The following is a 72,089-nucleotide window of genomic DNA, read 5'->3' on the forward strand; positions in this document are numbered from 1 at the left end:
ACCCACAGAGCACTTAGGTAGCGCTTGAGGTAGTGTAAAGAGATGATTCGATCAAAAGACTTGAGGAGTTGCATGAAAATCGAGGTTGGGCATAAAAATCGAGGTATTCTGAGTTACGTTCAAGATGAGTGTTCACCCCCAAAACTTGATTTATTATGAGTAGTTCTACCCTCAAAACTTGGTATTTGTGCTACCTAAATATGTTATGATCTCATGCAAAATGGTTTTGTTACATGCGAATGGTAACCTATGATGGTTGGTTTCATGTGTGAGGTTTGTCCCAAAACATTTTATATATGTGCATTGTATTTTATAAAATGTTGTTTATATAATGCATTGAGTTGTGATATATGGCATTGTTATGCGTTTTGTGTTATTCATATGAGATGTTAGCCTGAAATGTTGTCTGGATAGTATAGCCGTAATTCCCTAAGGGTGTTGCTGGAATAATGTATAGGGGTATCTTGTGCTGGTGTGCATGCTAGGATAGCCACCTAGATTTTCATGTCAGGCCGTATGGCTAGGGAAGTTACACTAGGACGACTGGTGGTCCATATGGGATATGAGTTGGGTTTGGGTAATAGTTCCTAAATATTTTTGAGTGGGAATGTAATTCCTGACGTAATTATGGTGAGCCGAGTTCTTGCATTGATGTGACCCTCCTGGGCCGGGAGTGGTAACGATTGTACCCGAGGTGTTAGGGAGATGCGTTGACCTTACCCCTCTTAAGCTAGGACCGTGTTGTGTCAATGTGTCGATGTGATGATGTTGCCTTTAGAAAGATTGCTCTTTCCCTGTGGTTAGGTTAAGCGCTGTGAGAGATTCTCCTGGGCTAGGGCTTGTAAGGTTGTGTTGGTTTGTTTCATGTCTTGTATACATTCATGAAAACATGTTTTTGAACTCTCACTTAGATGATTCATCATCTAATTTAGACTATGTCCCTGGAATATTCAAATGTTTCAGGTGAAAGTAGCAGTGTGAAAGGAAAATGGATTGCCGAGGAGTGAAGGTGATTAGTGGATAGTTTATAGTGTGTCCTTTTCAAATGCCCTGGGAAAAGTGGGGTGTTACACAAAAGGTGAAGGTTCTTTCTTTTATTATGTCTGTTACGGATGCCCTTGTGGACCTTCGGGCCCTAAAAGCCACAGATGGTGCTGGTGTGAAGACAAAGGACAAGAGAAAATGGAGGGACAATCGCAAGTTGGAATATAAAAGCAGTTACAAGGGCAAGGGCAAGGGCAAAGCTTTAGTGGGTGACACGAGCAAACCAAAGACAAGTGGGCTCTTTATTTGTGATGGGCTGCACTGGGCACAAGATTGTCCAAGGTGGGAGTGACTCAATGCCCTGGTTGCTGGCAAGAAGCAAGGCCTTCGGTATGAAAGTTATAATGTCCTATCTGACTCTTGGGACAGGATCTTTGCCACTAAACGGAACAAAGAAGACTTTGGGAGGCCTAGCCCCATAAGCACTACTGACAAATACAGAAACAAGAACAAGTTTTGTGCCTATCACAATGAAGCTGGACATATCACCTTCGAATGTTGGGCGCTAAAGGACACGATTGAAGAGTTAATCATGACGGGTCACCTACGTGATTATGTGGTGTGCCCAAGAGATCAGCAGTCCCAACAGCTAGCCTAACCAAGTCTTCTTCAAGCTCCCGCATCGGACCAAGCATGTGCGGTAAGAACCACTTTTACCATTCATGGAGGGCCTCATATTGCAGGGACTTCTAACAGATCCCATGAATGGTATGTTCGGGAAACCGATCACCTTTTGCTCATTGGGAATAGCAGGTCAAGAAGGGCCATCCAAGAAAGCCAGAATGGTTTCATACGATAATCCTTTCACTAAGGATGATTCTAGAGACTTGCACTGGCCACACAACGATGCCCTTATGGTCTGAGCCTGGATTGGCAACATGGAAGTGCGAAGATTTTGGTGGATACGGGCAGTTCGGTAAACATCATGTATAGGGGGTGCTTTGACCAGATGGGACTGGGGTCAGACCAGCTGATAGCGTCCCCAAAACTGTTATATGGTTCACTGATGACGCTAGTAATTCCGAAAGGACGCAAAAGACTCCCTGATGAGAATCATGGAGGGCCAACTAACAATAATGCAATCGGATTAGTCAATCGAGTTAACCGTATCAAAATTGGATGAATGTTAATTCCTTTTTTTTACTTGGATTCTTGTTTAGCAATTTACTTATTTCTTATATAGTTTAGGATTGAGTTAGTTTTATTATTCCAACTTATAGTTGGGTTTGGATTAGCTTGGTTTTATTAGTCCAACTTGAAGTTAGATTGGGTTACTATTGTTATTCCTACTTCTATTTGGAGTGGGCTAACTAAAACCCATTAAATTTAGGATTTAGTTTATGACTAGGTTTTGGAGTTTTATTAGTTTTGAAATAGAATTAGGATTTAATTATTTTTGCTTATTTAAAGGCTTTTCCACTGTGAAAAAAAGGAGAGAAGATTATGAATCGAATTTGAGAGATTTCTCTTTTCTATATTGTTCTTCAGTGAACATAGTTTTGAACTTATCAAATGAGTGATTTTTTTGTGGCGTTCAAATCCCGAACTTATCAAAGATTTGGGCAATCTTTGTGGCGTTCAACAACACAATTCTTGGTTCTTGTTTTCACATATCAATGGGTCTAGATTTTAACATAATTTAGGTTCTTGGTTCGTGAATCAACGGGTCAAGAATTCTTTGCCTTATATCCGATTTTGGCTTTTCTGGGGTTCGTTTCAATATTTTGTGGGTTCCTTTGGCTTCATTCCATTGCGGGTTCACATTAGTCACTGTCAGAGTTCCGGAGCGCGTATCACTCCCAGTCACGATCGGGGAATCGGATCTTCAGGCCACAGCAATGGCGGATTTCCTTGTCATTGATGGCCCCTCTACGTACAACATCGTTATGGGAAGGCCTTCCATGAACAACCTAAATCTAGTTATCTCAACCAAAGCCCCGACAATCAAGTTCTCGACTACAAATGGGACTGGGTGTGTAAGAGACGAGCAATATTAGACAAGATGCTGTTATGAGGAAACACTGAAAATAGGGCTCAAAGGAAAAAAAGATCGATATGGTCTCTGGAGGGGAAGCACTAGTCATCAGTATCAAAGGAGTCAGCCACGATCTGAACCCGTGCGAGGTGGATTGCGACTGAGCTTCCAACCCAGCAGATGAACTGGAAGACATTGTAGTTAGCGACATCGATGCTAAAAGGTGCCTTAAGATGGGAAAAGGCCTCTCCCTCGAGGTAAAGTCCCAACTGACTGATTTTCTAAAAGAAAATTTGGATGTATTCGCATGGAATCATGAAGATATGGTAGGAATAAACCGGAACATATTGCTGTATTGACTCAATGTCGATCCCAACCATAAGCCAGTTCGCCAGAAGAGGAGAGCCATTATGGCCGAGCGTTACACGGCCTTGCAAGAAGAGGTAGACAAACTCTTGGCCAACAAATTTATCAGGGAAGCCCATCACCCGACTTGGGTGGCGAACCCGGTCCTAGTGAAGAAAAAGTGGAGGACTGGAAAGTGGAGGACCTGCGTCGACTTCACGGATTTGAACAAAGCCTGCCCGAAAGACAATTTTCCTCTACCTAGAATTGACCAGCTCGTGGATGCAATAGCTAGCCACCAGCTTCTCAGCTTCATGGGGTGCCTATTCGGGGTACAACCAGATTCCTATGAACTCTGATGAGGAGGAGCATACATCATTTGTCACGAATTGGGGGCTATACAGCTATAAGGTAATGCCCTTTGGACTAGGAATGTAGGAGCAACATACCAGCGGCTGGTTAATATGATGTTCGAAGATCTGATCGAAAAACCATGGAGTTATACGTAGATGATTTGCTAGTAAAGTCTAGGCAAGTCGCCAACCACATCAGCGACCTAGAAGAGGCATTATAGGTTCTGAGAAAGTACCAGATGAAATTGAATTTGCTCAAATGCTCATTCAGTGTGGCTTTTGAGAAATTTTTGGGATTCATGGTGAATGAAAGAAGGATCGAGGCCAACCTTGAGAAAATTTGAGCTTTGCTTAACATGCGATCACCTACCAAGATGAAGGAAGTGCAAAGCCTTAATTGCCAGATCGTTGCCCTCAACAGGTTTGTCTCCAAAGCATTTGATAAGTCCATTCCATTCTTTAATGTCTTGAAGGAGGCAAAGAGCTTCCTGTGGACGGAGGAATGTGAAAACGCTTTCCAGCAACTGAAGGAATATATGGGACGGACTCCCTTCATGTCAAAACCAAAGGAGGAGAGGAGTTGATCGTTTACCTGGGAGTGTCTAAGTATGTTATTAGCGTAGCACTAGTGCGAGAAGAAGACCGGGTGCAGTACCCGGTGTTTTATGTGAACCATAGACTACTTGATGCTAAAACAAGGTAAACCCCCATGGAGAAGCTCGCCTATTCCTTAGTGGTCGCATCAAGGAAGCTATGCCCCTATTTCCAAGCCCATCAGATTGGCATATTGACTAAACACCCACTGAAGCAGATCTTACAGAAGCTCGACTCATGCGTTCGTCTACTCAAGTGGGCCATTGAGCTCGCCCAATTTAACATAGAGTACAAACCAAGGTCGGCCGTTAAAGGGCAGGTGCTAGCAGATTTCGTTGCAAAATTCATAGGCTTGGTGGAGTAGCCCGTCTCTTTAGTACTTTCAGTCTGGGAGTTATTTGTGGATGGTTTTTCCAGCGGGCATGGATTTGGAACTGGTGTGCTCTTGATAAGCCCGGAGTGACACAAGATTCCTTATGTGTTAAGGTTTGGGTTCAAAGCAACCAACAATGAAGCCGAGTATGAAGCATTGTCGACAGGTCTACGCTTGGTAAGAGAAGTCAAGGCAGAGTGGTTAGCAATTTTCAGTGACTCTCAGCTCGTAGTGTGTCAAATACAAAGGGAATATCAAGCAAAAGGCCCAAAGATGGTAGCATACCTCTAAAAAGTTTAGGAACTAATTCGCCTATTCGAGGAGTGCAAGTTGAATTAAGTGCCAAGGAGGCAGAACTCTCACACCAATGCCCTCACTCACTTGGCGTCAGTAAGAGATGTAGACTCCTTGGGGGCCATTCCCGTGGAGTTCCTAGCTACACCTAGCACGGAAGGATAAAATGAGACGTTAGCGATCGAGCTGAGGCCGGATTCATGGATGAGGCCCATCGTTGAATATTTACGAGAAGAAAAGTTGCCAAGTGACAAGTTAGAAGCACGACGTATGCGAGCTTAGGTAGCCAGATACTATATTCACAACGATATGCTATACAAAAGGGGGGTTTCAGCCCCATTACTGAGATGCTTCGATGAGCCTGATTGCTAGGAAGTTCTCATAGAAATCCATACCGGTTACTACGACAATCATGCTGGGGGAGTATCCTTTACCCAAAAGGCATTTCGCCAAGGGTTTACTGGCCTACCATGAAGCAAGATGCTATAAATCTAGTGAAGAAGTGTGACGCATGCCAAAGATTTGTAAAGATACCGCGATCTCCCCCTACCTATTTGCAACAAATGAGCAGCCCATGGCCCTTCACTATATGGGTATCGACCTGATTGGGCCACTTCCAACAGCTCGCGGTGGATGCAAGCATGCTATAGTGGCTGTTGATTACTTCACAAAGTAGGCAGAAGCAAAGGAGCTCGCACAAATATCCACTATAAAGGTAGAAAAGTTTGTATGGAGCAATATCATCTACAAATTCGGAGCTACTCCTTATGGGTTGGGCTCAACCCAGCAGGTCGACCCAATTGCATAAAGCCCAGTAAACCCCGAACTGAGTTCGTTAAAGCGAGCTTGCACATTGCTGGAGCCCGAGCTCAGATCACAGGACGAAGCGAGCTTTATACAAGCGAGCTCCCAACTACACTTTGAGCAAGCCCCCAACAACTCTTACAGTTCGCCAGCCTAAACTATCAGCTCGCATAATGAGAAGGTCATATGCTAGAGAATATTAATGGGCTAGGGGCTATCCCAGCTGGGCTATTCAGGCCCCACCTAGCCCCGCCTTCTCGGCTCATTTGACTGGCCCATGCTAGTCCCATCCAACCCCTTGCAACAACATCATTACAACTACTTCTGGATTTTCACGCCCCCACCTTAGATCCCATCCTCATTAATGACGGATCCCATTCACATTAATGAGGGTCCCGTCAACACCTTGCTGCTGCATGGGCATTTTTGTCGTCACCAGATATTTTGTCCCATCATCTACAGACGTACAACACATGCAAGAGGACATCTCTTTCTCCTATATATCAACCAGCTCTCCCCAAAGCCATGGTATGCTTATTCCTGCTAACTTGTTGATACTTTGCATCTCCTTACTCGCTTACTGACTTGAGCATCAGAGTATTTTCCAGAGGCCGACCGACTGGCAGATCAACAAACCAAACCAGATAACCCCTTTCCCCATCTCGGATTCATTACACCAATGCAGACCAACGAATCACGGTCCACCAATTCCGAACATCGACAGTAACCAAGTATGGGGCATATGAGTTCTTAGTGATGCCTTTTGGCTTAACTAATGCCAGCTACATTCTGTAACTTGATGAATGATGTTTTGAATAAATGCACTAATCAATTTGTTGTTGGGTATTTGGATGATATTGTGATCTATAGTGAAACTTTGGAGGACTATTTGATGTAGTTAAGGAAGGTGTTCTCTCAGTTAAGGGAGCATCAACTCTTTGTGAAGAAGGAAAAATGAGAGTTTGCCTGTGAGGAGATTATGTTCTTCGGGCATCGTGTTAGCAAAGGGAAATTCTAGATGGATGAAAGGAAAGTGCAAGCGATACTCAATTAGTTTGCTCTTGTGATGGTTTCATAACTTAGATCATTCCTTAGGTTGGTGATCACCCTAAAATATACCGCAAGTGTACGGGTCGAACAAGTAATATAATAGTAAGTAAGAATATCGTTCCCACGAGGAAAGATTTCAAATACCAAATTTATAAACTTTCTTTATTATTTAGATAATAAAAATTTTAGATTTAATAAAGAACAAAAAAAAAATAAATTAATTAGATTAACAAAATAAAATTGTTTTGGAAGGAAACTTGAATCAAGAAATTAGTGAATTTTAATAACTAAGGCGCATGTATGAACCTAGCTATGCAATGCAAATAATAGATTTTTATGGGAATGAATTGGTCAATTGAGTATGTGACGGCGAAATCTCCTAATGCATTCGTTATCCTATTTCTAGGCTATAACGAGTCTATTTTCATTTAATAACTTCTTATATTTCTATGAAAGTTTAATTAAATGAAAACGCATTACAAATTGTGAAATTCCTAACGTATCACTAAAAGCCGCACAAAGAAACTGAATTCTATTTCTAGTCGGTTTTACTTTATGGTGTATGGTACCTATGATGCAATCCCCAAACTATCTCCTTTCGGTCTCAAGATTAGACATCAAATCATGTAAATAGTGGCCAATTATTTACAAGCATTAAATCCAATACCACACAACTCGACATAACTCAAATTATTCAATCACATAAAATTATAAAAAATGCATCATCATAGTTTCAGTCAATACATGGCCTTAGTTTAACTAATTAGTTCATGGCAGAATTAATTAAAACCCAAAATAACAAAGGAAAGTTCATAAGAGAATTAATTAAATAAGGAAGAAAAAGAAAGAATTCCCTAGCCCAGATCTATTCCAGATCTGGGTGTTGGATCTGCATCGCATTGCCTGCGTCACTGAGTTGCTGATGCTGCGCGCTGCTTCAATTTTCCTTACCTTCACTTTCGCTGCTCCCCAATTCTCCAATATCCCTCTGTCTTCAATCAAGCCGTGCACAGCTGCAACCTCAATCTCCAATCTCTTATTCTTCCATTAGCCTTCACTGCTGCACAATTTCTCTAATTCCGCCGCCTCCCAAGTCTCTGTCGTCAAAAATCCATATATTAGTATTATATATATATATATATATAGGGCATGGAGTTCCAATTGCAATGCAATTGGTCTCCATTTATTATATTAAATAATTATTATATACACACACAGACTCACGCACGCCACTTCACACACACACATATATATAATATAATATATAATATATATTATATATAAATAATATAATAGATAATATAATATTTAATATACTTTTAATTATATTAATTTTAATTATTTATAATATTTATTTTTTATTTATATTATAATATTAATTTATAGTATTTACTTTATAATATCTTTTTTTATTTTTATTTTTATTTTTTTTTTCAACCCAAACACAAAGTAACATTTATGTAAAATAACAAAAAATACTAAAAATTAAATATATATAAAAGAAACTTAAAATATTACATAATTATAGATAAAACACATATAAAATACTTAAACACTACTCAATTATGACCAATAAATGTGTAAATAAATTTCCACATCAGTTGGCGAACTACTATAAGAAGTTCATCAAAGGCTACTCAAAGAAGGTTGCATCCTTAACGGATTTGTTGAAGAAAGATAAGGGCTAGCAGTGGACTGTTGAGTGTTAAGAGGAATTTGATTGGTGAAAGGCAATGATTGCTTCAGAACCTGTGTTGTAACAACAGGAAGATGGGGGCTGATATTAATAAATAATTCAATATTATTTTGTGTCTTGTAGGTAGAATTAATTGTTAAGTTAGCTTGGGATTCGGTATGGCATGACTAAGTATGTATGTTAATGTTTTGGAGGTATTTGGCTGTGGTGCTTGAGGTATCCGAACAAAGGGAGAGACATTCGGATAAGGTGTAGTGGTTTGGCTAATGTATTCGGATGGGAAAAGGCACATTCGGATGTGCCTTTGGCTTTAAGTCTTGCATTCAAATGAAAGGCTAGCATGTTTGGATGAGTTTTTTTGAGTTTTGTGATAGTGATCTAGATGCTACAGTGAGCAATCCGGATTGGGTGTGTAGCAATTCGGATTGCCCATGTTTTATGTGTATGATTTCTCCTTTCATCCCGATTTCAACCATGATGTAGCCCGAATATCTCAAAACTTAAAACATGAAAGTTGTAGATATTTCCCTTTTCATTCCATATCATCTTGAATCACCTCAATCGGATTTCGGACTAGAGAGTTATGCCAAGAATTCAAAGAGATGTCTAAACTTCCCAGAATTCGCTTTTCAGTAAATTAAACCCTCCTATCCAAATAGCCACCCTTCGATCCGAATGAGCCAAGTGTAAAATTAAGTGACCTATCCGAATGACTCACTGTTGTATCTGAATGGCTCTCACATTCCTTAGATATCTCATTCGAATGCTTCATATCATATCAGAATCCCTCTCACACACTATGAATGCGTATATATATACATATATCCCCTGCACTGCCATTAATTTGGAAAACTTATAGAAGATTATGGATTGGGAAATAAGAAAGAAATTTAGGAAAATAAGCGGATGGATAAACATGACGTATAGAGAAAATATAAAAGAGAGCATTTGTGAGGAAAATATCACTAAATAAAAGAGATAAACTTGAGCTCTCTCATTCTCTCGTAAGTCTCTCTATATCTCTTTAAACTCTCTTCCTTCTCTTCAACATCAAACCAAATCTTACTGTCCAAGGAGGTTTTAGCCGCTGTTAAGTGATATAGAAGGTGTAAGATGGCAAGTTCCCTTCTACTCTTCGCTTGTCTTGGAATATTTCTTGCTTTATATATGGGTTTGAGGGCTTGGCTAGGGTTTTGTTGTTTGAGTCTAGGGATACTTCTAACAGCCAAGTGGGGCTTGTTTCTCCCCACTTTTCCTAAGGAAAGGTGATTTTGTTGAAATTATTGGCATACGGGGTTTGTCTCTTCATCATGCCCTCCTGCTATTGACTTGAACGCCCAATAAAATACTTTGTCTTGTCTATGAGGCTACGTGTAATACCCCGAGAGCCCAAGGTCAAGTTTAAGAAGGGATTCTAAAGAAGCTAGTATATATATCGAGGATAGTAAGAAAGGAAACAACACCAGCTGGATACCTTTTGGGCTGAATGTGGATAAAGAACTCACGAGTTAAGCGTTCTTAAGCTAGGGTAACTCAAGGATGGGTGACCCCTACGAAGTTTGCGTAGACCCATCAGGGTAAGTTGATCCGATCATTCCCATCTCTTGATGCAGGATGTTACATTACATGTTCCATCTTTTAGTGCTATTTACTCAATGTGATAGCCATGATTATGTTTAATTTTAAGGTTAGCATGTTAATCCCTATCATGGCATGTTTTGACAATGTGATATTTGTGCATCATGGGCATGTTGCTCCGTGTGAACATTGAACTTCACATTACATGTGTTCTCATGGAGCACGAATGATTATTGTGGCATGAACATTGATTGTGGCCACCTACTTGCTGCATTGCATTTGCATGGAAGGAATGGGAAATTGACACACGCTACGGTTGTGTACCGCTAATATATCCCCTAAAACCAATAGACACTAGCTTGACTGGGGTTACGCTTATGCGGTGATGACTGAGAGGCGTGCCCAGTGGTGACAATCATGGGTGAGATTATATATGTATAACTATAGTTAAGTATATGAGATATGACCTATGGTCCACATGTTATCACAGTTTCTTTGCTTGCAGGTATCAACTATAGGTCGGTATGTGTTTTGATGCATCTTATATTGTTATGTGAGGTTACTGACCAATTATGTGCTTACCAATTTTTACGTGTGTTATGCATGACATTATCATCATGGGTGGGTGTGTGATCCATGTATTATGATCTATCATCCACATGTATATGCTAATTAGATACCACCCACCATACCTATATCACATTATTATCTGTCATGTTTTTCCTTCCTATTTCTTATACTTGCTGAGCTTTGTAGCTCACTTTGTACTCTCAACCATTCTAGGTAAAAATAAAGAGATAGCTGGTAAGGAGCCAAGCAGGAAACATGGGTAGAAATGTGTGTGCGCAGGTTTACTCTCACATCAAAGGTCTTGGAGGATGTTGTTGTGATCGTATAGAACCTATTTTATATTATGTAACCTAAATCGAGTTGTGCTTGTAATCCTTAAGGTCTTTTATTTTGGTTTTGAGCTTTGTGGAGGGTGTAAGATCTATGTATACTTATGGCTGGTTGTTGGTCCTTTCATAATCCATAACACTCCCCCTTCTAGGTTACCCCGAGGATAGGGTAGCTTGGGGGAGAGGGTGTTACATAGTTGTTATCAGAGTAGTTAAGAGATGACCCCGCAAGCATAGGATATCGGGTAGAGTTAGGAGTGTGTTAGTCCTTCCATATGCGTTTTTAGCAAAGCTTGATAGTTGTGAATCAGATTCTAATTCTGGTATGTGTTCAGGGATATGAGTGCTCGTCGAGGATGAGAAGAGCTGCAGTTGTCCCTGATGCAGCATTTGAGGTTGTGCCTGAGGCTTCAAAAGGGTTTAGTGGTGATTTGCGCCAGGGGATGGCCGTGATGTGAGGTACCTTAGCTGGGATCTTGCAAGCTATTAACAGGTTGGCAGATAATCAACCTAGACAGGAGCAAAGGATAGTGGAAGAGCCTGTAGAGAATCCTAGAGTGCAAGGAGCAGGAAGTAGTGATGAAGGTCGGTTGTTTAAGAACTTTATGGTACTTTGACCACCTGAATTTTCTGGGGGGACAGATGTAGCGGTGGCAAAGATTTGGATGCTTTCGATAGAAAATCACCTTTGTTTTATGGGTTGTATTGAAGCCCAAAAGGTGCAGTTGGGCACATTCCTCCTTAAGGATGATGCAAAGAGATGGTGGGAGATGGTCTGCCAAAGGTATGGGCGTAGGGAGTCTATCTGGGCAGATTTGCAGAATGCATTTAATGAGGCTTCTTGTCCAACATGGTACAAAGAGTAAAAAGTGTCGGGGTGTTGCATATAGGGTCTTACGCCTAATTTTACAATGTGTGATTTTTGATATTATGCTTTGTTATTAGTGATTATTTTCAATTCACACGACTATATTTGATGCATCATCATTCTGAGCTCTAATATTTATATGCACTTTGCTAACATGGTTCGCACTAAATTTTTAAAACAAATAAAAGTTATTTGCATCAATAATGCAATGGAATATAAAAAATGCTAATTGATTCAATTTCTTTCTCAACATGGTACCCTTCTTTAATGATCATGTCCTAGTACTTCCCAACAAAAGGGTTGTGTTGAACACAAGCATCTTCATATTCTTGTCATAATTTGTTCCCTTCTCCTTTCCTTTTCTTATTTAGAATTCTCTGGGGGTGAAGTTCTTACTATTATTAATGCTATCAACCCTATCCTATCTTATATCCTTCACAATAAGACTCCCTTTGAATGAATTCATAGGGACCCCCTGGTTGCAATTATCACTTTCTCAAAGTTTTAGATGTGGTTGCTTTGTTCTTTTCCATCCATTATAAAACAAGTTAGAGCCCTGCTTTCATCTTTATTACTTCTTTATATATGGCATTGAATATAAAGGGCATCATTGTTAGGATCCCCTTTCCCAATGAATCTATGTTTCTCAATATGTGGTCTTCTAGGAAAATATTATCTTCTACTTATCAAAATTTCATCTCTTTACCCCCATTCTTCTCCATTCTTTACTAATTCTCCTATTTTCTCATTTCCTTTTAACTAAGATGCAAGTCTTATTGTTGAGCTCTCACTTCTTCCTCTAATGTTTCTACCACCTCTCCTATTAAGTCTTTTTCATCTCCCTCATCCACTATTGCTCCACTACTTAAGCGATCTAACCATGAGGTCAATTGTAATCTTTTTTTGGCAACAAACAATAGTAGACAAATTGCAAGGTCTCGAGAAAATGCACACTTGAGTTCTTATTAATTTGTCTCTTAGCAAAACCCCTATAAGGTGCAAATGGGTTTATAACAAAACATTTTATAATGCCTTCTTCAACTAGTACAAATCCCACCTTGTTGAAAAAGGGTTTACCTAGGAGTATGACATTGATTATGAAGAGACATTTGCCACTGTACCACGATTAACTATTGTTCATAGCTTAATTGTCATAGTTATTGTTTGTTGTTGGTCACCTTTTCAAATGGATGTGAAAACAGTTTCTTTTCTCAATGGTGATCTTCATGAAACAGTATATATGAAAACTCTACCTAGTTATCGGTATCATCCTCATCAAGTCTATCACCTTCGTCATTCCTTTTATGGACTCAAACAAACTCCTCGTTCCTAGTTTGTCAAATTTAACTATATTATTACTGATTTTGGCTTTCACTCTAGTACCCATGTGTGATGACCCTGCTCCCAAAGTCCCCACAACCAAGCAAACCGAAAGGGAGCATTTAAAACAATGGGTACAAAATAAAAATCAATTAAGAACATTCACTCCATTACAAAAAATAATGAAGATTACAACCATTTTTCCATTCAGATAAGATAAACATCAATCTTTACAACTCATTAGGCTTTCTCATATGATAGCGGAAGCCATAAGCCTTTACATACAACATCATTCATATAACACATACATTAGGGCTCAACCGCCCAAATCTCTCGATAGAATTACAACAAACATAAACTACCTTGCTTTGCATCCAAACCATCCCCAAGACCTTTTAGTCAGGAGTGCTCTGTATACATCTAACCCAAAATGGTCATGCCCCACTAGAATAACCCTCCACCTTAGCTTTGTCTTACTTGGAATGTGTAAAATAAGAATGAACCATAAGACCTAACAAGTATAATATGAAACAAAAGGGCATGAGAATATAGATTCCACCGTTAGGTAGACTTATGAAATACCAACCCATCAATGACATGGAGCAACAAGAACCGTCAAAAGTTAGGAATACACAATAGCATGAGTCCACAACAGATGTAAAACATAATGGTATGAGTCAACAATGAATGGAGACACCATAGCTCAAGTCATTAATAGATGGACTCATCAACGAGGAGCAATGCAACACAACACCATTAACATCATCACATTCACCCATGCCATGCACCATCCTCATATGCTCAATGAATGAGATTTACGATTCTTTGAAACCACATAAACTCATACGTATATACATATCAAATGACTCTTGGGGTCCTTTAGCTCAACCCAAGGCCTATGCCCATAAATAACATACAATCCTTGGGGCCCATTAACTCAACCCAAGGTCTTACCTTATCATACACCACGAGTTCTTTGGGGCTTGTTAGCTTAACTCAAGGATTATGTCCATATACAACATACGAACCTAGAAATATATGAAAACATGGATGTGAAATGCTTTCCAACCATAAGCCTCCACATGGCTCAACAATAGCTTTCTTTCATGCCCACACATGCATATTTAACCCCTAAATACATTTACCCACGAAGTGGAATCAAGAGAAAAATATTTAAGAAGCAACTTGATTTTCAATATGTAGAAAGTCGACTCTTGGCAGAGGAAAGTCGACTTCTAGCATTGGAAAGTTGACTTCTTCATAGCTTTAGCCAACTCGACCGAGAGCTTGATATACAAAGTCGACCTAACCGAGAGCTAACTTCTAGACAGTCGACTTCTGCTTGGTGAAAGTCGACTCCCTATATACTAAAGTCAACTCCTGAACAACGAAAGTCGACTCTTCAAAGACAGAAACGCAAGAAATGAAAATAGAACTGAAACAAACACAAGATCACCAAATCTTGCATTGCTACTAATCCTAACACAACATTGTTCCTTAGAAATTATAGGGTAGCACAAACCCTATTTGAAGTTCCAAAAGGATTCAACAAGATCAACCAAGAATCAAGGAAAATTTACAATGCTTTCTACATAAACATCTTCAAGAACTCTTCTCCAAAATAGAGAGATTTTCATGAATAAGTCACCAAGATCTCAAGATTCAAGGCTTTAAAACTAAGATATGAGTGAGAACTTGCCTTGCTATGCTTCCCTTTTGCTTTAGACTTGAAGAAGCCACCACAAAAGAGGCAAACTTGCACCCTAAAGCTCAACGTGGAAAATCAGACAGCAAGAAGATAGAGAAAAAACAAAGCTCCAGCTAACACTTTTCACCCTCTATGGAGCCTCCATGATCAAGGGAGAAAGAAGAAAAGAAAGAGAAGAGAAGTAGAAGAAGCTTGCACACCAAGCTCTAGAAGTCTCCAAGTTTCCTTCCTTTTCCCTTTCCACAAATTCCAAATATATATATTTATACCTTGCAATTCAACAACCCCCACCCCTACTTACTCAATTTTGACTTTTCCATTCTCCACCTCACTTGCAAATGCTTCCTCTTACTTTGACTATGCTAACCATCCAACCTTGTCTAATTTCCTTGACTTTACTTTTCAACACATATCTCCCTTGCTTTGGTTTCTTTTCCCTACATGCACATAATTTTCCTTTGCCAAAATTTTCACCTTTGACTTTGAATTTTTCAACATCAAAGTTAGCTTTTTTTACTTTGGCTATTAAACATCTCATGTGACCCTTTTCTTCCCAATAAAATACATATTGCCAATAGCCCTACTTAGCCCATGAATAGTTAGTAAGACACAATTAAATCAATATAGAATTAATGTAATACCCGAGATTTTCTAAAGGACTCAAGTGTAATTTAACTTGGGTTGTAAGTGGAATTTTAGAAGATTTGGGGTTATAGTGTAATTTTCAAGGTTATAGGTGATCGAATTAACTGCATAGAATGCCTTGGAGCTTAGATGTCTAAGGAAAAAGGTAGTCACTGACGAGTGTCTTGAGATATGATTTGTGACACTGGAAACAGTAAGAACAAAGATAGTTTTTCGTATAGTTTTGATTCGGCTTGAAAAATCGAATGACCATAAGGGACTTCTGAGAAGTCAACAGAACCTTTAGGGGATTCAAGTTTTTCATAAGAAACAAACCTAAAGTAGTTTCGGGATGAAACAAATGGATTCACGATAAAAAATGTGATCTTGTATACATTCGGGCCTAAGCGTAATTTATGAAACTTGGCCGAAAGTGGTAAAACAAAACTTGGGGGATAAAATGTGAAAGAAGAAATTCAGGGGTTCATTGTAGAATTTTTAGAAACTCAAAGGGTTGCAAGGAAAGGCTCAAATGTAATTTTGAAGTTTGAAGGAGTTAAAGTGTAATTTTTCAAAAATAGCCATAGCCAGCCACCACTGCCACCGTTGACTAGACACCTACCATCGTGAGGAAGGGTTTCCATAGGGACCAGCATAGGCTCCAAGGCATAGGGAGTCAATTGGGACAAAGAATAGCCGTGATCAAACGTGATTGAAGGCGGTATGGCAAAGTGACGTGAGGTCGCCAGAAAATTAGGGATGGGGTTTCAAGGCAAATCATGTGGAGATAAGGCAATCTAAGGTCGTATCAGAGCATTAAACGCTCAAATTTGACAAGGAATGGCTCGTCTTGGATTAAAATTGGGTATAAATAGAGGGTTATGGACGAGGGTTTTCATTAATTTCAAAGCTCAAAATTTGTAGCTTTAGAGGCTTAATAGAGGGATAAGATTAATGGGTTTTTGTTCCTTGTATTTTTTAGAGTTTTTCTAGAGAATTTCGCAAGGTTTCGTATAGGTTTGATAAGGTTTTGAGCTTGACCGAAAAATCGGGTGGGTCGTCAGAGTCAGACTGAAATTGGCTGATTTGGGCCATTTTTGGCCATTGTTTTAGGCATCCAAAGGTGCCAATAAGATCAACTTGAAGAAGGCTTCAAGGGGGTAGGATTAAATCAGTGATCGAAGTATCGTTGGTGACCAAAAAAAGGTTGAAGATGATTGGAAAGCTGGGCACGTGCAGTACACGCACAGACGCGTGGGGTATAGATATTTTTGAATTGTTTTTTAATATTTTTAGAAAATTATTTCATGAGTTATGGTATAGAAAAATTTGGGAAAATGCTTCTGAAAGTATTTATTTTGAAATTATTGAGAGAAAAATAAGAAGAAAATAAGAGAAAGTTATGAAAAAATAGATATTGATATGCTTTTGAATGAACATGATGTCTAGAGATCATTGAAACTCAAAAGTGAGAATTAAGATGATTATTGAGGCCTGACACAAAAATCGAGGCTAAGCACGAGGTTCGAGATACTTTGAGTTTTGTTCAAAGTGAGTGGTTTTTCCCACAAACTCATACATAATATGTTTTGCTTATGTTGAACATGATATTCACGAAGGTTGCTAAGTTATATGTAATTTATGTGCATCTTGACATATCTGTACATGTATTATTGCATCGATAGTCTTGATTTTTCACTTGACATGATATTGTTGGTATATCGATACTTGTGAATGGGATGGGATGGGATGTTGCCTTGATAGTGTAGCCGTAATTCTCCAAGGGTATTTGCCAGAATAACGTACAAGTGTCTCCTGTGCCGTGTGTGCATGCTGGGATGATTGCCTAGGGTTCCATGCCGAGCTGGTTTGCTAAGGAAGTTACACTAGGGTATCTGTTTGTTCATGTCCATGCATCATATATTCATGTAACTATTTTGAACTCTCACTTAAATGATTTAATATCTAACTTGGGTTATGTCTCTAGAACATTCAAATATTTCAGTTGGGACTTGCAACAAAAGCAAGGAAGTGGTTGAGATTTAATGGCACGAGATGTCGTGTTTGATGGGTTTGGAAAGTTGTTCCAGTATTTTTCTTTTTCATGAAGATTCGAATATGTTTTAGTCATGTTGTAAAACTTATGTTCCGTTGGTGAATAGTCTCGTAGAATAAAAGAACATTATGTATTACGAATGATGTGTGAAAAACAATCATATAATATTGTTATGGTTCACACTCATTTGGAGGTATCTTTTGAATATGTTAGAGGTATCGTTGAGAAATGAGACTCTATGTATATTTATGAGAAAATGACATGTTGAACAAATGGTATGGTTTCTTATGTTATAATTAAAGTGAGTTCGGTTATGTATTATATTAGGTTTCGATCTTACTTCCGCATATGTGATGATTATTTGTCTTAGCTTATTGATTATTAAGTTTGATATGCTGAGAAGCTAGAACGGGATTGTTTGAGAATGATTTATGTTGAGTGTATGTTAGAAACAAAAAATATTCCCAAAATCCCGGATTAATGTCGCGCCTTGGAAAAGTGAGGTGTTATAATTGGTATCAGAGCAAAATTGAAGTGAAACCCCAAGTGGAGACTTAGGGTGGAAAAGAAAACAAATGGTTCGTAAAATGAAATCCCCACTTAGAGACTCGAGGATTGTCGGATGAGGTCTTAGAAGTTATAGATTTGAGAATACTAACCTTGTTAAGTGACAAAACAACTGGTCGGAATGACCTAGCTATTAAAGTTAGGGTCTGATGATATGGTTTGAATATAAGTTTGACTCGGTAACCATAATTATGGATCCATGAGATTTGAAGATTGTTGATTTGAGATCATTAGTCAAAATCCTTACGTTGAATGGTGGGATAACTGGTAGTTATCAAGAATAATCAAGTCACGAATTGTTAGTCTAATGTGACATAACCTAGCTATCAAGATTAGGTTCAGGAATGGATGATATGAATCATCAAGATTCGAATGTAAGGATAATTTAGTGATCACTACAAGAATTTGAGGGTTTTACCCACATATAAATTATCCACACATATTATTCGTAGGTATTTACCCACACATAATAGTAATATATGTGGGTAATTAAATTAGATAAACTCGTTACATTATTCACATTTATTATGTGTGGGTAAATTGATATACTTACACTTATTTTCGTAGAAAAAATTCCCTCCACTTTCAGATGTTGGTGGGATATTTTCCGGTAAAATTTTAGCTGATGTTGCATTTATTTTGGATTATATTACCCACACATATTAACAAATGTTAGGCATGTGTGGGTAATTGTTTATAAACTTATCCACACATTAGCTGATGTGTCAGTTTTTATGAATTATATTACTCACACATATTAATAAATGTTACGTATGTGTGGGGAATTATTTATAAACTTACCCACACTTAAATTACCCACACATATTATACGTATGTATTATAAAAGATCCAAGGATCCAAGGGATTGGGTCAAGTGAGAGGCTAAAGATGGACGGTTATTGATGATATAAATCATCACGATTCTAATTTTAGTTAGCACATAACGCTAACCCTCTCAATCCCAAATCCCAACCTATCCCATTATTTTAGTTGAAATTGTAATTCCAACCAATTTCAATCAAAAGCCTCCAAGATCGCCGAGAACTTTACTAGTTTGAATCATAATGATTTTGTTCCAATTTTGACCAAAAAAATTGAGATGTTTTAACCATTCTGTCCAGAACAAAAAGGTATCGACAAACCTGGTTTAACCAATCAACGACCAACAAAAGATCACATAGCTAATACATTCACCTCATACCGGAGGTTAATGGATCCTATACAACAATCATTTACCTCCATACACCAGTAGAAGAGAAACTAGACAATAACGAACATTCCCACCTCACAATTGGACGGTTTCGCTCACCAACAAATCCCTAACACTAGCATATAAGACAAGTGTATCGCTCAATTCCAAGGATCAGTTACACAATCACAACCAAATAATAGATCATTAATTATCTTAGCCATATGATCCATTATTAACGTTATGTTTGGTGTGTGTTTTCCAAAACTCACCGCCATGTTTACCATTCGTATCTCATACAATATGTCATATGACTCATCATACTTTATCATGAATATCTCATACTAATCAAAGTAGTAAACTATAAGTCAATCTATAATCGACTAATCGAAGTCCCCATTCAAAGGAGTCTAAGGATTGGGAACTATTTAAAATTCTTTTACTAAAGAGTCTCACTCACATATTTTTAATAGGTTAAGAATGAAATCTTTAACAAGATATCTAGAGACTCATTCATAAGAATAGAGAGTATGAATGAAGATATGACTATTTTATTAATATTTACAAAAATACATCATATACCCATATCATCTAAATCTAACATTAGGGCACATCACTAACATATCTCTCTTGAGATGACACCTTGCTTGGGGATCTTACACTTTATCGACAACTCGTAGGCAACTTAGTGTACCTCATTGTTATATACTCATCCAAACATTGTTATTGTTGTATATTTGGTTAGTTAGTGTTGAATCCAACTTGTTCATATTAATTAAGTTTTGAAGATTAACAAAAAGAATATTTTCGTTGAAAAAATTAATTGTAGTACCAAATTATTTTTGATTAATTTACTACATATTTTTTCATAGCATATGTATTATAAAAAAATATTATTTTTTATTAAAACATTTTTTATATAATTTTTAGATTAATTTATAAAATATTTTTCATAATATATGTATTACCAAAAATATTATTTTCTATTAAAAATATTTTTTAATATTTTTAGATTAATTTTCATAGCATATGTATTATCAAAAATCTTATTTTCTATTTAAAATAGTTTTTAGATTAATTTATTAAATATTTTTTCATAGGATATGTATTATAAAAAAATATTATTTTTTATTAAAACATTTTTTATATAATTTTTAGATTAATTTATAAAATATTTTTCATAGTATATGTATTACCAAAAATATTATTTTCTATTAAAAATATTTTTTAATATTCTTAGATTAATTTTCATAGCATATGTATTATCAAAAATCTTATTTTCTATTTAAAATAGTTTTTAGATTAATTTATTAAATATTTTTTCATAAGATATGTATTATCAATTATTTTCTATAAAAATTTTTAAATATTTTTACATTAATTTATAAAATATTTTCATAGCTTATGTATTATCAAAAATATTATTTTCTATTAAAAATATTTTATAAATTAATCTAAAATATTTTTATAGTATATGTATCACAAAAAGAATTTAACAACTGTGCACGCATACCCTTGGATCGAACTTGCAACCTTCAACTAGTCTTTGCATGCTTATGCCAGCTAATCTACAAACTTCCTTAGTTATATAAGTGCACATATTAATTTAAGTTATAATTCTAAACTTTTCTGCCTATAACGTTCAGATTTTTTACTGTTAGAAAAATGTCCAAAATATTTATAAATACTCCCTCAATCTCATTTTTGAGACATCAAGTGCTTCTATTGCAAATCCAAATCACTCAAAAGATTCCAAACGCTCTCAAGCTATTATCCAAGCAATCTGAAACTCACGAAGTATTATTACACGTCAATCGAAGAGCTAAAAGCAAGAGAAGAAAAATATTTTCAAATCTACTATGAATTTCTCCGATATCACTAATTTATTTATTTATTTAATTATTTTTTTTATATATTTTTGTGCTTAATTGTTTATTTGCATCCAAGTGTGGACAAATTATTTGTAAATATTTAAATTATCATTAAAGATTGTATAGGTTTCCTAAAATCATTAAAATCTAGGTAAATCTAATTTCCAAAATAAGTTAAGGTGTAAATCTTGGTGTAGTAATTGCCTAGAATCCATTATAATCTAGGTGTGTATCTAGTTTCCAAAATGAATTAGTGTAAAAACTTTGGTGAAATTGATTTAGTGAAACCCCAAGGGTGGTTAAACCTTGGGAGAATGGACTAGGTGTGTGTGGAAATACCGAACTACTATAAATTGTATTGTGCCTCATTTTATTTATTTTTGTTATATCTTATGATTTACATTAATTATTAATTTCAAATATAATTTATTATATTTATCAAATATATATTTTTAAATAAAATCATTAATCAAGAATATTTATTAAAAGAGAGAAAAACTTTAATCACTCAATTCACCCCCCTCTTGAGTAGCCATTGAAGAGAAATGCCATGAATAGGTGTACCAATGCAATGATTTAAGCCATTTTCAAAAATATTTTTAAAAAACATTAAAAATAGCAACAGAAACAAAAACGAAAAAACTTTGCAAGACCTGTTTCCAATGTCCATATGCATATCAAAACCAAACCATGCCATAAGAGGTTTAGTTATTATACCTTTCAACTGTTGAAGGCTGATGAAGAGGTGGAAATCCTCCCTGTGGCAGCAACTCCTTGCTCCAAAAATAGCTCCTGAACTTCCTTCAATTAGACCGAATTGTCCCCTGAAAATATGAGGGGCTTATCGGGTTCACACTCCGATATGATAGTGAATCTCTCTACTCTATCTTTGTGCTAGACAGATAGGGTAAATGAGATTGGAGCTGAAAAAAAATGGGTTCAATGTAAAGAAGTATTTCCAACCTTGATAGTCTCACTATCAAGGGAAATGAGCTACAATAGCTAAGAAAGAATCAAAAGAGCAATATATTGGGGAGTTAGGGTTTTTGGAAGAAGAATAGCAAGTATGGCCAAGAGAAAACGAGCCAAGACTCACTCTAGTCATTCATACACAGCACAAACACAAGCATATATATATATATATATTTCCCCTAAATTGGAAACCCTAGGACACACCCAAAAAGAGGGAAATTCGATAAGGGGATTAAGAGGGGACAAAGGAAAGAGAAGAAATCGTGCCAAGGACGCACGTTGTCCTCCTCCGAGCCTCTCATCATCCGTTGTTGCCACGTGTCTAACTTTTGATTACAAAAGATGACAAAACGGTTGTGCAATTTGCTAGCGTGATTGACAGAAACTGTCAATAGTTTCTAAAAGGGCCATCGATAGTGTTGCCTTATTTTTTAGAAATAGCATTTAGGCCCACTATTAACTGTTAATAACACTGTCATTATCTCATAATGACACTAAGGCCCCTGTTAACTCTTAACGACATGCATGTTAATTCTTGACGATTGCTTCTTATTAATTTGATCATTGAACCCGATCTGTTAACTCTTAACGGTAATGTCATTAACTCTTAATGACGGTTTCAGCCTTAATCGCTTAGTCAAGCATCACACCCGGATATGTGTGTAACCTTCTAGGTTCACTACTAAGTAGCAATCAAGACACGTCAACTTTTTGATGTTGACCAAACATTTTGGTCTATAATGAGGATATCTCTATCTTCTCTATGTACCCTGAAAGACGTTGAGTGACAACTAACATTATGTCAGGACGATCCTACCAATAATGAAGTTTTACTTCAGAGAAAAACCTATTTAGGCTTTCGATTCCCTTGTATTACAATCCCTCCATCAATTATCATCTCGATCGAGTGAGAATCATGGATTGATTAAACTCACTAATTCGATGACTATGCCAAAATTAGTGTGGTGAGATTGAGATGACACATCAGAACTCTTTCCGACATTGAAACACTTTCCAATCAAGTGTACCCTACCTAGGGATTTCTACAATCAAGACCACTACTGATCGCATAGGATGTTCACCTCACACCGGAGGTCGATGGATCCCATTAGCAATCATCTACCTCTATATGCCACTACACAAGAACCATACAGTGCATCTCATACCTGATAACTGGATGGTTCTTAGCAATGAAAAATCCTAACACCGACACACAAGACAACTATGTTGCCTTTAGTCAAAGGACCAAAAATACAATCGAAGCTTTTGATAGACCATAGATCCTCTGAGCCATGTGATCTATCACGTGCGTCACATTCAGTAAGTGTTCCACTAACATCTACCCACATGTATACTATATTCATCTCATGGATTATGGCATGCAACTCACCATCTTTTATCATTAGCATCTCATACTAATCAAATGTAGTATCTCATGTGTCAATTCATACTCGACTAATCATAGTCCCCTTCTAAGAAGTCTAAGGATTGGAAATTTATCATTAAGATATCCTTATTACAAATGTCAATTGTCACATATTCTTAACACTTAAGAATAAGACCTTTAACAAAAAATCTAAGGACTCATTTATATATAATGATTAAAGAGTTATGAATGAAGATATGATCTCAAAATATGTAAACACATTTTGTTATATATATTGCAAGAATTATATCATTAGTCCCATAATTATAAATGTCAGATGCCATCTAAATCTAGTATTAAGACACTAACACTAACATTCATACCCTAAGAGATTAACAGTTAGTTCATGTATGCTATTGTTCAACTCATAATTCTATTGTCCTTTGAATTTTTTCTATCTAAACAAGCACTTTTTATTTTATAATCTTTAGTATCCGCATCTTTTACCCTTTCATTACATGCCTACTCAAACACTGAATAGGCTAATGATCCCATGGACTATTGCTTTACCACTGGTTTCTGCTTTTTTTCTTGGTGATTCTCTTATATATTGGCATAGTAAAAAACAAACTATGGTTATCCATTGTAATACCTCGCTTTTTCAAGTGTGTTAAAACCTTGAGAATTTGGGATTTTCTTTTTTTCAATAATCACATTTCAACCCTAGAGTTCCCCAAAATTCCTCTTTTTACCCCTTTAACATAGTAATTGCAATAACAATAAAGTTAAGGTAGACAATCAAAGTTTAGCACAAAACATTGTCTAGATCAAAGCTAAAATAAAATATAAGCAATACTTGTATAATCATTCGAGTTGACCTCAAATAACAAAATAATTTTTTTCAAGATACAACAAGACAAAAGTACAAATTCAAAACATTGAATTATAAACATGCAATCACTACAAAAAAATTAGAATTTAGCGGTGATTTTTTTTGTCATTTTTGTTACGATTTTCAAAATCGCCGCAAATATAGCCGTCGTGAAGCATTTAACGACGATTTTCAACAACTGCTGAAGTAATAGCCGCAAAGTTATATTTTTTGTGATGGTTTCAAAACCATTGCTAAAATCCATTAAATCATTGAACTTTAGCGAAAATTCTGAAATCGTCACTGTTTTCGACGCCCGTGAGCGCACTTGGCTTTTGGTTGTGGGCTCATAGGCCGCACTTGCCTGGCCACTATCACGCCACCTGGCAGCCTGCTCGCCATGTGGCAATGCTGGAATTTTATTCCAATTGCTACCTTTCCCCAATTTCAATCTCGGACCTCCCGTACGTGCATGCGAGCCCGAAGCCAGTAGATCTACAAAACCCTTTTGTTATATAGCCGCGCATATTAATTATATACTAATCTAGCCACTATTTTTTAGAATTATATTTTTTAATTTTTTAATATAAATTAAAAAATAATTAATTGATTAAATTAAAAATGTATTTTTTAAAAGAATAATGGAATAAATCAAAAATAAATTAATTGAGTTAAATTAAATTAATTAATTTATTAAAAATAAAAAAAGAGTTAACATATTTTTTTTTATAAATTATCAAAATTTTATATATTTTTAATATGAATATTAGATTTTTTTCTAAAATTTTGTAACTGTTCTTCGAAAATAAATATATATATACACACATTTTATAGAAGAAAATAAATAAGAGATGAATTATATGTTTTAAAGACGTTTTTGTATAAGGTAGACGACATGAGTAACTGATTGAAGAATTTGATAGCATCAAAATACCACGAGGAATGACTAGATTCAACAATTTGATCAAAATACCATAGATAACATATTCGCATGACTTTCCAAAATTAGTACCCTACACATGCAAACCATTTTGCCACATTTTATCACATACTTTTTCAACATAATGCTATGCAATCATGTATTTTGTATCAACTATGTAAAATAAAATGCTCCTACCCCATACCTTAATACCTTGATTATATTTGGAGATAAAAGTGGGAAAAGCTTTATGTTTGTGTCAACTTCCAGCTTCTTATTTGTGGCCTCGATGCCTTTAAAAATATTTTCTCGAGCCTTGAATTGTTTTCTAAACATTTGGTATTTTTAGTTATTTTTTGTAATTTTTTCCAATTCTTTTTCAAATTTTATTTTTTTTCTTTTGTAGCGCATGTATCACGCCACCTTGCCTTACGCGTCTCACACTTGCCTGGTTTCTGCCAGTTTGTGCAATACGCAGCCAACTCCTCCAACCTCCAACCATCTTTTCTGGCCACTCCTTTGACTATTGCTCATTGTCTTTAATTTGTCTTTTCTTTTCAGTACTTCTTTTTTCTCTTCCTCAATTTCCTTTCCAACTTTTTTTCCACTCTTCTTTGCTGGCCAAATCACGCTTTAAGGTGTGTTTGATAGCATTTAGGTGAAAAAAAAAGTATTTTTTTAACTTACATGGAAAATAAAAACCATCTCTTCCTAGATAGAATTTTCTATGGAAAAGAGCAAAAAAACAAGCTTTAATAGTTGTATCATAGAATTCAATTCCATAAAAAATATAGTGTATCAAACACCCAAAATGGAATTCAATTCCATAGATGGGATATTTTTCATGCATTTTCCATACTATCAAACACACCCTTAGTGTCATCCGTTTATGCCCCATCTGATTGGTTTTTATTTTTTTTATGAAGAAGTGTTTTTTTTTTTTTTTGATCGATTTATGCGCCTTTAGTGTATTTCACTTCATTTTTGTCCCAATCTCTTCCTTTTGATATCTTATACAAAAACCCTCTATGAAATCTTCTCAAAATTGATCAACGATGATTAATGTTATCCTTTTTAAACATTCCCCTCTTTATATAGCCAAAAACCACCATCCACGTCCCCTAAACCTTTAAATTGCCATTCGTCCTTCTTTTCCTCATCCCTAGGCCAAGGATTTGGCCACTGCCGAAGTCTGTGCAAGTGAAAGTTGCAAGTTTTTGAAAAATTACACTTTTGCCCTTGAGTTTGCTAAATTCTAGTTTAGCCTCTTTTTCCTAACCCTCTATTTTTTATATATTACACTATGACTTCTATAAATTCTACCAAGTCCTGTTACAACTTAAATTTCATTTAAGCCTGAAAATCTTGGGAATTACATTAAAATACCAATAATCTTTGTAAAATTACATGAAATTCCCATGCTTTGAAAAATTACATATAAATGAAACCTCTACAAATTATCAACATACCCCTAATTCAACAAGAAAGGGTCTCAAGCCCTTGCAGTTTTACTTAAATGTTCCTTAAATGATACAAAATTGCAAGTAAACCCATTTTAGTTTATCTAAAATAATACATCATAGTTTCTCAAATTGTCTTAAAAATCTAGGGTTTTACATCCATTATATCACTGAACCTAAATATCGCATTTTGGCTAATTCTACACTTGACCTCATTTGGCAACTATAGCTTGTAGCAGACACATTAGTGTCCATACCACTAAGGCAACTCTTATTTTTTGTGATAATCATAGCTCCATTTAAAATGTCTGTAATAATGTTTTTCATAAGCAAACCAAACATATATGTATTGAGACTTATTATCGCTTTATTCAACATCATTCTACTCGTAACACTCACAATCTCATGCTTATCGATCCCCTCATCCAATCAACGTGCATTGATCTTTTCACCTATTCATCTTTCAGACCTTTTTCATGATTTTGCTCACAAATTCAAGCTGTAATGATGTCTTGAGTTTGTGGGGAATGTCAAGATACTTATATGCTTTAAGTAAAAGATAATTATATCTTTACGATATGATCTATGATTTGCTATCAAAGATAATTTTAATATGACTCTATCGACCTTGATATCCACATTTGACATCAATTTTAATTGAATTAGGTTAGTTTAACTTTACTATGTGATTCAATACAAAGTCCCAAGTTTGAGTTATGATATATGCAAGTTTAATTTTCTCTAGAATTTCCCATCAACTTCTTATATTTAAAATTATACCCATACCTATATAAATTAATCATGATGTTTGAATCATATAAAATTTCAACCATTAGACAAATAAAAGCTTCGTTTATTGATTAACTAATATATTCTTATAAATTATATTCAATGTTATTATAATTTTAGACATGTACAAGGCGTTTCGTATAATAACTTAAAAAGACCATAATTTTTTCAAGAATTTCACATCACTTTTAAAGTTTGTCTAAATTATACTGGTTATTCTTGTATTTTCAAAATAACAATTATCTCTTTTGTTATTAAGACACTAAATCAAATATCCACTTTACCCTTACATTTAAGATACTCTCTCTTTCTCTCCCTCTCTCTCTCTCTCGCTTACTCTCTCTCATTTCTTCATTCCATTTCTCTCTCCTCTCCCTTTCTCGTATCTATCTCTTTAAACCATTACGTTACCAACGGCCATCTTCAATCATGAGATTGGAAGATGAAGAAGATCGGCTTTCTTCTTCTTTTTACTATCTATCGTGTGTTTATCATTCATATAGGTCTATCTTTCTTTTTCTCCCCCCAATCTCCATCTCGCAACCAAAAATCCATTGATCTAACAATGGGAATTTGGTGCTGTAAGAGTTCTTTTTTTTTCTTCTTCTTATTTTTCATGTCCTCCTCCCCCCTCCCCCCGTTCTCTCTCTCGCAATACAATTAGTTCCTAAAATATAGGAATCCATTATCCATTAGCGATGAAAAATTAGGGTCTAGTAGTGATAGAGATAGTGGTGTTCATGGTGCTAATGCTAAGGTTACTATTTGAGATTTCTAGTTCATAGTTATTTTAGATTTCAAGTTCTTAAAATTCCATTGTTATCAACATTGTTGATTGAGTTCTTAGAATTCTAAGCATTGCTCGGAAGCACCCATGGTTGTGACTGGCAACAACGATGGTGGTCGCCAACCAACACCAGTATTTTTTATTTTTATTTTTATTTTTTTGGGTTATAATTATACCAAAAAAAATTGAGAATTTAAAAAAAAAAATTAACAGCCATTAATAATGACAATAAAAAAGTGTTAGTACCTCATATAGGGTGTTTTTGATTGCAAATATAGAATTTACATGGAAATAAAATATTTTTTAGGTTATGAATTACTTAGAAGTAAATTTCAAGAAAAATGTTAATTGAATGTGTTTAATTGGCTTAATTTTTTACCTAAAAATTCTTGTACTTTTCTAGTTTTTGATATTTGATTGCTATTATTTTTCACAAAAATAATCACATACACACATGCAGATAATCAATAATCAACTACATAAAATAATCAAATATATACATATTCTAAAAATAAATCAAATATACATACACAAAATAATCAAATAATAAGAAAGTGGGTCTCTAGTTGCCTAGCAAGTTCAGCTACTGCCGCCATCACTGGTCGTTGCTGTTGGTCGAGTCACTGTTCATCATCACCGCCTATCGCACTGTGGAATAGCCATCCTTGCATTGCAACCTTTTGTCTTTCTCTTGCAAGGTGTTCGTTCGTTTTCTCTAGTCACCGCCCACGCCTTCGTCATTGCTTACACCTTAACTGATGGTTATCGTCTACGTCTTCTCCAATCATCGCCCATGCTTTTGTCATCGCTTCTGTTTTATAAGTTCTCGATAGTCGTTTTTGCAAGTTGTTGATGGCCTCTGCAACTGTTGAATCTGGCCAATCATTCTCTCTCTCTTTTTCGTTGATGGGTGGTGGTGGAAGAAAGGGAAGGCCAGCTATGTGTTGGGTGGAGTTTTTTTATTTCTAAGAAAAATTACATCTAGCTCCTCATAAGAAAACTAATTCCATCAAAAATGAAAAAATAACATCATGTGACCATAAGTGAAAAAATACTTTTATAAAAAATTTGTCCAATCAAACATCTCAAAGACTAAAATTTGAGTGAAAAATAATCATTTTGTTTGAAAAAAATAGCCAATAAAGGCCCATAGAGTCAAAGAAGATTAATAATATTTTTAAAAATATAAAAATAATTAACAAAATTTATTCACATCTCATAAATGTCGTGAGAAATTTATGCTAACAAACAAAAGAGAGAATTGACCAAACCTTGATGAAATGTCCTGGCACTTCGGTCACGCTATCGTCACCCGGACGGTGACATCGGCGCCACGTGTAGCGCGACAAAAGGCGGCAATTAGTTCAGACCGACAAAGTCGAGGTGGCAGGAAACAACATGGAAGCCACGTAGCGGGTCCCAGAGGTGATATCACATAACACGGTGCGTGACGTCATCGTTCTTGCCCCGCCTGCCCTCCTCTCGCTCACGTGGGCTTCCAGCATCTTCCGCGAGCGGCTATTTTGTCGTCGCTCCTCCCCGTTTTCCACACGCATCAGCTAATACTAATTACCGCATTAACGGAAATGGTTCTTAAATATTGAATATATATATATATATGTATTTTTAATTTAAATTCTTTTATTAGCTGATTTTGAAATAATAAATATATTTATTTTAGCTAAGATGAATAAGAAATATTTAGACTTAAAAGCAAGGCATAATAAATACACTTTTTTTTTTTGAAAAATAAATAAATTTAAAGCTTCTTAAATATTACATATATATAGCTCTTAGGATTCCTAATAGTTAGCATTACCCATTATTATATATATTAAGATAATTATTATAATATTTATGATCACGTGATCTTACATCACCGTGAGATGATTCCTGTATTTTTTTTATATGAATTAAAAATTGAAAGGGATATGGCACAGTGAGGAATAGAAAAATGTGTGGTGTGGGCTTACGTAAGTGTGATCATGAATTGGGGGTACCATTGAGGCCTTGAGACGTCAGGAGGGTTACAACATGCATGCATGCGTGATATCATCACCACTATTGCCTTTCCCCCCATTTAATTTAAATTATCCCCCGAAGCCATCTTTTTCCACACCCCACTTTTGACCCCATTGGCAGATTCAAAAAAGTTTAAAAAACAATATTTTACGTCTTTTCCAATCTCCAGCTCGAATTTTTAAAAGGAAGCCAAGTTTCTGTGAACGTACCCATCCATCAATGCATTTTTATTAATTTTATTGGTCGGCATTTTATTATTATTTCAAATTTTCAGCATACGATGTCGAATTTTTGTTTGGATTTTTATAATATTGAATTATGTGATTTTTTATTATACAAAAAAAAAAAAAAAAACCAATAGGAATCTGGTCTTGTGTTCAGATAGCGACACATCATCCACATATGTAAGCCACGTAGGCCCAATATATATATACATATAGAGAGAGAAAGAGAGAGAGAGAGAGAGAGAGAGAGAGAGGTGGAGGAGATGGTGATGAAAGGAGGAGACTTGAAATTAAGGGTGGGGGCGTCAACGGCAGTTGCGTTTCCTTACGCGTTACACATGGTGTGGTGTGGCATGGCTTGGCTTTACGTTTCCTCTCTCTCTCTCTCTCTCTCTCTCTCTCTCTCTCTCTATATATATATATATGTGTGTGTGTATATATACACACACAAACATATTCATCCATACAGCCATTCCAAACCCACCAAATTAACACAATACCTCAATCTCTCTCTCTCTCTCTCTCTCTCTCTACCAATTACCATGCAAGAAGCTCTACCTTACAAGACATGGCTGCCGGCGCCCCAGCAGCCGTTCCTCAGCCTGCCGCCCATGGACTACAGATCGGTGATGGCGCCGAGGGCGGGCTCAGACATAAAGAGCGCGGTGTCGGAGAACGCCGTGATAGTCGTCAGCCGGCGCGGATGCTGCATGAGCCACGTGGTGAAGCGGCTGCTTCAGGGGCTCGGAGCCAACCCCGCCGTCTACGACGTGGAGGAGCACGAAGAGGACGGCGTGGTGAAGGACCTGGAGGGGATCGCCGGCCCCGGGGAGGGATTTGACCGGCGGTTGCAGTTCCCGGCGGTGTTCATCGGAGGACGGTTGTTCGGCGGGTTGGATCGGATTATGGCGACCCATATCACCGGCGAGTTGGTTCCGGTGTTGAAGCAAGCTGGGGCTCTGTGGCTTTGATTTTGTTGGTATTTTGGCTTTCCGATCACAGTGTCTCTCTCTCTCTCTCTCGGCTTTGAAGTTTGTTGGGGGGAATGAGTTTGACTTTTTGTCTCCTGTTTGGTGTAAAAGAAAATTAACAAGGATTCCTCCTCCTTCCCCTTCTCCTTCTCCTCCTCCTCCTCCTCGAGGCTTGGCTTAGTATTGTTTTTCCAATTTTGAATAAAATTTTGGGATGTGCAGATGAGATGGCCTGCCTGCCTGCCTGCCTTCGTCTTTCTATTATTAATTATTTTAGTTTGGCACTGCCGCCGCCGCCTCCATCCGCCTAAGACATGACATTCACCTTCACCGTCACTCTCTACGTCAAAAAGGCAGCGGCAGCGGCAGCAGCACCAGCTGTAGCTCACACAGCCCGCCCTTTAACCAATTGAAACTAAAATAATGACGCATACATCATCTGCGTACCCTGTGTGTGTCAGCCTAAGCAATTTAAATATGTAAAATTTTTATTGGGTCGACCCACCCACTTGGATACCCGTATCATTATCCTTCAAAGTAAATAAAATATTCTTAAATTAATTCATAATTAAATTTTTTTGAATATCACTCCCTTAGACCGGGTCAATCAACGAGAGCATGACAGCCTGCCTGATGGTATAATTTAAGTAATAAAACAGCAAGATCATATAATTATGACATTTTTATAATACAGTAATAAATTATAGAATATAATGGCAAAGTGAACATATTTATTCAATTTTTTTATAATTAAAATTATATCACTCAAAATCCAGTAAAAAAATAAATAAAAAAGCAATTAAAGCTCACGACAACTGGAACTTACATTTTGGGTCACGGGATGAGCACAGTACACATCAGAAATTAGTTTGAATGATTCAAAGCCGTGACGAAACTTGAGCATTAAAATTCCTCACGCCTATAGCCTATAGGACTTGTACATTTGATTAAAATAAATGCAATAAAACCCCCAGAGAGTTGCAGTGTTTTGTTCTAGAAGCCTATGTGAGAGCTAGTTTGCGAGTTGGGTGACGATCGCAATTTTAATTCTAATTTTTTTTTAAAAAAAAAAACCCGAAAAAGACTGGTTCTATAACTCATAACTCTGATAAACATGACGGCACGCCACATGTTTATACATGTATCGAGGATTATTCTAGTCTTTTTCAGATTGGCAATAGCCCAAATTCACAGGCTGCCCAAATATGACTTTGCACTCAGTTTAGATGATAAACATTACTATTCTCACAGCTTCGTAATGATGCACACTTGCCAGCTATGCCTTATCCATTGAACCACCCCATCAGCCCCGAAAACCGACAGTTTGCTGGTATTTGATTTTCCAGTCACATCATGGTAGGGGAATTAACTATGCCTTATCCATTTGATCCAAGCCCTGAGCCTTCAAAACTGACACCTTGCTGCTATTTCATTTCTCAGTCACATCATGTCTACATAATTAATCAATCCCACCTAATAAGATTAAAACCCACTTTTGTCCATTGCTAAATATCAGGTTCGTCACTAACCGACCGATCATCCTATGGCGGTTTTACGGTCCTTAAACAGCCCACGTTGAGAATCAACACTGTTAAGTTCCAAATGTTCGAAGGCAAGAAGGAAAGTCATTAAAAGAAAGGGCTCTAAAAGACAACATCTAGGTACATCCAGGATTTTTATCTTATGGACCGTTTATAGTATTAAACCATGAATCAAAATCATCTAACACTTTAGACTTCGGAGCAGGGCCAGAGGAAGGGGAAGACGTAGTATTAAGACGGGCAGCCGTTACCTCGTCAGGATGTGCCGTGGTCTTTTCATCCGTCAGATTGGATGTTTGCTCGAGTAGGTCATCAAGGACACCATCCAAGTTGGCCATGGCAGCGGCTGATTTAGACTCCTCTCGATCTTTCCTCGAAGGTTGATCAAACGACGATGATTGAACAAGCATACTTCCTCCAAATAATGAAGTTGAAGTTTCTTGTTCTCCAACAGGAAAACCAGAGGATGTTTCCTTAAGTAGGTCATCGAGGGAATCATCGCAGTTGGTCACATCTAAAGCTTGTTTCAAGCAACCTGAATCTTTTCCTGAAGGCTGAGGGGCGTGCTTCAAAGATGAAATTCCTTTTATCCTCGATGAAGTTTCTTCTTTGTGGATCAAAAATGAGTTGCTAGAGTTTGTAGCAACTGATGAGGTTTCCTTAAGTAGGTCATCAAGGGCATCATCAAAATTGGTGGTAAATGAAGCACTTTCAAAGTCCGTATCTTTTCTCGAAGGCTGATCTGGAGCCTGTTCTAAAGATGAAGTTACCTCAATCCATGATGCAGTTCCTTCTTGTTGAACCCAAGACTTGTCACTAGACTTCTTTTTAGCAACCGAAGAATCATAGAAATTTGTTTCATTGGGCGACTCAAGAAGCATATCAAGCTCTGGCTGCTCTGCTTCTGCTGCCTTGCCCTCAAACCCAGAGCATTTTTTCTTTGAATTTCCAGAACCTCCAATTACTTGTGCTTTGTACTGGAATGTATTTCCACGAGTTTTGCCAGGTTGAATTGGTTCATTCTTAACCTGATTTGTAGACTTCAATCCTTCAGCAGATGAGGTTGAAACTGAATGACGTATCCAAGAAGTATTGGGTGACATTAACTCACTAATTTGACCCTCCGTCATAGTTGTGTCATGGTAACTATGGGAAGCTAATTGATCAGAACTTTTCTTCACGCTTTCACCTCGTGATGCAGCTTTTACTTGGTCAGATTCCTGACTGAAGCTAGTTTCTGATTCCTTTGTGCTCTGTAACATGCAACATAATTTAGGTAACACAAACTACCAAATTCGTAAAATGCAATACAGGTAATGCTATTGTAATATTTAGCAATAATCAAAGCAATGCAACTAGTGGATTTTGTTATGTCATGGCTATTTCCTTGACCAAAACATTGTCCAGACGTGCTTTTCATCTTCTTATTGAAATGAGTTTTTATGAGTTCAAATAATAATCAAGCATAAGGAATGTTTAAAAAAAAAAATACCAAGGCATGTTGATTTTTTTTAAGAAAAAAAAAATACAACTTTTAATCAAATTTTAGAAAATACTACAGTTGTGAAACTATGTAAGAAACTACTACAAAATTTCCCATGTCAGCAACAATAACCATGTGGTAATTTAACTGAACAGAATTCGCTCCTCATGGGAGCAAGGCCCTCCGTGTCAGCAGCCTGCTGGTGGAAACAGTAACTCGGTGCTCATAGGAGTGAGTTTCACTGTCAATTTATCATACCAGCATGTGATGTCTACACGAAAGAACTTGTAGTGGTTTATTAAATAATTTCAAAACTGTATTTTTTTTAATATGTCTAAGAAATTGTAGTTTTTTTAAAAGAAAATTCAGGAATGTTTAGACATCACTTCGGGTCTTTTTTATTTTTTTGGTGGTAATGTTAATAGTAAAGAGATGGAAGAGTGCCCTATTGCCTCACCAGATGCCACCACAAGAAGGGCATGAGAAGGTTGTTCAAATGTCATTGGAAATTTCAGCTAAATTTGGAAAGATGTATTAAGATTTGGTTAATTATGTACAAGAATAGGATGCCTTGGATCCTTGGGACCCCGGCGCAGTTCCGCAATCAACCTAAGCATATCATTTAAGGAGCAAACTCCTGGTGGACTTCCAGGAAAGGCTACTCAAGTTTGAGTGACTTAACCAGTGAAAAATTGTACTGAGTCAAGTATAAATTGGAAGGGACCTCAATTTCATTGTCTTATTAATATTATAGCGTCAGATTAGTTCGTGGAGCAGATTCAACCTTATTCCCTAATGTTGAACCAGAGGTTTTTCCTCATCAACACTTTTCCGCCACCTTCATCTCAAGTTAGATCTACTATTGCATCCCTTAACAATTTGTTAAGTTGAATTGAATAGAGAAAGGGGAAATATCAACCAAAGTGGATGAAACAGCTATCTGAGTTCAAAGTTATCATGTACTTCTTTATAGTAAAACAATATTATTTTCCATCAAGCAATTCTTTTATCCTCTGCACTGCAGGGTGAACTGCTAGTTCATCAATATTCCGAGAAGTATCTTCACACAGTATTTAGCATAACGAGGTTACTTTTATGGAAAACGAATTTTGGAAATCACATTGGAAGAAAACAAGGTAAGTAGGGAAAGATGAGTAACTATTTTTGATACAAAACCATGAGTAGCAAAGAAATGGGAACAATCGAGAGATACAGCCAAAAAAATTGCATAGTTGCTTCAAATGTCCAAATTTGATAAATGGAGATAATATAAGGAAATAGTGAAGCCCTAGGCCACAAGTTTTACAATTGCAAACAAACAGAATAACTATTATTTATTCAATAAGCAAATAAGAAAAATTCATTTGTCTGATTCTTCTGTACTGTTCACCCTAGAATTTTTTTGAATTTATTTCAGAAAATTTCATAATCCCAATAAATCATGAAGTAGATGCAATGCAATAGATACTTGAAGCTAAAAAAAGAAAAATAGTGTCATGAACCTCTATTCTCCACAACTAGTGAGGCTCAATAACCTTGCATTCTTGCTGAACAAACAGCTCAAAATAAACTGTAAAATTCTGTTCAAATATGTTCAGATGGGAAAATACACATACCAGCTCTGGTGGTAAGAGGTCTGGTTCCATGAAGAGCCTTTCAGGCAAATCCACTTTTGCAAGTTGTTCAGCAAGGAGATTCAGATTTAGGGAGAGAAATGACGCCTACAACCCAAACAGAGAATAGAATCCATATGCGCCCATCAACATGTGTGAACTAAGCAAAAAATAGAATGGAAAAATAGATAAATAAATCAAACCATAATAGTTTCCAGTTTATGCTTGGAAATAGCTGAAAAATCAGCTGGAGTTGCAGTAGTAACTCATGTTTAAAGCATGTGACATGCTTTAGGATTAGGTTATCTGCATGGCCACATTGTTAGTCAATATATTTGGTGTTAGCTTACATATGATGCACTTTCTGTGCCAGAATTCAAGCCACAGTTTAAAAAGTTTGGATCCCTTTCATTGCTATAAGCATACTATTGTTGCCGAACTACAACAATAAATGTATGTATGTATGGGAGACCGTCTAAAAATGTGTCATGGACCTAGGATTCATGACAGGTTTAAAAGGTAATTGGAAGGAATTCACGGCCGAGGGGGGTTAGATCAGAAGAAATGGGGAAGAAATTAGGGAAGAATAGAATAGAGAGGGAGACTAGGGAGAACCGAGAGATTAGAGGGAAATTGGAGGGAGATTGAGAGAATCCAAGAGAGGGAAATGATAGAATTCATTTAACAATTCAAACATGATTTTCTCTAACTACCTTAGCCTATTTATAGGCTTTACCAAGGAAGGTACTAACAGCTACAAAATAAGAGTGGATTCTTAGGGTTATGACAATTCCCCCCTTCTTGAGAGAGATTGTTCTCAAGAACTTACAGCGATTGCTCACTGCTCTCATCCAATCCCATCTTTTTCTCTCTATTTGATTCTTCTTTCTTTCTTTCTACTTCTAGGTCTCTTCCTCTTCGCTCTTAAGTTCGCACGAGCAATTCCAGGCATAAGTTGAACCAAAACTTCAATAGAAATAACCTTATTGAATTTGAGCCAAACATAACCACCTACTACAATAGCTTCCCAATCAAGAGCGAACTCCCATTTAAGAACATGATCAACCACTCCCTGACTATCATAGTTGGCAACTGAAACCTGCAAGTGTGGATTAGTTTTAAGTTCACACATCCGACTAGTTACCATAAGAAAGGCGAGTGATGGAACACAATCTTTGTTTACATATGTGCTCCTCATCTCCTCATCTTCGATGTTGGTTATTTTGAGCCCAGAGGATTGTCTAACGAAATCCTCAGCTGCAGTAGGAAAATGCCGAAGGGGCAGATTGTCTTCCTCTAGTCTTAGGACTCCTTCATCCTTGTAAGTAGTTTCCTTAGAGCCACTATGAGACAGCTCCGATTTGGATTGCCCAATTAGAACTTCTTTGACTGCTTGTAGAGAAGCAAAGACTTGATCCAACTTAGAATTGTTGTCAAAGGCATCACCATAACAGCTTTGACCTGCTTCATGATCGGGACATCTAATGAATTGTCACATATATAGAGGGTATTTAGGTAAAATGTAAGGGTGCAAGTGGGAAGAGGAAAAAAGAATAATAACAAAATGTAGTTAGACTATTTTGTAAATAGCCTTGGCGGGAACGCTTGTATGTACTCAGGTAAGGGCTATAAATTGTACCCCACCCCTCATGGAAAAGGCATCGAGAATTTGAATAGAACATTCTCTGGATTTCCCTCTGAACTTCTACTCTCTCTTTCTCTCTCTCATTCTTCTAATCTCTCTCTCCTTTCTATCAATTTGTCCATCTCATTACAGGAATTCTCTCGAATTTCGACAATCCGTGTCCATTCAAAAGAAGCTCCGAATTGATTATTGCCAGGTCCCCGAGGATCTAACAATTTTGGTATCAAAGTAGTGCTTGGGCCGCGGGAGTTTAAAGGATTAGCAATGGTCATGGGAACGAGAATGAAGAGTCTAGAGACTCAGATGCAATAGATTGGATCCACGGCGAACGATCTGCAAAATAGAGTGGATCAATTAGAATTAGGATCTAACCGAAATCACGAGGCCATTTTGGCAGTTGAACGAAAATTGGAGGCAGCGATCACACAGATCCACAATGATCTGGGAGTCCAGAAAAGGGAGCAAATGCAGACGTTCATAGTAATGTTTGTGAGGCAAAACTAGATGCATATGTCACCTCACTTCCCTCCAAGGGAAAGAACGGATCCCATACTACTAGGTTAGGGGAGGATGGGACCAGGGACGAGAGATCAGGGGATAAACCAAAGACCACCGGAGACATCAGAAGGCGATGAGGAGAGTGGTGAATTGGGATGGAGAAGGTGACCAGAGACACCGGTGGGTCATCACCAACAAGAAATGCCCCTACCACTATTGGAAATCCCGTTATTTAACGGCCTCAGCCCTTGCTTGTGGATCAAAAGGTGCGAATGGGCGTTTGAATGGTATGGGGTGCCTGAAGGGCATAAGGTAACCATGGCAGCAGCGTACCTTAACGACGCTGGTGACGCATGGTACCAGGGGTGGTCCAAAGTCAGAGAAGAGTGCAAGTGGGAGGAATTCGAGGAGGAGCTGTGTGAGAGGTTTGGGGATTGAGGCCTATCTGATGTAGTAGAGGAGTTTAATAAGCTCAAACAGGTAAGATCAATGATGGACTACCAACTACGATTTGAGGAATTAAAGGCCTTAATGCTTAATCACAACCTATATCTGACAGAGGCTTACTTCGTTTCAAGCTTCCTAAGTGGCTTGAACGAGGAGCTAAGGCCAATGGTTAAGGTACTTCGTCCTAGAACTCTAAAACATGCTGCTGATAGCGCTAGGCTCCACGAGCAAACGATGGAGGCGCTAATGAGGAAATAGAGAATGGTGGCTATGGGAGTTGCTCAAGGAAGTCTCCCTCCAGGGAGAGATTATGGTAAGGAGATGGGTAAAGGATCACCAAGGGGAAGAATTTGGCACTGTCAGCACTGACGACCCAATATGGGAGGACCATGGAGCAGAGAAGACAGGCCAATCTGTGCTTCAAGTACGGGGAGAAGTATTTCCCTGGTCACCAATGTCGAACGCAACTCCTACTGCTAGAAGGAGAAGAGGAGTTAGTAGAGGAAGAGGAGGAACCACCCCTCCAGCAAGGAGAAGAGGAGTTAGTAGAGGAGAGATCTCGTTACATGCCTTGAAGGGCTTGACCAATAGCAAGATCATCAAGGTTGAAGGGAATGTAAGTGACAATAAGCTGATGATTCTTATTGACAGTGGTAGCACCCACAGTTTTTTGGATGAAGGCACAACCCGGAGATTGCAATGCCTCCTGGTTACAACACAGCCACTGTCAGTGACTATAGCGAATGGAAGCAAAGTCTTAAGCAAATTAGCATGTATCCGATTTTATTAGGAGATGCAAGGAGAGGGGTTTGAGGCTGATTTGAGACTTCTCAAATTAGGAAGGTGTGATGTGGTGTTAGCGTGGATTGGATGAAGCAAGTCAGCCTAATTTGCTTTGATTTTAACAAGATGGAAGTGAAGTTTGAGAAAGAGGGTAAGCCGATAACCTTAACAGGAAACAAAGAATGGGCAACGTGTAAGATGATAACAGGGAGAAGACTGCATAAGATGCTTAGACCAAAACTGAATTAGGTGACAATTATTTTCAATCCAGGCAGTGGAAAAGGGGAATGAAGAGTTGGAAGAGGAGGGAGAATTCATGCTAACGGTTAGCACCACTCCTCAAGCTAACCTAGAGGTATATCAAACTGACCTCCTTAATATGCTACTTATTGAGTTTGAAAATCTATTCGTAGAACTTGTAACCCTTCCCCCAACCAAACCTATCGACCACACCATCCACCTCAAACCCAACATTGACCCCATTAACATCCGAGCCTACCGATACCCTCCTAACCAGAAAACGATTATAGAGAATCTGGTTAGAGAGATGCTTCAGAAATCCCTCATCAGGCCTAGCCATAGCCCCTTTGCCTCCCTTGTGTTGCTAGTAAAGAAAAAGGATGGTACATGGCGGTTTTGCATAAACTACCGCCAATTGAATGAAGTTACCACCAAAGACAAATTCACAATTCCCCTTATTAAGGACTTAATAGATGAACTAAGCCATGCCACCATCTTCACTAAACTTGACATAAGATCCGGTTATCACCACATCCAAATGAACCCCCTTGACATACACAAGACTGACTTCCGCACCCACCAAGGCCACTACGAATTCTTTGCAATGCCCTTTGGCCTAACAAATGCCCCAGCCACCTTCCAATCCCTCATGAACCAAATTTTTGAACCCCACCTTTGAGACTTTATACTTGTATTCTTTGATGACATTTTGGTGTACAGCCCCACCTTTGAACTTCACTTAAAGCACCTACAGACTACATTTGAGATTTTAAAACTCAATAGGTTGTATATCAAGAGGCAAAAATATGTCTTTGCACAAAACCAGGTGGAGTATTTGGGGTATCTGATATCTGGGCAGGGGGTGAACACCGACCCCAACAAGGTGGCAGCCATGATCAATTGGCCAAGGCCGACATCAATTAAGGCCTTGAGGGGATTCTTAGGGCTAACGGGCTATTATAGAAGATTTGTGAAGGGATATTGGACAATCAATAAACCATTGATTGATTTGTTAAAGAAAGACAGCTTTGTATGGGGTCCCGCAGCAGAGGATGCATTTGAGTTGTTGAAGAAAACAATGAGTGAAGCCCCTGTATTAAGCTTACCAGATTTTGACAAGGCTTTTGTAGTGGAAACAGACGCAAGTAGGGTGGGAATAGGGGTTGTCCTGATGCAGGAGAGAAGACCCCTAGCCTTCATAAGCCAAGCCTTAGCTCCGAGGCACACAGGCCTCAGCATCTATGAAAAAGAGTTACTGGCAATAATATTTGCAGTAGATAAGTGGCGATATTACCTGGAAATGAGGTGATTCATCATAAAAACCAACCACGAGAGCCTAAAATTCTTGTTGCAGTAGTAGCTCCACACCCATTTACAAAAGAAGGGGATGACAGCTTATGGGCTTAGATTATGTAATTCAGTACAGAAAGGGAAAAGAGAATGTTGCAGCGGATGCCCTATCCAAATGTATGGAGGAGGGAACAATAGCAGCTATTACAGTGGTGATACCTAATTGATGCCAGGAGATAGTGAGAAGTTATGAAGAGATAGTGAGAAGTTATGAGGATGAACGGGTGAAAGGCCTCTTGGAACAACTGATTGTATAACCAAAAAGCAAACCAGGGTACTCCTATGAAAATGGAGTGATCCGATATAAGGGTAGACTGGTGATAGGGGGCAATGAAGAATTGAAGAAGAGAATACTCCAGGCCCTGCATGAGACTACATTCGGGCGTGCAAAACACTTATCACAAGGTGAGACAGTTGTTTTTATTGGCCAAAGCTAAAGGAAGAAGTAATGCAATACGTGTTGGCTTGTGAAGTGTGCAAATGATGTAAACATGAGACAGTGGCCTACCCGGGGCTACTATAATCACTTCCTATCCCAAGCCAAGCATGGGAGAGTATGTCGATGGATTTTATAGAAGGTCTACCTAAGTCGGATGGGAAGGACTGCATCCTTGTCGTGGTAGACTGATTCACAAAGTTTGGTCACTTCTTAAGCCTTACTCACCCCTATATTGCCCAGGAAGTAGCTCGAATTATGCTAGATCAGGTGGTTAAGAAGCATGGGGTGCCTAAAACAATTATCTCGGACAGGGACAAAATATTCACCAGCCTTATGTGGCAAACCTTGTGGAAATCTTTGGGGTCTAAATTGAATCTTTCCACTGCCAATCATCCCCAAACAGATGGGCAAACATAAAGAGTCAACCAATGCTTGGAAACTTACCTTCGTTGTCTGTGCTTGGAGAATCCAAGAGACTGGCACAAATGGTTATCAGTAGCATAGTGGTGGTATAACTCCAACCACCATAGTGCACTACGGATGTCCCTTTTCGAGGCCCTCTTTGGCTACAAACCACCGCTACTACCAACCCTTCCGGGACCCACCAGTGTCGCAACAGTGGATGAGCACCTACAGCAACAGCAACAGATCCTACAGTAGCTTAAGAAGGACCTAGCTATGGCATAGAATCGTATGAAGCAAATGGAAGATAAGGGTAGAAGTGAAAGAGAATTTGAAGTTGGAGAAGAAGTGTACTTGAAATTGAGGGGGCCTTACCTAAAGTCCCTAACTATCGGTCCGATCTCCAAGCTAAGTTCGAGATACTTTGGGCCTTTCCCATTTTAGCCAAGATTGGCAAAGTGGCCTACAAATTACAGTTACCCGGGAACACTTAGATACACCAGTCTTCCATGTGTCATTGCTAAAGAAGGCAGTAGGAGAACAACGGGTGAGTTCCTACTTACCCTTGGGAGTGCAGGAGACCGAAGGAGCTCCAGAACTAACAGTTGTAGCAGATAGACAGGTGATCTACTGCCAAGAGGCACCCATAATGCAAGTGCTAGTGAGATGGACCAACCGGCATGAAGACAATAGCTCCTGGGAGTACCTTCCACACTTGCTCAAACAATTTTCGCGAGTAGCCAATTTACTGACTATTTCTTGAGGACAAGAAATACTTTAAGGAGGGGGTATTGTCAAGTACCTAGAGGGTACTTAGGTAAAATGTAAGGGTGCAAGTGGGAAGAGGAATAAAGAATAATAACATAATGTAGTTAGACTATTTTGTGAACAGCCTTGGCGAGAACGCTTGTATGTACTCGGGTAAGGGGTATAAATTGTATCCCACCCCTCATGGAAAAGGCAACAAGAATTTGAATAGAACATTCTCTGGATTTCTCTCTAAACTTCTACTCTCTCTTTCTCTCTCTCATTCTTCTAATCTCTCTCCTTTCTATCAATCTGTCCGTCTCACTATCGGAATTCTCTCGAATTCCGATAGTCCATGTCAATTCGAAAGAAGCTCCGAATTGATTATTGCCAAGTCCCCGAGGATCTGATACAAAGCTTTCATTTTAATTCTCCAAAGCCCAAAGTCATTAGTTCCATCGAACTTCTCAATGTCATACCAAGTAGCAAAGGCCTCAGAAGCTGTGGCAGGTTCTAAATCCTATTGATTTCTAGGGTTCTTGGAAAATCTTGAATGAGTTCTTGGTTCTGATACCAATTTGTTATGATTAGGAGCTCTTTTAATAACTCAAACAATGTTTCCAAGTGCCAATTTTCTCAACTCCTCACTCGAAATCAATCCAAAACAATAGAAAATAAATGCAATCAAATCATAACAGAAATAAAAAAACAAGAAAGAGAAACACAAACCACAAGATGCCAATTTTATCCTGGTTCGAACTGGTTTACACCAGTTCTACATCCAGCAGTCAAAACACCCCCTCAAGCAGCTTTCTTTATTCACTATTCAATATGAATGATCAGTATACATCTGAGATCCCTTCCTCCTATTTCCTAAGTACATCAAGCCTCTACCCCCAAGATTACAAAGCTATCTCTCAAACTCTAGCCTTTCTCTTGAACAATCAGTACTCGTTACAAATAGAAATGAGAACTCTCTATTCTCTCGACTACCCCTTGCCCCCTATTTATAATAGTGGGTAGACACCCCAATATATCCTGACTGGGATTAGGTAATTACAATTTTAACCCCCAAACATATACTATAACATTTATGGAATTATTTCTAACTGCCTATCTACCCCTTAGCCGACATAAGTCACTAACTTCAACAATCTTTTAGTATAACTCGAGATCAGTGTTATTAAAGGCGCGACAAGGCACGCCTTGGGCTTTTTAGCTATTTTTCAAGGTTTTTATTTCATTGTTTTTACTTTATTTAATTTTTTACTATTTAGGGTTTAAATTTATTACTTCAACTACAAATTTAACAATAAGTAAAAAGGCTACTACTTCAAATACTCCAATTGAATTTGAACTAGATGAAGATAGATAGGGAGAATTGAACAAATTCAAGACATGCAATAACAAAATGCAACATTAAGTCATCAAAACAGCACCCCCATACTTGCAACCGTCTTTCTTAGGCTTCTATATATCACCTATGATCTCCAAATGCAAGAAGTGGACAAAAAGGGAAAAAGAAAATTATATTTTCATAGTCCCAAGTTAAATAGTGGCTTTTCCTTAGTTTCTCATCTTCCTTGTTTGTGTTTCATTTACTTCAACAATGTTTTGTTAAAGCTGTTCAAGTCTCGATTTTCTTAAGATTATATTATTCCAGTAATAAAAAGTCAAACTACACTCAATATCCAATGATCAACATTCTATTGGCGTGATCTATATTTATAGACACCATGGAGGTTAAGTTTTCATTATACAAAGAAAGATACAAATTCAAGTCTAGTATATTACCTACCAAAAAAATGTATGAAACTATCATCACACTTCTAAACCATAGAAATCATCCAACAAGAGAAGTAGATGATGTGGAAGAAGATATTAGAGATGATGCTTCTAATGATGAAAATATAAAAATGTTTGATATTGATGATGAAGATGATTTTTAGATTATTTAAAATGCATAATTAGTTAATCTTGATTAAGATTAAAGACCTATAAATTTTTTTAAGATTTAATTTAAGTTGACTTAAAGACTTTTAGATTACATCTTTTGGCATTTTTTATTGTTCTTTTAATTAGTATATGTTGTATTTTTTAATTTCCTTGATAACATACTTGTAAATATGTTATTAGGAGTGAGGACTTATTTTATACCTTAATTTTCAAGTAGGATATATATTTTTCTTTTTTTTTTAAGTAAGCATGCGCCTAGTTCTATCAGGCGCGCGTCTCGCCTTATGCCTTGCGCCTCAAGCTCCAACACTCTTTTGCACCTTAGTGCGCCTTGAACTTTTAATAACACTGCTTCAGACAACATTTTAACATGTATCTTTTATTTTGCAAGGCATATCACATACAAAAGCTACAAGTTAGGTTGTGCCAACCGGTCATGCTAGATTTGACTTGCTCTAAGACCTAAATGCCCTAACATTCTTCAAATAGAAGAGTAGAGGGAAACTTTGGGTTTTAATACAAAAAAAGAGCCGAAAATGTTTTAAGTTGAATCACTCAACTCATACTTAACTTTGTCAAGAATATTCTAAATTTGATTTCTTCACATGGTGATGTGAACCCACGATGGGACAAGACCAAAGGAACTCACAAAAGATTGAAATGAACCCCAGAAAAGCCAAAATCGGGTAGAAGGCAAAGAATTCCCGACCCGTTGATTCACGAACCAAGAACCTAAAGTATATTAAAATCTAGACCCGTTGATTATACGGAAGCAAGAACCAAGAATTGTTGAACGCCACAAAGACTGCCCAGATCTTTGATAAGTTCGGGTTTTGAACGCCACAAAGAAATCACTCCATTGATAAGTTCGAAGTTTTATTCATTGAAGAACAAGATAAAAGAGATAAATCTCTCAAATTCAAAAATTCATAATAATTTCTATCTAATGTTTACAATGGAAAAGCCTTTAAATAGGCAAATAATTAAATCCTAATTCTACATGGAAATTAATAAAAATCCTAAATTACATAGAAAATAAATAAATAACTAGATCTGGTCAATCAATCAATCATTCCTTTTATATTCCCAGATCTTTTCAATCAATCAATCAGGTAATCAATCAATCATCCATTCCTTTTTATGCTCTCAAATCTTGTCAATCAATTAACTAATCAATCAATCAATCATGCGCCCAACCATTCCTTTTTATGCGCAAATCTTGTCAATCATCCAATTCCGACATGGTTGACGAGGTTGACTTGCCCGATTGCATCATTGTTAGTCGACCCTCCATGATTCTCATCACATGGGGCAGAAGATAAAAAAAAAAATGATGCTCCTACATCATGCTCTTACAAAAGTACTTGCTGCGACTCCCTCGGCCCTAGCAAAATGGGGAGCTCCATGCACAAGGGACACCCTTTTTTATTTCTAAATCAGATCATGCCCGGAAAACACAATCAGATTATTCTTTTAGGTTGTAAATGAGAGTAACTTGAAACCGAGAGACATTTCCATATAATAAACAAACATTTTTCTGACTAGCAAAACACAGAGAGAGAGAGAGATGTCATGACCCTGGGGGTTATTTTGTAATCTTTACCTCTAGTAAACTGTTGGGGGAAAGTTAGGAGGCGAGAGAGGCTGTTGTAACAGCCTCAAGAGACGGTTAGGAGGATTAGAAGAACCATTGTATAGTTAGAGGTCTTATTAATAAGGAGACCTACGGCACATGGGGGTTTTACCGATTGATTGATGAATAAATCATTCTCTCTCTTGATCTTTCTAATCTCTCTATTCTAATTCACTTTTCCCTCTCTTTCTCGATCGGAACTACTGAAATTGCCAAGTCCTAATTCAAGGACTTGACAAATGGTATCAGAGCCGTACGATTCGGCTGTGAGGTTCGGATTCCCGGGCGCAATGGCGGAAGGCACACGTCTGAAGCAATGGGAGATCTGGTTAGAATCACTAGAGTTGGGCGCGACCCAAACCCAAGAGACCCTAGGACAAACGCGAGAAGAATTGATCGAATGGAGGGAAGTAATGCAAATAGCTATGGAGAAACAGCAAGAAGCAATAAATCGATGCCAAGAATCGATAGAGATGCAAGGGCGGAGGATTAACAGCTTGCTAAGCATGCTGTCTTCACTACCCCAATTCCGTTTACCACCGAAATATCCACCCCGACAGACGTCGGAACCGATCCTACCACACCAGGGCAATCGTTTGGGCACACAAGGGATTTTTGATGAAGCAGACCAGGTACGGTGCAAGGAGTTATGGGAAGGAATCACCAGCTAGGGATTTAGAACCATGTTCCTATGCCAAGATTGGAGATTCCGATGTTCGAAGGGAAGAAACCACGATGGTGGGTGAGGAGGTGTGGATGATTCTTCCAATTTTACTGAATTCCAGAGGAGCAAAAGATAAATTTGGCGACGGCTTATTTGAATGAAGAAGCAGATTCTTGGTATCAAGGATGGATTCAAGATGAAGGAATGCAAGGAAGCTGGGCCGAATTTGCTGAGGGGTTATGTGAACAGCTCGGGGAGAAAAACATGACCGATGTAGTAGAAGAATTCAGCAAGTTGAAACAAGAAGGAACGGTGATTGAATACCAAAGCCGATTTGAAGAATTGAGATCTATGGTGAGTGCAGTACAACCCGGACTTACCGAATAGTACTTGGTATAGGTCTTCATTAGCGAATTGAGGGAAGAACTGTGGCCCATGGTGAAGATGATGACTCCAACATCCGTTAAACAAGCAACGGAAAAAGCAAGACTTCAAGAATTGGCCTTAGAAGCCATTTTCAAGAAACATAAGGTCCCCTATAAACCCAGTATTTTAACAGGACAGTATGGAGGGGGAAACGCAAGGCCATTGCTAACATGGCATAATCAACAAAATTCTAAAACACCCGTAAATAATAACGGGAGTAAAGGAAATTTGATAGAGCAGCGAAGACAGCTGGGGTTGTGCTTCAAATGCGGAGAAAAATACGGTCCGGGTCATCAGTGCAAAAGACAGCTAATGAACATGGAAGGAGTTGACGGAGAAAAGAGGGAAGAAGAAACAGAAACAGAGGAAACCACTGGTCAAGAGTTACTAGAGCAAGAAGAAGAAAAGCTAAGGGAGGAAGGAGGGGAGATTTCGTTCCATGCACTGAAGGAAGCCCTATGGGGCAAATTATAAAAGTAAAAGGACAGGTGGGAAAACGAAGACTGATGGTGCTTATCGACAATGGAAGCACCCATAGCTTCCTCAATGAAGCCACAGCGACGAGCCTCCAGTGTCCCATGACAGCCACAACACCTTTATTGGTAACAGTAGCCAACGAAAATAGAATGTACAGTCATTATAAATGTCTAGGATTTACATGGATCATGCAAGGGCAGGAAGCACCCATAGCTTATCAACAATGGAAGCACCCATAGCTTCCTTAGTGAAGCCACAACGACGAGCCTCCAGTGTCCCATGATAGCCACAACACCTTTATCGGTAACAGTAGCCAACGAAAATAGAATGTACAATCATTATAAATGTCTAGGATTTACGTGGATCATGCAAGGGCAGGAATTTGTGGCTGACTTGAGAATTTTAGACTTGGGTGGGTGTGACATAGTCCTTGGCGTAGACTGGATGAGGACTAAAAGTCCTCTGACTTTTGATTTCAACAAGTTAGAAGTCACAGTGGTAATTGACGGAAAGAAGCTAACCTTGCTGGGAAATTTGGAGCAAGGAGAGTGCAAGTTAATTGGAGGAAAATGGCTATGGAAAATGATGTTGAAGAAGGGAGGGCAGATAGCCCAACTCTATTCTATACAAGCAAAAGAAATAGAAGATGACAGTGAAGTGAAGGCAGAATTGCAATTCACCAATACTGACATTGGTTCCCAACTCGCAAACAAGGTAGGTTTATCGGAGAACTTGCATTCACTCTTGGTAGAATTTAAGGATCTATTTGTGGAACCTAGCACTTTACCACCCCAAAGACCATTGGACCACTCAATTCACCTTAAACCAAATTCAGAACCTATCAACATTCGAGCCTATCGATACCCTCCTGTGCAGAAAACTGAAATTGAGAAACAAGTTAAAACAATGCTAGACTCAGCCATTATTCATCCTAGCCAAAGCCCCTATGCTTCTCCAGTCCTACTTGTTAAAAAAAAAGATAGAACTTGGAGGTTTTGCATAGACTATAGACAGTTTAATTCCAATACAATCAAAAATAAGTTTCCTATACCTTTGATTGATGACCTATTGGATGAGTTATATGGTGCACAATTTTTTTCTAAACTAGACATTCAGTCTGGTTATCATCAAATTAGAATGACACCATCCGACATTCATAAAACAGCATTTAAAACTCACCAAGGGTTATATGAATTCACTGTTATGCCCTTTGGTTTGACTAATGCCCCTGCCACATTCCAAGCTTTGATGAATCAAATTTTCCTACCCTATCTAAGAAAATTCATCCTCGTTTTCTTTGATGATATCCTTGTTTACAGCCCCACTATTGAACACCATATTATACACCTCCGCACTACATTTGAGATCCTTAAATCTCACCAATTGTATGTTAAGCTCTCCAAATGTACCTTTGCTGCGAGGGAGGTGGAATATTTGGGACATATTATTTGTGGAGAAGGGGTACGAACAAATCCAAAGAAAGTGGAAGCAATGTTGGAATGGCCTAGACCTAAAAATGTGAAGGAGCTGAGGAATTTTTTTGGGATTGACAGGGTATTACCGGAAATTTGTGCAACACTATGGTATTATCAGCAAACCTCTCACTAAGTTGTTGAAGAAGGAAGGGTTTCAGTGGAATCCAAAAGCAGAAGCAGCATTCTTAGCCCTTAAGAAATCCATGTCTACAACTCTAGTATTAACTCTTCCAGATTTTTCTAAGCCATTTACAGTTGAGATGGATGCATGTGACACTGGGGTGGGAGCTGTGCTGATACAAGAAGGGCGACCATTGGCTTTTATAAGTCAAGCATTGTCGCAAAGGCACTTAGGATTAAGTGTGTATGACAAAGAGTTGTTAGCCGTGCTTGGAGCAGTTGACAAATGGCAACATTACTTGGAAAGCCAGGCATTTGTGATTCGCACGGACCATGCGAGTTTACAGTTCCTAGGCCAACAAAGGTTGCATACCCAGCTGCAGAGGAAAGGGGTTTCTAAACTCATGGGGCTGGATTATATTATTCAGTACCGCAAAGGAAAAGAAAACATAGTGGCTAATGCACTATCTAGATGCAGTGAAACTGTAGCCTGCCAAGCTATCACAGCGGTAGTACCCGAATGGATGGGGGAATTAGAAGTGAGCTACAGTCAGTCAGAATGGCTTCAAGGTATCCTAACACAACTAGCAATACAACCTACTGCAATGGTAGATTATACATTATCCAATGGCTTGATCAGGTACAAAGGCAGGTTGGTAGTGGGGGATGACGATGCATTAAAGGAGAGAATAATAGGAGCCCTTCATGGTTCGCCAGTGGGGGGTCATTCAGGGATAAGAGCTACTTATTAAAAGGTCAAACAATTATTTTTTTGGCCTAAACAAAAGCCAGATGTAGTGAAATTTGTGATGTCTTGCATGGTGTGCCAGCGATGTAAACATGAAAACGTGGTTTACCCGGGGTTATTACAGCCCTTGGCAATACCTAATCAAGCATGGGAAGGAATTTCTATGGACTTTGTGGAGGGTCTACCTCGATCGGAAGGCAAGGATGTAATCATGGTGGTGGTGGTGGATCGTTTGACAAAATTTGGCCATTTCAATAGTCTATCTCATCCATTTACTACACAAGAGATGGCAAGAGTATTCTTGGATAGGATAGGCAGCATCCATGGAGTTCCTAAGACTATTGTCTCGGATAGAGACAAGGTATTTACAAGTTTATTTTGGCAAGAACTGTTTTGGAAATTGGGAGTAGGCTTGTGTTTGTCAACTGCATACCACCCTCAAATAGATGGTCAAACATAAAGGGTCAATCAATGCTTAGAGGCATATCTAAGGTGTATGTGCTTCACTAATCCTAAGAGCTGAAATCGGTGGCTATCATTGGCACAATGGTGGTATAATACCACCTACCACAGTGTTATTCGGAGGAGTCCTTTTGAAGCCATGTTTGGGTTTAGATCCATGTTGTTGCCTGCCATCTCGGAGTCATCCCCTACTATGGCAGAAGTGGGGCATTATTTCCAGCAGAGGCAGCAACTATTAACCGTCCTAAAACAAGAATTGGCCAATGCTCGGAACCGAATGAAGCAAATACTAGATAAAAGGAGGAGTGACAAGACTTTTGAGATAGGTGATTTGGTTTATCTCAAGGTAAGGAGGTTCTTGCAACAACCCTATACATCAGTGCCACCCTCTAAGTTGAGCCCCAAATATTTTGTACCTTATCCTATTGTGGCCAAAATAGGTCCAGTTGCATATAGATTACAGTTACCTAAGGGAGTGACAAGCCATCCAGTGTTCCATGTTTCGCTGTTGAAGAAGGCAACAATAGCAACTGCTTCTAGTCAGACTGAATTACCACCCAATGCGGAAGAAGCAGAAGAAGTAATCGAACCTCGCACTATTCTACAGAAGAGGATAATGTATGAAGGAAAAGTACCCTTGACGCAAGTATTAGTTCAGTGGTCACATCTTCATCCAGACCACACTACTTGGGAATACCTCCCAAACCTTTTGAAGCAGTTCCCGCGGGCCATGGGACTTCTCTAAATTCTTGAGAACAAGAATTCTTTCAAGGGGCAGGGATTGTCATGACCCTGGGGGTTATTTTGTAATCTTTACCTCTACTAAACTGTTGGGGAGAAGTTAGGAGGCGGGAGAGGTTGTTGTAATAGCCTCAAGAGACGGTTAGGAGGATTAGAAGAACCATTATATAGTTAGAGGTCTTATTAATAAGGAGACCTACGGCACATGGGGGTTTTACCGATTGATTGATGAATAAATCATTCTCTCTCTTGATCTTTCTAATCTCTTTATTCTAATTCACTTTTCCCTCTCTTTCTCGATCAGAACTATTGAAATTGCCAAGTCCTAATTCAAGAACTTGACAAGAGAGAGACTTTGGAATAGGAAAAGGAAATTTGTGGTTACTCGCATATACGATATGTCTATGCCTCTAATACTCCGAAGTTTTATTCCAGCACCTCAAATTGATATCTTTATGGTCTTATATTATGGAACCAGGACCTCAAATTTATTCCAGCACACCAAATTGATCAAAGAGTAGGGATATCATGAAATCCAAGTCTAATAAAGATATCAATTTGAGGTACTAGAATAAAAGTTTGAATTAGTCGAGGCAAAGACATGCAAGTACAAACAAAACAATGATGAGCTCCACCATCCAAAAGAGTTGGGAAATGGGAGAGACACTCAACAACAACAATCTTAAGCTTTAACCCCATTAAGTGAGGTCAACCTATGCATGGACTTAGGTACAGGTGCTGAATTCTGATATGTATCTAGAGGTCGAACTTGTCAATTTTATGAATTTAAAGATACGAGGATATGTGTCAGAAAATTGCAGGTAAGGGAATGCGACATAGAGAACAATAAATCTTACTGACCTACCCCTGCACTTATGTAGTTCTATAACTCAAAATTAAGGATATGGACTAATTAGAATGCATGAATTGATAGCTAAATATATATTTAAAAATGAATTTATTTTATATTTGAAATTTAAATTGTATTGAATCAATTTTTTTTTAAATTATTAAAGTCACACATATTCTCACCTAAATCACAGAAAGAACGTATATTTTTATGTTAGTCCTACACGTGTCCCCTCTCATATCCTTTGAACAAATTTTAAGGAAGTATCGAACACGCCACATGGGTGTGTCTGATACATTTGGGGGTGTGTCAAAGTGTAACATGCTAGCAACCCCAATAAGGCAACCCCTAGGAAGTGTTTGTACTTTTTAGGGCTCACCCCTTGTTTTAGACATCTGTAAAATGACCCTTAGCTCTTCTTCATGTAGCACTATAAACTACTTACACCAATACTAATTTATTGTCAGTTTGTGGTTATCTCAAATATTTCAGACAACTAAGGTTATACAATATAATCAAATTAATTGTAATGGTGGATAACAATCAGGAGAAAGCGAGGTAAATTTACTTCAACAAAGTCTAAAAGATTAACACAAGGTCCAAAAGATGGAGCTTGTAAAACTCCAATTGAAGGATAAAAGAGGGAAAATCAAGTACCTTCCTATTTTGAAAATAACAAGCAAAAGAAATTTAGATATAGGTAGGCTTGTAGAGCTTGTACAGATGGACTGATTGTGGTACACATTCTGCATATTTGCTCTTTGTCCATCAATTATTCCTCTACACCACCTTTATAGAATCACTAGCATCTATTGCATATCAACCATTGCTCTTTATGTCCTTCATAAGATCATAGTCACATCAAGTAAAGAAACATAATGAAGGCTAGAAATAGTGAAATACCCCATGACTGGCTGTTGCTCTATCCTCCACAATAAAATTATCATCTCCAGTCCATGATAGAATGCTCTGTCCCCTTACAGTCAGCAGAGAGCCAAATCCCTGATTGGAGTCTAAGAAAAATTGAAGTTAAGCTCGTCACATTTACAAACTGAAACTTTCACATCAAACAACTTATTAACTGCCGGGCTTGACTAAAATTCCAGTACAACAATGTAAAGAAACTACATAATTTTTTTACCCTGTGGCTGCTAAAGTATGAATAACTAGAATAGAACACAAGTCAGAATTGTAGCATTTGATAGCCAAGTCAAAGACACCATCAGATTTACTAGGTGGAAAAGAAGTTATCTATTATTGATATCAATATAAGGAGCAAAAACAAGTGCTGAGAGGATGATAAACAGACTTTGAACATGTTACAGGGTGCCCATGACCATACAACAACATCAAGCATTACAAGTCAAAACTACAGAATATCAAACCCTCAAAAATAAGATATGCATGTCAATGCTGCAAGATTAGCAAAATTATCAAGATGAAAGTTTGCGGGCTAGAACAAAAACAGAAGCCTGTGAACTAGTTAGTAAGTTAAATAGAGATGCAAAGAAGGCACCACTATTCACTGCACAACTACACCAACAAGATACACACTTTGTAAAATCTACAAATGCAATTAACTTTACAACCCTAGAGATCTCATTCCTATACATGGATTATAATAGCTTGAACTAGTCCATAGTGATCTAGACTGGGGGTGACATAGAGTATAAAAGCAAGGTTTTTTTTGGCTTGACCATGCCACGATGCTATTCATAAAATTGGTTTGGCAATCTCTACCCCAGAGCAGAGCAAAGAGGATACCATCAGCCTACTAATCATTTCATTCGATCGAGAGTAAAGATTACTTAGTTGATCATGATATCCAACAATCCAAAGGATCAAAGTGCCAAAAGTTCAACTTTCTATCTAAAAGATTTTTCCACAACAATCAACAAGAACATGATAGCCTCATTGCCCAATTTATTTACTGCAAAACCAGCAAAGAGAGTTTATTACTTCTGTATTTTCAAATTAGAAACAATGGGAAGCATGTGGGCAAGTCTGGACTTATTGGATTTATTTTAACTGCTTTTCAAATTAACAGAGAAAATGATCAAGTAATGGCATTGGATATATCATGATAAGACAAGAAAAAAAAAGAAGAAAAGAAAAGTCATTGACGGATATGTGGAGGCACGACACAACCTCAAGAATCTCTAAATTGCTAGACAGCTCCCCCACAGTGTGATGAAAAATGACACAGAGGATCCACTGCAACAACAACAACAATCACAAGTCTTAATTCCACTAGGTGGGGTTGGCTACACGAATTTTAGACCTCCAAGCACACAGAGGATTCACTACAGTTCAGATATTTTAAGATTATGTGCATCATTTCTTTTCTTTGAAAGGACATTTTCACTGGATTATTTTATTGGTCAATTTCTAAAACTTCATACTCATTCCACAACTTCAATTGTTTGTGCAATTAATCGAGAAATCTAACAATACTTTACCAACTTCAAAATGTTTTATAGGAGCTGTTTCAAGTAAGAAGTAACACAAAACAATGCACTCACAAGCCATGAGAAGTTCCTCAGGTTCTTTGGAACGTCCATCTTTTCAACAAAATGTTAGTGCAGATCAAATAACGAAATCAATTTTTTATGGGATTAACAAGGCTCCTCAGAAGGAATATCCAAAATCAACTGCTTGAGCTAATGGGACAGGGCTTAATCCACAGCTATGGAACAGGCATGTGTAAGGACATACTTGCTCCTTCTAGAGGAATCACATCTCTAGGATACTAATCTTGTTTATCAAAATACAAAATAAGGTCACAATTGAAAAATTATTAGCGGAATGACAACCACAAACTTTGGCAACATAAGTTCACAACCATAGCTCCTTTATCAGTACTAGTAGATAAAATGATACAACTGATTGAAAGAAGTGAAGATTAGAACCAAGGAAATACCACTGAGAACATCATCAAATGAAGGAAAGCTCTCCGAAGAAACTATTGCATGTGACTGAGACGTAGCCTCGGAAACCAGGTGACCATAGTCTGCCCCTTTACTTTTTGGTGTCACTATGTCAGCTGCTTGACTCATGTCATTATGGGATAAACCTTCTGAACCTGAATCATACTCTTCCTCATAGCGACTCCAATTTGAGGGAAGTTCCCTAGAACCCCGAGACTTATCGGGTTTTTCTGTAACTTGCTTTCCAGATGACTTATTTGAACTGTTAGCTCCTGCTGCACCTGCTGATGGAGCTTTTGATGCTATACTTGGATGATGCTTCTTATTGTGGTGTTGAGAATGGGCTCTCTTCGACTTTGCCATAGCCTTTACATCCATGGTTTATGAAAAATCAGAACTTTCAGCAAAACACAAATGGAGCTTACAATCTCAGGAAAAACACAGATGATGTTATGGTTCATGCAATCCCTGCAAGATGGAATGCAAGTTAGAATACAATTGCAAAAACAATTCAGAAACCCCACGAGCCACAATGCCAAAACTATAAACAAAAATAATTTATTCGCTTACATTAAGCTGTGTGTGTGTGTGTGATTAAACATGCACCAAATCAAAAAGGACCACAATGAGATGGAGCCCCAATTCCAATTTTCACATCATTGCGCGTTAGGAAACAATCTGATTACAATAGGGAAAAACTTTAACTCTAAATACCCCAAACATACACACAACAGCATATAAAACGGACTAATATAAAATACGTACAAAAATGAGAAGATAGTAACTTCTGAAATCATTCGAACTTTGCTTGACGCTCAAGAAAGCATAACCCTACGCTAACCACAAAGCAACAGACTTAGTTCTGCCCGCACATCGAGTTTTTGCAAAGCGAAACAGCAATAAATGACAGACCTGAGATTCGGAACTCCAATTTTCTATGATTTCGCAAACTTTCCCGGCAATGAATCGAGAACTCATGGATTGATTAATTATTAGTATCTCGATTAGCTTAAAGTAGGGTTCATACCTGGGGTAACGCAGTGTCTCTCCGACGGAAGGAGCTTCGGTTTACACAAATTGCGAACCCCTCTCTCGCTCTCGCTCTCTCTCTCTCTCTCTCTCTCTCTCTGGGAGACCAAGCCTTTGCAAGAGGGATCGATTTTGGGCCTAGATCCGGCCCACAGTGTCCCGCCCAAACATATGTCAGACCAAATTTATGGGCCGACCCAGCCTAGAGATGCTTTCTTTTAGGGCAGTTCTTGTTGCTTTCTTTTCTTAGTTGAAATGAAAAAAAAGTATACTCAGCCCTTACAAATGCTAGGAGTGAGTACCACCGCAAATGAGGTGGGTCAAGTGCAGTCCAGTGGAGTCGAGTTTTAGATTTATTTATTAGAAATTTTGTCAGGCTAGGGCTAGAGCTAGAGCTAGGGCTAGGGCCATAGCTCGCTCATTTTGAGCCCAAATTTCAAGTTCGAGCTCAACTCATTAAAAAATTGATAGATTAAGACTTAGCTTATTTATGTTGATGAGTCTCAGAACAAATTTTTTTATGAGCTCTAAATTTAAAGTATGTTTAAATTAATTATACTTTAATATATATTTTAAACTAGTGGAACATATAAAATTAGTATATTTTAATTAAAATAACTAATTTTTAAGAAGTTCACTAGGATTTTGTACATTTCTCTATTTTTCTTAGTACAATTATTGAGTTATACATCAACCTAAATTCATATATAAGAGTGGTAATTTCATAAATAACCTAAAAATAATGGTATTTCTAAGTCAAAAATGCTTTTTTAATATTTTCTTAATATTATGAAACGATTCAAAAAAATTTAAAAATTGTAAAATAGTTCGAAAACATTTTTTAGAGTTTTAAAAATGAAAACATTGAAACGACACCCTCAAAACAATTTGGTGCATCATAGTCTCGATTAACATCATTTGACATCAATATTTTTAACAATTATATATGAACTACTTTTAAGGTTATTTTTTAAATATATAATTATTAACGAGTCATACTGTTTTATATAAAAATATATAAAATTTATATCAGTACGTACCCGATTGTAAAATCACAAGGAGAATGAATAATGGGAATGCAGGAGGAGCCAAGAAGAAGCCAAAGGTGGCATCTCTTTTTCTTTTCAAACCACTATAGTGAGTAAACAAAGTGGGATGGGATGGGACCCCTCCCCTTTCAATCTTTGGTTTCTTTCTTTTTTAGGTTTTCAGGTAGCCTTTGTCCCTCTTTGCTTCCTTCGCTTTTTCACCCTGCAATCATTCAATCAATCATTAAACATTAGCTGCTTGCCTAAGCATTATGTATGCATTGGAGATTAATTACACTGCAAAACAATTAATGTTCTTGGTTTACATGCACTAATTGCTTTTGTTTTTATTTATTTTTTGAGACGAATTTAAGAGTATACACAATTACCCCCTAAAAACATATTGAAAAAAATTCAGACCGACACTTTTAAAAGATCAGTACTAAATTAGTCACATGTATAATATACTCATATAGATAATAAATTAATACTTTAAAGAGAGATAATCGATGGTCTAATAAGAAAAAGAGAGTTGACACTTTATAACATATTGATTTTTAATGATTCTATTAATTAGAGTTAGGTTGATTGTTGACATCATCAAGTCTGCACATAAATTTTGACTTAGTACACACTCAAAACTATAGTGATGCAAAAAAAAAAAAAAAAAATCACTCTTTCTTTTAATTAGGTAAAATAATCAAACCATCACCAAATTTTTGATCATTTGATTTAGACATTTCCTAAATTTTAAAATATCCAATTAGTTTTTAAACTTTTTTAAATTAGCCATGATGCACTTAAGACACTATTAGTTAAACTATTTTTTAATTTTATTTTTATTAATTTTATTATAAAAAATAAGATAGAAGTACAAAGAGTGAATCCATTATTGCCATTTAAGTAAGTGACAAAAGCACGTATGCACATGCTCTCGAGTCTTGTCTCGTCTCGTTTAGTGCATCTATATATGTTTTCCTAATTAATATTGTGTCCACAAAATCCTCATCTTCTTCGATATAGTTGATCTCATAATTACAAAACAAGACTAATGGGATTAAATATATGGGATTTAAAAGGTTAATTAATTACACTTGTAAGAGTAGACCAACTAGCAAAACAGAAGAAAGAAAATATAAAATAAAAAACACAACTGCACAATACATATAATGGTGCCACTGCCACTTGATATACAGTCTTGCCCTTAATAATATATATATTTTTAATTGATGACCTAATTAATAGTATTTAATTGCCCACAAATTGATATGACAAGTAACAATTCATTATTTTTATGTAATAACGTGCCTCATTAATAGCCCAATATTGTGTAAATAAAAGACGTAAAATGTCTGTCTTATGCATGAAAGTTTGAATATTATTATGTGTCCCCAAACTATATATTTTTCATAAAGATGGTATCTGAGAAAACTTCGAATATTTTGAGATTAAGATAATCATTTTAAAAAATTAATAAAATGAAACGTTTAATTAATTAATAAAGCAAATATACCATAATGTTGAGTAATTAAGGCAGCATCCATATATATATATTGAGGTCATTATTATCTCCATCATCCATTTCCTAATATCTCTAACTCAACTTTAAATATGTATATATTTTTTTGGGCTCAATAAAAGCATTACAAACAAAGGATCAGAAAACAAAAGCAAAGAGGCATTGCATGGTCCTCAAACTTTATAGCCATTAAGAAGGAAAAACTAGACAACAAGACGCATTCTAACCATACATTTTTTTAAAAAAAATATTGTTTTGTGGATGTTTTTACTTTTAAATATAATTTTTTTAAATCTAGAAGATTAGTGCATTATAAAAAGACATATAAGAAAATATTTTCATTTTAAAAAACTATCTCTCGGTATTTTGATAGCTAGCATTCATTATTGTTAAAACGATTTTTAATGAATTTTTTAAGAAATAGAATATATGTATTTTGAGAGTGGTAAAATTGTTAAATTCTGAATTTGTACTAAAACTAAAATTCTACTTTCTTATTGTTATGGATTTTGATTTTTTAGATATTTTTATTGAATTCAAATGGGGGTACTTTCTTATTTATATTTATGTATTAAAGTAAATGAAAGGTAAAATATAAATTAAAGAAAATGAGGACATTTACTTAAACTAAAGAAATGTAAATATATTGTAATGTTTTGTATCATCAAGCTTTATCTGTCGACTACATGCTTTCATTTTGTTGACTAACAGAATAGATATATTGACTTGGTCGACTAACCTATTGGATCTGTCGACCAACAATGTGCTTATTTATGTTTTGGTCAACTAACATATAAGCTTGGTTGACTAACAGTGTATATGTTATGACTTGGTCGACTAACTCTTTAAATCTGTTGACAGAAGAATAGTCTTGGTTGACTAAGTGTCATGCCTATTTTTGTCTTGGTCGACTAAGTACCCTGTTGTTTTTATGACTTGGTTGACCAACCTATTTTATCTGTCCACCAAACTTGTGTATTTTGTCTGATTCTATTGATTAACCATTTTTATCTTTTGACTAACTCTTTTCGCAAAAAACTTTCAACGGCTAATTTTTCAAATTCTAACGGTCACAAATGGCTAGTTTTCTCTTAGATCTCTTGGGATGTCTATATATACAACTCAAGAATGATCAAGGAGAGGCTAATGAACGGGAACGAGTTAATCTAAAGATTACGAATCTTTTTATTCGAGCTTACAGTATTTGTGCTTTCATTGTTATATTTTTCTCTCTAAAGCTTCGTTCAATTATTGTAAATTTATTCATAGCTTTGGTATCTAGAAGGCCTACTTGTATAAGTAGGAGGTTTGTATATTTCCTAACTCGTTGCTAGATGGCCTATTTGAAGTGATATGAGGTTTTAGTAGATTGTTTGCAAAATCCTTAGTAATGAGCTAAGATAGTGGATTAGGTTTGGATTAAGTTGAACCATTATAAATTCTTGTGTTCATCTCTTGTGCTTGCGTTCTTTGTTTATTTATCTTTTCAAGCATCTCTATATTCCTCACTTGATTAATATATTTAATCTTTCATTGAAAAATATTTCATATTTTTCAATCTTGTGTTCTCCATTATCAAGACGAGATTGTCTTTATACGATTGATACGTCATCGTGCCATTTCAAGGTCTTGAGGTTTAACGAAGTCGTGGTCTTCATAGACAACATCTTATTTTTATTAAAAGAATTTTTAAAGAAAAAAATATTTTTATATACCAATTCACCCCCCTCTTGGTGTGTGCCATAACACTTTTATTCTAACAAGCTAGCTCATGTTTATGCATTTGTTGCATGTTTATAATTATGAATCTATTTCCTGTGTGGATGAATGCATTTGTTGCATGTGCTTGTTTCTTGTTGTTTATGTGTGTTGGCCTCATTAAGAATCAAGGTAGAGATTGTTGGGTTTGTATTTTCTAATGAAGCTCAAGACAGTGACAATGTTTTAGGCAAGTATTTTTCTTCATAGGTTTTGGCCTAGGATTGGAGACCCGTGTCCATCACCACTTTTAAATAGCTCATTCTAGAAGTCGGGTCACAAGCCCCAATCCCACATTGGAGGAGAAATAAGCCTCAACCACCATTTGCTCAAGTGAGAGAAACCTATTGTCCTTAGCCCTAAAGCCCTCATATAAAAGGGCATTTTGGTCTCCTTTGTGTGTCTCTCCTAGCCTTTTTTGCGATCGAAACCTCTTCCTCTCGTGTTTCCTTCCATTGGCTGATTGCTTCCTCCCACCTTTCATGTTCATCCGATTGTGATTGAGACTTATTGTCTTTTGTGGATTGATTTATCCTTCCATTCTCACGGTCGCCTTTCCTTTTGTGCGAGGGGCAATCCTTCGATGCCGATCTCAACCTCTACATATTCGAAACTTACGTCTCTTTTACGGGAAATGTTTCTCTCTTGGCTTTGTGCTTTGACTCACCGTCTTTGTGACCGATCTATCTTTGTGGTGACCTATTTTGTGTGGCTTTGATCGATTGGGGAGAGAAGACTTCGTTCTGTTTCGACCAAGAGGTGTTGGGAGTTTTCTGGGCTATCGATTTGGAAGCTTCTTTGTGGCTTTGTGGTCTCTATTTGTCGGAGTTATCAAAGTGGTGAACGGATATATTAGATTTGAGCCTTGAACGATTCAACAACAAGTTTTACTCACTATTCTTCTTGTTCTTGTTTTTGGGTTTAATCTGGTTATCGAATCTGGTTTGTGCTAACCCTCTATTTTGCATTTATCTTCCGCTAACAGTCAACATATGTGATAAAGAAAGGGTTCCAAAAGAAATAAAGGGACAGGGCAGTAATAAAATCTTATCACTTGCCAATGGCAGTACCCCCAACTAGAGTCATAAAATAATCGATAAAGATAACATCTAGGTTCATATTCATAAGTCTTCATATAATGCAGGTAACGAAGGCTGGATTAAGTGGGGAAGGCCCTCTAATTAATTAAAACAAGCATACAAACAATAAATTAACATAAATATATATGGTGTTTCTTAAAAGGCATATATTCTCCAACTTTTGATAAGCAAAAGCATGTGGGCTTCTGTAATGGATTCCTAGATCCAAATCTACACCACTTTTGGGATGTGCATATTCAAAGCTTGCTGCTCGATCTGCTAATTACATTTTTAACTTTTAGTATGACAAAATTGCCCCTCAGAATTAATTTTTAAAATCCCAAAATAATGTACTATATATTAACACGTGCTAAGCGTTAATCAACCCGTGTCTTGATAATTATTATTATTAATTTTTTTTTAAAAAAGAATAAATCTTGATTTCAAGTGACACTTGTATGCAAAGGTTAAAAAATAGCTGCTCCTCATTCCCCTATTCCACCTATTACATTAATATGACCAATATAATAAGACCAAATATAATTATTGTGCCAACTCAATTGCAAAATGTCAATAGTACCCTCGTGGTGTATCAGCTTACAGATTGGATGTGCTAATTAAACCAATATTGTAGCCATAAGACGAATACGCCATATTCCCAATCCTTGAATATATGACAAGGAATTATGGAATCAATGAGTCTGCTAATTAAGGAACAGTCAAATCTCACATCAAGTTTGAATGTATATAGGTTATTGGGAATGTTGATTTGGGAGTTGAGACATATATACCCTAGTCCTTGGAGATAGGAAACACTTTTAGAGGTTGTTAGGTAGGCTAGGGTTTACCTCAAACCTAGCTGATTAATCAAAGTAGAACTACAAGTAGTAGTCATTCCTTTATATTTTCAAAGTAAAAGACAACAAAGAAACAAACAAGCCCTTGTGACAACCATTTGCTTTTCCCAGACCCTTCTATTTCAAATGTATCCAAGTGAATCAAATCTTAATTTTATATTAGAGTAGGCCAGATCGATTTTACAGTTTTAAGTAATGATATCTAAGTAAAAATATTATACACAACAACGTAACTCAGTAATTATACATTAATTAAAATAATAGGTAAATTACATTTGACAATTTTCAAATTTCACTAAATTATAAAGCTAGGTCCGGTATCCTTTATATTGTGTAAATTATAATGACCTCTCACGTGTTAAAAGTTACTTAAAAACTTATGTTATTTTATAAACTTCATGAGTATTTGGTGCATCATAAATTTAAGTTACAATGGAATAATCTATTACAACTTTTAAATAATAAAGATAATTGATATAATTTTTAAAAAATAAAAGGTATTCTCTATTTATATTAAACCCTCAGCGCAGGGCAAGGTGTCTAGTGTAAATTATTACTTAAAAAATTGTAATATTTCATTGTTCTAGAGATATTTTCTTCTAGTTTTTCACCGTATATATATATAAAACAAGAGATTTAGAGAGAGAAGGGGGGACATATATTATATATAGAAATGGAGAAGAGGAATCCCATAAGGGTAAGGGTAGATCTCGAAAGTTGAAGCAAAGGGAGGTGGGGTGGCTTGGAGAGTAGCGCTGGGGAAGGAGAGAATATTCTCAAGGCCACCAAAGTTCAACAGCAAAACTCCAAGGATTATATATTAAACAACTTTGGAAAAACAGAACCATCATTAGATTATGATTAAGGGTTTTGCAGCAGCCAAAGTCAGCCCGCAAGTAGACTCTCTCTTCCAAAAATTCACTGCCTTTGTCAGCTCCCTGTCTGTCGACTTTTAACGCCTATTCTAATATTCTATGATCTCCTGCTTAATTATTATAATTCAACTCCAAAAGATTTAATTTGCTCAGATCAGATTTCAAAACCCATCTCCTTGTTCTTCTTCTCCACTAATTAATCAGTTAAAAACCAGTTGCGGTTAATTCAGTCATTAATTAATAGCTGGGCACATACACAACTTTTCAGATTTTCTTCTCGTTTTTTGGGTTTTTGCTGTTGATAAAAATCCATAGTGATTGTGTTTTAGGTGTTAATAGATTATTAGGTAAATTAATTATTAAATATGCGTAATAGTTTATAAATCATATACACCAATAAGTAAATATAAATTTGTATGACATCGCCCGTAAAGAAATTTAAACTCTAACAACAAAAGGTTACTATAACCCTTTACCACTAAACCAACTTAAGGGTTAAGTAAATGAAAATGTTTTGTCTCAAAATTCAATATTTTTTGTTAGGTCGAATTCAATTTTTATTATGGCTAATTAATTAATTAATTAATTTGAATGAAACTTAATAATTTATGTATTCACAAAAAAAAAAAAACCTCAACTCATGTATTGAATGATTGAATTCAAGTTAATTTATAGTACCGTTAAATTGAGCTACCTAGATGATAGAGAATTATGTCCAGTACTACTGGAACTAATGGGTCTTTTCTAGTTATTTGAATTCAGCATTGCTTATATAATAAGTAATTCCAACTGAAACCCATGGAGAATGTTTGGCCATCAAACTTTCCTCCAAAGAAAGAAAACTTGAAGCCATTCATCACAAAAGATTTAAAGTGGTTTATGCATCTACCAGTCAAAGAAAAACCATCAATCAAAGTAACCGACCAACTTTATATATACACATATATAGGACCCCTTGGGTGTCGTTGTCACTAATTATAATCAATTATACCTTAATATTATAACTAATGTTACTCATAATATCAATAAATTTTTAAAAACAATATAAATCCATGCAAGCAAAAAATGAGGCAAAGGTTTACTCCCGATGTCTTTCTTGACTTAACCCACACGATTTTCATGTGGAAAAATTTCAAAAGATGATATTATGATTGGAAAGATATTAGTTCTTTTCTTTGACTGGAATTTCATTCTCGGTACATTCCACTTATTAGGACTATCGGTTTCTGTTCCTGTGTCGTTCTTCAGCTTGCATTAAAAAAAAAAAAAAAAACATAAGTTCTCATGTATGGTCAAGTTGGGAATTAATGACCCATAGCCAACAGTCGGATGGGGCTGCCATTGCACGTAGCATTGTCATAAGGACGACTATTCCCTTTTATGCCTTCTTGGTTGGTTGTTTTCCTTTTGATTTTTTGTCTTTGACAGGTTGGTATGAAAAAGCGAGGAAAGTTTATTGTATGAAAAAGAGAGGAAAGTTTATTGGATGTGTTACTCATCCCAAATTCATAAGCTTTTCTTTCCACTTCAACTGTAAATTTAATCTCATAATTAACATAGCAAACAAAACATATATATTGTTTTTGTTGCCCTAATGAGGTCACTGTGACATAATATGATTTTTTTAACAACAGAATTAAAATTCAAATGATGCAGCATTGAGAAACTGCCCAACCATCATTAGAGCTAGCAATCGCTGAAAAAATATCTTGATTATATATATATATATATATTGCGTTTGAAAATGATGGGTATCAATAATATTGTATTTGTACTAATTAAATGCAATCCTTTCTTTTTCTTTGCTTCCCACTTCGATCCATTTGACTATATATGCAGCTACATGAACAGATTTAACTTTTTGTGAAAATCATAACAAAAGGAGCTGTTGTTGGATGGCCATATTGCTCATCAATCACAATCAAACTTCTGCTTTAATATTGTTCCTAGAAAAAAAAATAAAAAAAGCAATGCAAATCTCACCTGTCCACTTGCTCTAAAGTGTGTTCATTATCATTGAATTGCTTTAGCATGAGTGCTAATAGTCTAGTTGGCGTTACAGTTAGATTGATGTTCATGGATGTTCTAATGTGTTGAATGATTGAATGTTAAGAAACCAATTTGAGGCAAAAGGATTACTGTTGGTTTGTAATGGCCTAATGGGGATATATATATATATATATATAGGAATTTTTTTATCAAGCATGGATGAATTTTGGAGCATTAGTTGGTGCTACTATAATATATTCTTTTTTGTTCATGCAAGGAGCTCCTTCCAGCAGCCATCATATGTTTGATTTTTATTTTTTTGCTTACTGTCAAGAACGATGGATACAACCAGAGATATCCCCAAATAAGGGACCTGCTCTAGCTAAACATGAAACCTAGAGCAAATTAAGAACTCTGAAGAATTCAAAAACATGCAATAAGGATGACAATCCACATTACACTGGGTCACAAAAGCCCCCAACCCTAACAAAATAACAAAGATTGGCCGAAATAACACCTGATGGATTTTTTTTTGGCTCTCAATAACGGAATTTTTGTGCTAGGATAATTTTTTATTCATTGGAAAGTAAAAAATAAAAAAAATACCACTATAGTGATTTAGAAAAGAAAGGAAAAAGAAAAACCTATCATATATGATGAGCAATGTTTACATAAATATTTCAACCATATAATGTTGGGGTATTTTTAATATAATTATTGTAAGAGTGCCATTTTTTCTTCTTTTATTTCCAGGTTATTCAAGAAATACGAATTCATTTTTTGCTAGGTAAAAAGCTGCTATAAAGGACCCGAAGGCCTACAAAAGGAATCAAAAGATTCTGAGGATAAAAAAGGAAATGAAAATGTTCTGCTACTATTAGATCTCTACAAGCAGCAAGCTCCTACGACTTTAACAGGGAGATTGGGAGAATGAAGAATGGTTCATGAGCTGCATGATCCATTGATCTCAAAAGGAGATTTAATTAATTGACAAAAGGAGACACATTGAAATATTTTTCATTCATTAGCACTTGTTATAAGAGTGAGTTTTGATAATAGCGACAAGCTTATTCCTCAATTTGAAATAGAAAAAAGTCACGATTTAAAGTTATGAAAATATCAATTTGAAATAGAAAAAAGTCACGATTTAAAGTTATGAAAATATCAATACTTAAAATCCCATATGCATGTACCAAAGACAGGACCTACATTCAAACACCTATATGTGTATCCATATGCATGTATTATTGATTAGGATAAGATTTGAGAAGCTGAAAATTAATTTTGTTTGGGGTTCCCATGAAATAGTTTAAGCCGATATTTTAATTACAGGAAAAAGAATATTTAAACATGGGTGATTGGGAGGAAGTTAATATATAAAACAAAAAGCAACCAAATTATGGGATAATCATTCCAGTGAGAAAAGGCATAGAGGCTAACTTTCCAGGCACCACATCATATGTGTCATCATGCACCTTTGCCTTAATTTGTTCTCTCCGTCTTCACCCCTCCCCTCTCCTCTCCTTCAACCTTCACTTTTCACCGCCTCCCATAAACTAATACTTATCTATTCTCTTATTCCGACCAAAAGCAATGTGAAAAGACTGCAACCATTTGAGAGAGAGAGAGAGAGAGAGAGATCCAATTAATCCTTCATTTCTCAGCTCTTGTGTTATTAAGCTTGTAAGCACCTTGTCAAGGCACTCATTCTCTGGTGTCTTCTTATAGTTGAGATATCCAATATTTCTCCAGATATAATTAGCTTCTGTTGCTTCGGTTGACATCACAACAAAAGGTATATATATCCATATATATATATATATATGCATCTCTTCTTTCTCTTTTCTCCTATATATACACAAAACCCTATTTCTGTGTTTGTATTTGCTGATCCTTTCTGTGTTTTTCTTGTTAATTAGCAGCTTGAACCAAACTGTGGAGGAAGAGTACTTGAACATGTTGGAAAAAATGGCAGAAGAAGCAATTGTAAACGGTTCTGCTCTAAACCAAACTGCTGGATCCAACCCCCTCCCTGCAAGGAAGAAGAGAAGCCTCCCAGGAACCCCAGGCAAGCCCGTATTCACACTGATACATAGTTTTTCTCATTCATGGATTCTCATATTCAAATTAAATTCAAATGGATGTCAACTCTAGAACTGGTTTTCTCTCAGACTGATCCTACAATTTTCTTTACATCATCTCACAAATTATTAATATGGTGGTTTTCGTGTTTTTTTTTTCGCAGATCCTGAAGCCGAAGTCATCGCCTTGTCGCCAAAGACCCTAATGGCCACCAACAGGTTCCTGTGTGACATATGTGGGAAAGGGTTTCAAAGAGATCAGAACCTGCAACTTCACCGGCGAGGCCATAACCTGCCGTGGAAACTCAAGCAGAGGACCAGCAAGGAGGCCCGGAAGCGCGTTTACGTGTGCCCAGAAAAGACCTGCGTCCACCACCACCCTTCCCGGGCTCTTGGCGACCTGACCGGTATCAAGAAGCACTTCTGCCGGAAGCACGGCGAGAAGAAGTGGAAGTGTGAGAAATGCTCCAAGCGTTATGCCGTGCAGTCTGACTGGAAGGCTCACTCCAAAACCTGTGGCACCAGGGAGTACAAATGTGACTGTGGAGCTGTGTTTTCAAGGTAATTTAATTTGGATTCAAATTAATCTTGTGCACAACAAGCAAGCGAAAGAGGAAAGTTGAGATAAGCTAATTAATGATGTTTGTTTGGTGTTTTTCAAGTGATTGTGATGCTTCTGTTTGTTGTCTCCCTTTCTATGTTTCTGTTTGTTGCTTTGGGGATGTGAAAAGGAAAGATCATAGCAGAGACAATTGGCATGTCCTAGAAAGACATTCTTGATTTCCATCCCTCGAAATTTGTCCTCACAGAAGTGTTCAAATTTTATAGACTAAATAATGTGTTTTAAGCATGCATTTCCCTAGTAAATATATGCATACCCATGGCCCTTGTTGGCAGTATATATAGAAGATAAGAATACAGATGAACTAAAATTCATATAAACAATTCTACATAATAACATAAAACTTAGTATACTGTAGTTATTGAATAGCCACCGTCCTTGTTTTCACAATAAACATGTCATTACGAACCTAAATCAAAGTCTAGTTTTTTTTTTTTGGTTAAGTCCAGTCCAGATTTTCACCATACAACATTTTTTTCCTTAATTTTCTTGGGAATGGTGTGTTGGTTTATGTGCTATGGAAATGTACCTAAATGTCAACCTATACATATTCATCTTGGATTCCTCTATATATGGTTTATATATAAATAAATGTTCTATCTGAACTGATGATTGATCATTTTGTGAATTTCTTTGTGAGCAGGCGAGATAGCTTCATGACTCACAGGGCCTTTTGTGATGCCTTGGCCGAAGAAGCAGCTAGGGTTACAGCAGCCTCAAACATCAACAATACCATGGCCAGCAACATAAATTACCATTTCATTGCAAACCCAATAAGCCCAGGCATGCCACAGAATTTCTCTTCAATTTTCAAGCCAGTTCCAACCAGTGAAAAAGGACTCTCCCTGTGGAATAATATGGGCCAAGGAAGCCTAGGTCAAGAAACTATGGCCAATAATCTTCACCCCATTGGGTCTGTGAGTTCAGAAGCTGCTGTCTATGGTGATCTACTTGTTTCATGTTCCAATCCTCTCCCATCCAGCCACCAATTGACATGGGTTTTCGGAGAAAATAAGGTTTCTTCCAACAAGAGTGAAGAAATATCAAGAAATTCTCTTCATTTGAGCGATGCCAAGGACACTGGAACTCAGCTTGTTAGTGTTCCTTCTTTGTACAGCAGCCAACACCATGTGCATCAAACACCTTTAACAAATATGTCTGCCACAGCCTTGTTGCAGAAGGCTGCCCAAATTGATTCTATTTCTAGTGACCCTTCTTTCCTAGGAAGCTATGGACTGAATTTGAAGTGCAGTAACATTCAAGGCCAAGATGGGAGCAAGTTCTGTGGATTTTATGGTCTTGGAGGCGGTGCAGAGAGATCAGAAAACGAGATTTCGAGCTTGGATGAGCTGCAGATGTACCCCTCAAAGCGCAGGAATGTACAGAATAATCGCGAAGATGGAACTGCCGGAGGGCAAACCAGGGATTTCTTGGGGGTTGGAATTCAGTCCATCTGCCATCCATCATCAGTGAACGGATGGAATATTTGATTGATGATATTGGAATGAAGAAAAGGCATTGATTTTAGTAATGACAAGCTTTGCAGAGAGGAAAAGGTGGCATTTGAGCAGGGCTAAAAGTGATGAAGCTTAGAAAACTATTCAAGATTTGAAGGAGGAGGAGATCCATGCATATTCTCTTGCAGCCTCAAAGTTGCCTTTAAAATGGTGGCTTTTTGTGTTCTTGATAAAGGGGCTAAGTGTAGTGGGGGCAAAGCAAGAGGGGCCTTTTGAACTCCATTATTGCGATGTTCAATATATCTGTTGTGGAGCTAGCTAGCTAGCTTGATCTTATATTTAAAATTGCACTAACTTGGTGTACAATAGTAATTACTCTCAAGATTAGTGGGCTAAGCCTATTTCTTAAACAAAACTATCTAGCCTTTTCTTTTAATGGACCCTTCAAATTAATTAAGTTATATGTAACAATATATATATTACTATATAGATTACAAGTAGAAATGGAGGAAACTGTTTAAGCGTTTCCAGTTCTTCGATCCGCCACCCCTGCCAGGGCCTTGTCCTTCTTGATCATCTTGAACACTTGCTTGATAGATATATATATATATTTGTACTTATATTGTTCGATTTGATTTGAATACCTGACTATTGAACAACAAGCCATAGTGGTATTCCTTCGATGCCATCCATTGAGATCATCTAGACTAGCTAGTTTAAAATCCAACTCTCCAATTTTTTTTGGCTTGGAAGCTTGAATCCAACTTAATCTTGCTTTTACTGCATATAGTTGAGGGTTTCAAAGACATTCTTGACCAATGCAGTTGGCAGTGGTCCTGTCCTTTCTTTCTACTTGCTTCTCTAATTGACCCAATTACTGACTGAATATAGACAAATATCTTCCATGTGCAAAGTAATATATGGTGGGTAATTAATTAAAATTGAATCTCAACCAATCGTCCAAACTTACACATATCCGATAAATATTAGTTACCCAAGTTTAAACACTATAAACCCTTTAAAGTTAAGATACTAGAGTCCCATATTGTATGTATTTCAATCAATTTAACCCTCCTAATTTTCCGTGACATGTTATGAATTAAGGGTGCGTGCTAAAGACTACTTGAAAAAGAGGAAAAGAATAGCCAAAAGGAGAAAGAAGAAAAGGGAAAAAGAGGGAGGGGGGGGGGGGGGGGGGGGGTCACATTCTTACAGTACCAGTCTCTTCATTTTGTAATCTTTCGGTTACATGATTGAATGAGATATGGATCCACTGTGTGGTAGAAAACAACCGTGCCCATAATTCTAATTCTACTGATCATACACCAACCATCAGGTCTTCCAAGGTCTGAAACCTCTTTGTGGATTGGCAAGCCAATCTATATGGCTAAGATAAGGTGGGGTTTTGTAGTCAAGCAAAAAAAGCATATGGCTGTCATCAAGTGCACGCATATATATATATATATATCCAATTTTTGTGAAACAAAATGCATGAATAATGATGTGACGTTGAAATATCTATAATTGTGTTGACTACTTAATTTGATGAGATTAATCATGAGTCACATTATTCTATAGAAAAACGTATATAAAAACTATGGTTATATATATAATTAATATTAGATGAGGCGAAAATATTATTGCTGTTGAAAGATGATAAAGTAGACTGGATATCTTTGCAAAAGACCTTGACTTTGTCAGGGAGTGGATTGGATAAGAGTCTGACTCCATTAGCTAAGCTAAGGGCATCAATATGTCGAATTTGTTGGATTAATAAATTTGAATTTGGGTTTATAGTCCAAATTATTTGGTGGGCCTTTTGTAATTAATTGGGCTTTTATGTTTGGGTTTTGTTGGTCAAATTGTATGGTGGGCTTTTTGTAATTAATTGGGCTCATTAAGTTTGGACTTTATCATAAGTCCTTTTGCATTAAAATAACCTAAATAGACAGCATAAAACTTCTACATAAATGGTGGATAAAATCTAGGTTGCACCAAAGTAAATGAGAAATGGATACGATATAAAATGAAAAGAGAAAAGGGAAAATGATATTTTTCAAAAAAATAAAAAATGGAAATGTTAGAAATGCATAAATAAAAAAAAATATAAGGGTTTTTTTGTAAATATAATTTTTAATATAAAAATTATAAAAAAATAGTTATTCAATCTAAAAATAAATATAAATTCCATCATACTTTCAAGCAAATATAAGGATAAGTTCTATCATCCATGAACAATGACTTATTAATTAAAAACAAACAATAAATTCAAAGGAAGAAAATAATCAAACATAATACAATTATAAAAGTTTCTCCACTTCATTATTTTATTTGGTCAAAATTATATATGTACATTCACATAATCTATATAAATACGTGATACACCCACATAACAAAAACAATTAAATAAATACATATAGATAATATATACACAAACATAATACTTAACAGAAGGGAAATAAATACATATAGAGAAGAGGGATGGTCACTAGTCAACAATTGCTGATCGAAGATCCAAGAATTGCAATCATCGATTGAA

At 36.8% G+C, this 72,089-nt stretch overlaps 3 protein-coding genes across 6 annotated transcripts; 2 read left to right on the plus strand and 1 right to left on the minus strand.

Moving 5' to 3' along the window:
* The first annotated feature begins 31,053 nt into the window (after positions 1-31,053).
* On the plus strand, positions 31,054-31,815 carry LOC127791955 (glutaredoxin-C9-like). Its single transcript, XM_052322186.1, has one exon. It carries the CDS (start codon positions 31,161-31,163, stop codon positions 31,587-31,589), a length of 429 nt encoding a protein of 142 aa, XP_052178146.1. The 5' UTR covers positions 31,054-31,160; the 3' UTR covers positions 31,590-31,815.
* Positions 31,816-32,446: 631 nt separating this feature from the next.
* On the minus strand, positions 32,447-56,374 carry LOC127791953 (protein ECERIFERUM 16). 4 transcript variants are annotated; one of them, XM_052322183.1, is made up of 6 exons: positions 56,284-56,363; positions 56,022-56,087; positions 55,250-55,724; positions 53,233-53,342; positions 36,230-36,334; positions 32,447-34,383 (listed from the first exon to the last, which is right to left on the minus strand). In XM_052322183.1, exons 3-6 carry the CDS (start codon positions 55,632-55,634, stop codon positions 33,271-33,273), a joined length of 1,713 nt encoding a protein of 570 aa, XP_052178143.1. In that variant the 5' UTR covers positions 55,635-55,724; positions 56,022-56,087; positions 56,284-56,363; the 3' UTR covers positions 32,447-33,270. The 4 variants fall into 4 exon arrangements, with proteins under 4 accessions (XP_052178143.1, XP_052178144.1, XP_052178142.1 ...); XM_052322184.1 differs by having other exon boundaries at positions 56,169-56,317; XM_052322182.1 differs by lacking the exon at positions 56,022-56,087 and having other exon boundaries at positions 56,284-56,374.
* A 10,497-nt stretch (positions 56,375-66,871) lies between these two features.
* On the plus strand, positions 66,872-69,904 carry LOC127791476 (zinc finger protein NUTCRACKER). The gene is made up of 4 exons (XM_052321377.1): positions 66,872-67,185; positions 67,310-67,458; positions 67,636-68,032; positions 68,737-69,904. Exons 2-4 carry the CDS (start codon positions 67,347-67,349, stop codon positions 69,581-69,583), a joined length of 1,356 nt encoding a protein of 451 aa, XP_052177337.1. The 5' UTR covers positions 66,872-67,185; positions 67,310-67,346; the 3' UTR covers positions 69,584-69,904.
* Positions 69,905-72,089: the final 2,185 nt, after the last annotated feature.

Source organism: Diospyros lotus, chromosome 15 (assembly GCF_014633365.1).
Source record: "Diospyros lotus cultivar Yz01 chromosome 15, ASM1463336v1, whole genome shotgun sequence".
Taxonomy (NCBI): Eukaryota; Viridiplantae; Streptophyta; class Magnoliopsida; order Ericales; family Ebenaceae; genus Diospyros; species Diospyros lotus.

What these genes read in the sequence shown, in the direction of transcription:
- LOC127791955 (XM_052322186.1), top strand. Translation starts at nt 31,161, where the DNA reads ATGCAAGAAGCTCTACCTTACAAGACATGGCTGCCGGCGCCCCAGCAG.
- LOC127791953 (XM_052322182.1), bottom strand. Translation starts at nt 55,634, where the DNA reads ATGGATGTAAAGGCTATGGCAAAGTCGAAGAGAGCCCATTCTCAACAC. An exon ending in GAGCAACAGCCAGTCATGGG is followed by an intron (nt 36,335 to 53,232) that starts GTATTTCACTAT and finishes TTTGGGTTGTAG; the next exon opens with GCGTCATTTCTCTCCCTAAA. An exon ending in ACCTCTTACCACCAGAGCTG is followed by an intron (nt 34,384 to 36,229) that starts GTATGTGTATTT and finishes TGCATGTTACAG; the next exon opens with AGCACAAAGGAATCAGAAAC.
- LOC127791476 (XM_052321377.1), top strand. Translation starts at nt 67,347, where the DNA reads ATGTTGGAAAAAATGGCAGAAGAAGCAATTGTAAACGGTTCTGCTCTA. An exon ending in AAGCCTCCCAGGAACCCCAG is followed by an intron (nt 67,459 to 67,635) that starts GCAAGCCCGTAT and finishes TTTTTTTCGCAG; the next exon opens with ATCCTGAAGCCGAAGTCATC. An exon ending in TGTGGAGCTGTGTTTTCAAG is followed by an intron (nt 68,033 to 68,736) that starts GTAATTTAATTT and finishes CTTTGTGAGCAG; the next exon opens with GCGAGATAGCTTCATGACTC.